Source organism: Sus scrofa, chromosome 14 (genome assembly GCF_054392235.1).
Source record: "Sus scrofa isolate SSC_HxYL_T2T_F1_AM1 chromosome 14, Sscrofa_HxYL_maternal_Yorkshire_Landrace_v2.0, whole genome shotgun sequence".
In the NCBI taxonomy this organism is placed as follows: domain Eukaryota; kingdom Metazoa; phylum Chordata; class Mammalia; order Artiodactyla; family Suidae; genus Sus; species Sus scrofa.
Window position 1 is genome coordinate 99,824,398 of NC_139396.1, and position 53,313 is coordinate 99,877,710.

Consider the following 53,313-nt stretch of genomic DNA (forward strand, 5'->3'; position numbering starts at 1 on the left):
ACAGAGTGTCTCCCTTGAAAATTATAAAGTCCAGGGAGTTCCCATTGTGGCTCAGTGGGTTAAGAACCTGCCTAGTATCATGAGGATGCTGGTTCAATCCCTGGCCTTGCTCAGTGGATTAAGGATCCAGAGTTGCTGTGAGCTGTGGTGTAGGTTGCAGATGTGGCTGGGATCATGCGTTGCCATGCCCGTGGTGTAGGCCGGCTGCTACAGCTCTGATTCAACTCCATGTGCCACAGGTGTGGCTCTACCAAAAAAAAAAAAAAAAAAAAAAAATTCAAGTCCAATCTTGTCCCAGTTTACCAGAATTTGTTGAATTTTTCTGGGTACTGGCAGCTCTAGCTCCCTGAGTAAGGTGGGGGAGCCCAAAGCCAGGCCTCTGTGCAAGGGCTCAGTCCCCCCACTCCCCACCCCTACCAAATGAATTGCTCTCTGCAGCTTCCAGAAGCAGCATGTGTGGATGGAGACCGAGCCTGGGGATTCCAGGGACAAGAGGAGCCAGGATGTGGTGAGGAAATGTGGGTCCCCCCCTCCCCCGCACCCCCCTCCCCAGAGAGCAGACTCACTAACAAGCGATGCAGACTCTCCTGTAACGCGGCTCTCCCAGGCACTCTTAAGTGGTTAGAAAATAAAGTTATATTTTCAAATTATTTTTTTAAGAATGTGACTTTCAGACAAAGCCAATGTTTAATCACAGCACAATGTCTACACAGTTTTAAATCCTTTTCTGCTTCCATCTTACCCAAAAAAAGAAAAAAAGGAAAAAAAGGAGCAAAACAAAACGGCGCCTTTGTGCAGATTGGTGAGCTCATCTGTAACCACTTCTGCTGGGAAGCCCGTCTTCCCCATTTGGCTGTGAAGCCCAGGGCTGGACTCGTCCCGGAGGCCACTGTGATCTCCCCTGCTCACCAGCACGCACCCTGGAAGTCCTACGATCGTTTGCGAGGCGTCGAGCTTCGGCTTCGCGACCCTTCTCCGTGACAAAGTCACAGGCCAGAGTTCTTGCCAGCCTTAGCCCTCCATTCCCCAGCGTCCCGCTCGCCCCGGAGGGGGCGCTATGGCTCCTTCTCACCAGCCTTCTCCCCGGCCTCGCCCCCGTGCTGGGCGCGTCGCCGCTGCTGCACCAGCTGCTTGTCCAGCTCCCGGAGCTGCTTCAGGAAGCCCCGGTTGGGAAGGACACAGCGGTTCTTGGCCACTTGCCGGATGGCATCCACCAGGGTCATGTTCCTGTGGATCATCAGGTAGGCCAGGACCAGAGTCGCCGACCGGCTGCGGCCCATAGCGCAGTGCACCAGGATCTTATCTGAAACGGTGCAGGGAGAACAAAGACTCAGACCGGAGAGGCAGGGTGGCCTGAGGGCTGGGGTGTAGGCTTGGGCCCGAGCGGAGCCCCCTCAAATCCTGACTCTCCCTCCCGCTCCTGGAGGATCCTGGGCCAGTTACTGAGGGGCTGGGAGCCTCTGCTTCCCCATCTGTACAATGGGAACACTATCAGTATCTCCCTCCTGGGGCGCTTAAGAAGGCAATTTGTGTAAAGCATTTGGTCCACTGCTTGGAGGTATCGAAGGTTCGATAAGCCGCAGATGTTACTGTTGTCTCACTAAGGAAGAGGGGGATGGAACTAACGCCTCCTTCCTGCCAAAGTACCTCCAAGTGAGAGCTCTGTCAGGGTACGGGAGAAAGAGCTGTGAGGTTTTTTGAATGCTACTTACTTACAACATATTCATATTATTTATTTACTTAATGTTTGCTTATTTTGAATAGGGCAGCCACGAGAAAAAGGTATAAAATGATGCCCATTGAAAAGCCTCTCTCCGGAGTCCCCATTGTGGTGCAGCAGAAATGAATCCAACTAGGATCCATGAGGCTGTGGGTTCAATCCCTGGCCTCGCTCAGTAGGTTAAGGATCTGGCATTGCCGTGAACTGTGGTATAGGTCGGAGATGCAGCTTGGATTCTACTGTGGCTGTGGCGTAGGTGAGCAGCTGTAGCTCCAATTTGACCCCTAGCTTGGAAACCTCCTTATGCCGCAAGTATGGGCCTAAAAAGCAAAAAAGAAAAGAAAAGCTTCTCTCCCACCCAGCTCCTCAATTCCCAAAGCAATAAGTATTACCAGTTTCTTCTTCCACAGAAGACTCTGTGCATGTACGTAGCAAAAACGTATTTTTTCTCTTCTTGCCCCAAATGTAGCAAGCTTTACACACTTTTCTATACCTTGCTTCTTCTATTTAGCAATATACCTTGGAGAACTCTGTATATCAGTCTACGAAGAATTCTCAGTTATTTTTTCTTGTGGCTGCAGAGTTCCTCTGTGTGGATGTGCCATAATCCACTTTAAACAGGTTGCATTATATTCCATCCATGGCTGAAGGTGGGTTGTACAGGAACGCATGCTTTCTGCACCACTGCAGTGCTGCTGCATTTGACTTTGGATAAGGAGAGAGCTCCCCACTGTCCCCAAAGACCCTTCAAGCTGCTGAGACAGAGGGCATGGTCTGCTTGCAGTGGAGTCTGTGAGCACCCAGGACCTGGGTTCCAGAGTCAGTTCCGTTACCAACCACCCAGGTTTAGGATAAGTCACTCGGCTTGTGGAGCCTCAACTTTCTCAACTGTCAAATGGGGCAGCAACATCACATCAGCCATGAGCAAAACCAGTTCGGTAAAAATCACAAGGTCAGTGTTTTGTTTTTTTAATTAAAATAGTTTTACTGTGCCATGTGGTAAAACCAGGGGTTGAATATTCTTACGACATAGATGACCAAATTGTCTTCTAGACCAGAGGTTCTCCAAGCATGATCCAAGACCCTGGGGGTTCCCAAGACAGTTTCAGGAGAGCTTTGGGCTTAACATTAATTTGTAAACAGCACTATGGTGACGTTTGCCTCTTTCACTATGATGACATTTTCACTGAGGTTCAAAATGCAGCGGTGGACAGAACGGCTGGTGCCTTAGCATGAATCATGGCAGGGGCACCACATTGTGCTAGTAATCATTGCACTCACCACCAAGCACTCTTAGTGGAAAAACAAGCCAATTTCTCTTAAGAATATCCTTGGTGAAGCAGTAAAAATTAATACTATCAAATTTCAGCCCCTGGTTACACCACTTCTTAATATTCTGTGTGATGAAATGGAATGTACACAGAAAGCACTTCGGCTTCAGGCCAAAGCAGGATCGTAATCTCAAGGAGAAGCTAATGGGAGATCAAGTTGCAAGCTGAATTAGCCACTGTTTCATGAAACACTATTTTGACTTGAGGAGCAAATGACAGAAAAACCACAGTAATTCAAACTTGGGTTTTTGACAAACTATTTCTCAAAAGTGAAAAAAATGAGCCTGTCACAGGAAAGAAAACAATTGGCAGTATCTGTCCCCAGTGATAAAATGCAAGCTTTCAAGCCAAAATTAGAATTTTGGGGAGTTCCCATTGTGGCTCAGTGGAAATGAATCTGACTAGCATCCATGAGGACACAGGTTTGATCCCTGGCTTTGCTCAGTGGATTAAGAATCCAGTGTTGCCACGAGCTGTGGTGTAGATCATAGATGCAGCTCAGATCTGTCCTTGCTGTAGCTGTGGTGTAGGCCAGCAGCTACAGCTCAAATTTGACCCCCAGCCTGGGAACCTCCATATGCCATGGGTATGGCCCTAAATAGCCAAAAACAAAAACAAACAAACAAAAAAAAGAATTTTGGAAAAGTTGTATCTACCACTGAAATTGATAATTTCGCAGTACTTTTCAGATTTTCCTGTTAAGAGCAGCGGTGGTATTAACAAATATATTTTTTGATAATGTACAATGCAGCACGTCAACTTTGGGAAGATCTGTATAACTTAGTGAACCAATGCTTTCCACATGACAGTGTGAGATATTACAAAATCATATATGGGTAAAAAAATCCATTCAAAGTGCAAGGCAGACCGATGGATTTTTATGTAACAGAGTATAAAGTTTACTGATATGTTTTCAGATTTCACATAACAAAAGTTGTTAAGCTTTGGTGTGGTATCAAAGAAGAAGAGCTACAATCATCTAAAAAGACTATTAAAATATCCCTCCCTTCTCCAGCTACATATCTGAGTAAGACTGGATTTTCTTCATATACGTCCACCAAAACAACAGATCACAACAGGTTGAATGCAGATGTAAGAATCCACCTGGATTCTCATAAGCCTAACATCAAAGAGATTTGCAAAGATGTAAAATAATGCCATGCCGCTCTGTAGCTTTATTTTGGAAAATATAATTTTTCATAAAAACCTGTATGTTAGTATGCAGTGGGTTTACTTTATTATTTTTAAATGAATCCATATTTTCAATTTTTTGAGTTATTTCTGATAGAGTAAATATTGACAGAGCAGACCTACATAAATAAAAGCTCTTTGAAGCTTTCAATAGGTTATAGGAGTGTAAAAGCGATCTGAGACCATAAAGTGTGAGAACTGGAGATCTAGAAGAATCTCCACAAGAAAAAGCTCCCTTTGGCCACTATCATGGCAACAGCTGGACCAAATGAGAAGCCACCATGAGAAGCAGCGTTCCATCCCTCGGGTGTCCATTAGATGGCGCTCTAGAACTCACATAGATAACGTCACCCTTAATATACTCTTCAAGGTTTCAGTATGCTCACTCCTGATTACAGATGAAGAAACAGGCTCAGAGAAGTGAAATGATTTGCCAGAGGTCACCCGGAAAGTTGGTACCATTGCTGGAAATAGTTCAAAGCAGCTGGTTACAGAGGCCCTATTGTGTGCTGGCAACATGCCATTGTGCTCTGGGAACAGGCTAAGTAAGGAGATCTGCTTCTCTGGCTGTCCCCAGCACTACCACTGCTGCTATCCCAGTGGTTTCCTCTCCTGTGGCAGTGGGGTCCCTTTGCTGGGGACAAGCTGGCTGGAGCAGCCTCAGCTGTGTGACCCCAGTACTGTCCCTGTTCCTGAATCTCAGGCCCAAGGCCTGGAAGGATTAGAAAGGAGACACTCATGAAGGTCGCTGGGTTGGTGGAGCAATTTGGTAAACACTTCTGAGTGCATGTGGTGACCTTGTCTCCCTCTCCCTCCCACCCCTTCCTCACAGGACCAAGCCCAGAACCGGGTGACGGTTAACAGCCACAGCAATAGGAGAAATCCAAGAGGGTCGAACACCAGGCACCGGGATTCTGGCCGCCCACCCTCCCCCAAGGTGAGGACCCCCCGGATGGCCTGTCCACACACATAGAGCTGACACAGAAGGTGCCGCATAGAGAGCTATTAAGTATCACGATTTGTCTTCATGAATCTCCACAAGCTAACCAGGCTGGCATCCAGTCCCCATTGCTGAGATACAAGAGTGTGGCCACCCCACCTTTTTTTTTTTTTTTTTGTCTTTTTAGTGCCGTACCCACAGCATATGGAAGTTCCCAGGCTAGGGTTCGAATCAGAGCTACAGCTACTGGCCACAGCCACAGCAATGCAGGATCTGAGCCACATCTGCAACCTACACCACAGCTCACAGCCACGCCGGATCCTTAACCCACTGAGCGAGGCCAGGGATTGAATCCACATCCTCATGGATCCTAGTTGAGTTTGTTAACCACTGAGCCATGAAGGGAACTCCCACCCCTACCTTCTCCTTGGGCAGCTTGGCCAGAAAGGCCAGAGGGTGAGGAGCAGGGCCGGCTTCCTGGGTGCTGGGTGGGGCTCGGGGGGTGCTGGCCCAGCTCTCCTGGGCATGGCTACCTCCTGGAGTGGAATGTTTACCTCTGGCATTCTGATCCCCACACACCGTTCCAGAGGCTGCCTGGCCCCTTGCCAGCTCTTCTGATAACTAAAGCATTTCTTCCTCCCCTGGCAAAAAGGGTAATTCTTTCTGTCATGACCAAAAACTTAAAACAGACGAAAGCTGTAGTTCATTAAGTCTTCGGGGAGCCTGTAGTCTGTTAAGTGGGGGGGTAGGTGGTGGGCAGGGAAAAGGGAAAGGAGGTGGGAGGCTTCGCTCCTTCTGGCTGAATTTTGCTTTTAAGACAGCAGCACTAGTGCCATGGGCTACATGGCTTGCTGGGCCTCCCTGGGGCAGAGGGTTTGTCCCGAGACTCTCAAGGCACTGCTCCCTCTTTGCTCTGTGGCTCTGCTAAGGACCACCCTTTGGGCGTTGAATGGTGAGAAACTGCATGGGCTGCCTTCAGCCTGTTCCCAGCATGGCCCACAGCAGAGGAAGCCAGAGGCTCTCTAGGAGTTAGAGGCCGGCCAGGGGTAGGGTCCCAAGCCAGGGGAGTATTGCCAGGTTGGCATTTTGTAGATCAGTGCCTTTCAAACTTTTTTTGTGTGACCCCCTCTACACAAATCATAAAATTCACGGCTCCCTCCATGGTACCTGGGCTCACCCTACCCCCATATTCAAGCCCAGGCCGCTGATGCCAGAGGCCTGGATACTAAGGCGTCACATGTGTGTGTATATCAGATAAGAATTTCACCACATAATTTGTGCTTTTCTTACATGCAATGCATGCTGACATTTTCTCTTTTCTAATCTATTCCATTAAAAAAAAAAAGAAAGAAATGCTGGCTGCAGCTACTAAATTGATTTCTTTTTGTTTTTGTTTTTTTTGTATTTTTTTGTCTTTTCTAGGACCGCACCCCTGGCATATGGAGATTCCCAGGCTAGGGGTGGAATTGGAGCTGTAGCCGCTGGCCTATGCCACAGCCACAGCAATGCTGGATCCTTAACCCACTGAGCAAGGCCAGGGATCGAACCCACAACCTCATGATTCCTAGTCAGATTCATTAACCACTGTGCATGATGGGAATTCCTAAATTGATTTTATAACCCACTGATAGGCCACAAACTAGGTTTCAAAGATGAACTATTTTTCCTTTGGTCTTTACCAAAAGGTGGACTCCCACAGTGTTATAAAGAAAAGATGAATCCAGAATCTTACTGTTTGCTACTGGCACGTCTTCCCTGGTGACCAGAAGGTAGGCCTCTATCACTCAAATCAGACTTGTAGGTCAAGCCTGTTATCCACCAACCCACCCAGACCCATTTCCTTGGTTTAGGGGGTGCCCTTTGCCTTCCACTCACTGCCAGGGAGCCTGCAAAGGCAAGGTTCATACATCTACCCAAATAGCTCTGCACATGCAGAAGTCCTTGGAAAAAGGATGCATGGTGTGTTTTTAAACTGCCAGTGGGCAGGCCTGTGGGTGCTATAGTGGGTCAAGAGACCCTTAAAACACCCTGAAAATCTGGTCTGGTTAAAGCTTAGAGGCACCAGAGACTCAACCTCCTGCTCAAACGTAGACTTCATTTATTTATTCATACCTACCTTATCCGTGATAGATTTTAAGATGGCTTCAAAATCAGCCTATGGACTGTTTGTTTAAGAAAAAGAAAGACTGAAAGGAGAGTGGTGATACTAAAAGCTGAATGTTTAGAGCCTCGTAGTAGCTGCCCTGGGATTTCTTAGAAGATTTCATTAAATTAAAACCACGGTAATTCAGCTCGGAGGATGCCAGGCCAGGAGCAGGGATGGCAGCCCAAATGGGGCTCCCGTGGCAGTATTTTCGTCAGTACTTCTTTTTCTGATGAAGAATGACTAGGTCGGTTGTTTAGATCCTCTAACCAGCTGCAGTGTCTCACCTTCCATAATATCTGGAGACCCCGTATATAGCAAAGTCACCAGATGCTCCAAGGAAGGACAATGGACTCTTCCATGAGGCCTGAGTGACAGAAGAGATTCCCACTGGCCTCTGATGAGCTCTGTGACCCATCATTTGGCTTCCCTGGGTCTCTGTTGCCCCAGCGCTCAGGGTAGAACACAGAATTAGATTCTAAGATTTTTCAGGAGTGACTGAGGTTGCCTGGTGGGCTCTTTGGGAAGGCTCAGGTCAGGGGAGGGTAGATATAGCCATGGGCCCCTGGGGCTGGTTACAGACCACGCATGCAGCTCTATAGCACTGCAAAGGTTGCCTTTCAAAAAGAGTGATCAAGACTGGCCCTGAGGGGCAGTGGTGGGAAACAGTGAACACTAGGCTGAAAGGAGCCAAGGAAGAACAGGAAAGACAGAGTGGAAAAAGATAGGTCTTGCCTTTTGGCCAGACTGTCCGCTGACACCTCTGACATCAAGAGTATAATAAGAAACATACGAGAGCATCTGGCTCGACCGTGCTACAGGAGTGTCCCTTGGCTTTCCAGAGTGTGACTGGACCCATGCGGGCTGAGCACCTGCCATCATCACGAATGGAGTCTGGGACGATGTCGTTGCTGAGCTAACGAGTGTTTTATTTTGTTACGCTGACTACTCAGGGCACAGGTTACAGACGGACAGCCATTGAGTTTCTTTGGTTTGGACTTGGCTGCATTTTCAGAAATGTTCGATTTGTGGCCAAGGCTTAAAATTTGAGCAATGTTATGTGAAAGTCCCGACTGGGGACTTTTCCCGAAATGTGAGATCTGCCGCCCTGGCACGATTCTCACAGGACAATCGTTGATTGGGACTGAGTAGCAGCTGCCCCCTTGGGAAGGGATTTGGGGCTCTCAGCTTAGCCACAGGCACCCCCTAGCCACAACCCTGGCCTAACACACAGCCAGCTTCACCCATCAATGGCCTCTGCCCAGTCCTGAAGGGCTGGCCCTTGAACCCTCATCTTGAGCACATCTTTATTTAATTAAATTTAATTAATTAATGAATGAATGTTTTCAGGCCTATACCCAAGGCATATAGAGGTTCTCAGGCTAGGGGTCCAATCAGAGCTGTAGCTGCTGGCCTACACCACAGCCACAGCAACATGGGATCCGAGCCACGTCTGTGACCTACACTGTAGTTCACGGCAATGCTGGATTCTTAACCCACTGATCGAGGCCAGAGATTGCACCCACATACTCAGGGATACCAGTCAGGTTCATTGCCGCTGAGTCACAACGGGAACTCAGAGGATGTCTTTAGATACACAAGTGCAAAGCGCACAGAGAAGAGAATCCAGCCTCCCACTTGGCACCAGGGTTCTATCTGCTCCCCACCCCCAGCCAAGTGGTCTAGCCTGCATGTCCTCTGCCCTGTATATATACTTTCCCCTCCTGACCTTTTCTTTGCTAGGTGTTTTCAGCCACCAGGTCTACCTGTACAATCCACACCCGCCTGACATTACCACATGGATGCTCTGTGACCTGCCCAGCCCATTCTTTCCTAATCCAGCAGTGGGCGCAGACTCTAAAATGATGTGCCAGGAACCAGACAAGCTGTCATGTGTGTATATTGTACCACTGTAGTTCAAAGTTGGAATGTCTTTTTTCCTTTTTTTTTTTTTTTTTTCTTTAGGGATTGGAAATTTTATTATTATGATGAGCACGTGCTGGTGAGGTTATATGCTTGGTGGTGCGCGACCTCTCTTTATCAAACACATGTGAGAGCCTGCTGTGCACCAGGGTCTGTGCTAAGTGCTTTATGTGGGTTACTGCTGATCTTCATTATAACCTTTCAAGGTAAGTGTTTTCATCACCGGATGGAGAAACCAAGGCTCAGAGAAATCACCTTGTTATTAAGTTGGGCAACGTGAATTTGAACCCAACCCTGTCTTCTCCAAAGCCTACCAGACCCCTTCCATTAAGAGGCTAAAGATATAGAGAGTAAGGGCAAGTGAACACATTAAACAGAATCAGAAGGATTGGGTGGTTGTAGCTTTTTGCTTTTTTGTGTTAGATCTGTTTTCAGTTAACTTCAAATACCATGAGGCGAATTTCACCTCATGGTGATGAGTCAGAGTCCAGTTGCTTTTTGATCCTGCTTGGAAACCCAGAATGTGCCTAACACAAAAGATGGTCCATAAATAGACTCATAAAAAGGATGACTTTGAAATGAGGCGTTGCCTAAGACAAGGACTTCAGCTCTATGGTTTTTTTTTTTTTTTTTTTTTTTTCTCCCATTATGACACTGCTTTCTGAACCAAAATAAAGATAAGATCTGGGAGTATCCTGCAGACATGGCCTAGGCCCACCTGCAGGTTGCATTTCCTAAAGCAGGCCAGTTGGACCATCAATGAGCCTTGTAATCCCAACCACTTGTGGCAAGAAGGCTTTCAGTAACTGGATACCCTGAATTATGTGATGGCCCCATAAAGGGGTGTGACACATGGGGCTGAAGTCACAACACAGATCAGGGAGTTGAAGTCCCCCTGGCCTCTATGGAATGCCACTGAAATACATCCTGCGGCAATCACAGCATATTGTCTTACCTGGATGCATAGCTGCACTGCCCTTCTCTCCATAATAGCCTTGAAGCCTTTACCTGCATTAGAGCAGCTAAAACTGCACTTTGAGCACAAGGACTAACACTGTGATTTAAAAGGTGGTTAATTAACCTTGGGAAACTTGGACATCATGAGTGCAAAACTCAGATTCTCCAATATAGTTTGCCACTTAAAAGAATAGGCTATCAGCTTTCTACAGGAGGGTTCACTAGACTGAATATGACTGGGATGGGAGGAGGTTTGGGTCATATGAGCTTAGTTGACTGACAGGAGAATCTAGTCTTCCCTAGATTGCCATGCAAGTTAGCTCCCTGAGGGTTTTCTAGTATGGAGGCCCTTGGCTGTTAGTATGGTTTGGGCCCAGGCACAATTAGCATTTAGGCAGCATCCCAGCTCTGAGGGCTCCCAAACTACCCCAGGCATTTGGAGGATGACTGCTGTGCCTTAGGAGAGAGAGATTCAGGCCAAAGGCCTCCCCTCTGAGCTCTCCTGATTCCAATTTCCCAGACGATTTCCCATAGCGACAACCCATGGAACCAAACTCGAGCAGCTGCAAGCTCAGTGGGGCTCACAGCTTCCAAGGGATCAGACATTTCCAGCAACCCCAGCAGTGCCAGATTTGAGAGTGAGGTGAGTGCGCAGATGACTTTTCCCACCAGGATGAGGGGCGGGGCCTCGGGGGGGGAGGGGCGCGGCGGGGCGGAAGGTCTCTTACTGTGTTCATAGCGGAGCGCAGCATCGATGAAAGCGGCCGCTGGGTAGAAGAAGATGCTAAGGTCAAAGGTAGGCAGGTCATCGGCCTCGACGCCGTGGTACTCGATGGCCATGTCTCGGTAGTAATCGGGTCCGGTGTCCACGTTCCAGCGGCCATGGGCAGCGTTCAGCACATGCGTGAAGCCTGCCTTCTGCAGCCCGTAGCGGTCCAGCGCAGTCGCCCTGGGTGAGAGCGAGAGAGGCTGATCCAGCTTGGGAAGCTTGGCCTGGATCTGGGGGAAACGCCGGCACCGCCCATGGGTTTCTGCCCTTGATTCTGGCTTCCAAGATAAGGCCTAGCCATTGAAATGAAGGACTTCCCTGGTCTAAGCCTTGCTGTTATTGGTCTCTTGGCCAATGTGCCATTTTTAATGTTCCCGGCTCAGCCATTTCGAGAAGGGAGAGGGAAGGCAAGCTATTCACTTGTCCTTTGATTCTTTCATCATTCACTAAATATGGCAGAGCTTGGTGCTGGACACTGCAGTGGTCGCTGGAGTGGACTGTCAGATGCCAGAGCCCCTTTAGGGCCATCAGAATAACCTGGTCATCAGGCAAAGCCAAATGAGAGGGAGAGGGCTACCTTCAGAGTCTCAGGATACCCTTTAAAGTGGTCTCTTCTCTGGAGTTCCCACTGTGGTGCAGTGGGATCTGCAGCGTCTAGGGAGCACTGGGATGGAGGTTCCATCCCTGGCCAGGCACAGTGGGTTAAGGATCCAGTGTCGCAGCAGCTGTGGCTTAAGTTGCAGTTGGGAATTGGATCTGATCACTGGCCAGGGAACTACATATGCCACGTGGTGGCAAAAAAAGAAAAAAAAAAAGTGTCTTCTTCTCTGAATCCTCTGGATATTTACAGGGTTTGGAGGTTGGGAGTGAAAGAGTAGCTTAAGATGGGTCATTCAGTACAATGTTTTGATTGTTGGGATTTGGCAAAATTCTTGATTGATCTTGTTGTTCAAGAGATCGGAGAACACAAAGCAAAACACTTGCTTTGATAAGTGAATCACTGTCTAGTTGAGCAAAGCATTGTTCTGAGAAAGAGCTGTTTGAGCACTCTGTTGCTGGAATTGATCTTAGGAAGTTCCTGAAACCAACAGTGAGATGATTTTCTGGTTTATAGCCTCATCTTTCTAGGCAAGAATTTCCAGGAGCAAAAAGTAAACTCATGTTAAAATAAAGTAGGTGGCCCAGGAGCATGGGGCAAAGAAGTTATTTCTGCCTAGAGGGAGGAGGGCATACTTTATTGGAGATGGGGCTTTGCACTTGCCTTACTGCAAGTGTCAGCACTTAGGGATGGAGGGGAAGAAGGAGGCGCTAAGCTGAAGAAATAGCACAACCTAAGGGATGGAGGCAGACATAATGTAGGCCTTTCAAGAAATGTTTCTTTCCTATAATCAATCATTTATCCCCAAATGAATGATTTAGAATCTGTTATGTACCAAACGCTGTCCTGGGTACTGATGATGCAGCGATGAACAGGTTGGTCAAGGTCCCTCAGGAAGCTTAGATTCTGATGGGGAGAACAAAGAAGTGAATAAATGTGATAATTTCAGATACCAGTAAGAGCTGTGCAGAATGACGGTAGTCAATAGTCAGGGAGGCGTTTGTTGGGAGGTGGCATATAAGCTAAGACTGAGAGGTGATTAGTCAGGGCCTAGACAGGGGAAGAGTTGGAAGCAAAGTATTTCTTCCAGGCAGAGGGAACAAGTGCTAAGAGCAGAAGGGAGACTAGTATGGCTATTAGTGGGACGAGAGGAAGCTGAAAATGGAACTGGGCCATGGTGAGTCTTGTAGGCCGTAGGGAAGAGTTTGGATTTTAGTCTAAATATGGCAGAACGCCACATGCCACAGAGGAGTTTAAGGAAGGGGTGAGCATTGTTTACTTTCATAAAGATCAGTCTGGTGGATGCATGGAGATGGAGAGGAACAAAGAATAGAAACAAGGAGCCCTGCGGAGGCTCACAGTCATGGGGACAAGAGAGGACTTGCTCATGGATTGGGAGTGGGGTTAGGGAGGAGGGGACTGGTCTGGCCAGAGCATAGGATGAGAGAGGAAAGTCGACAAAGGTTTGGAGAAGGAGTGTGGGATTTGTCCATGGAAGCGCTTGGATGTCAGGATTGGGGTTTGCGGGTCAAGGAGAGCTGTTGACACTGTTTGAGGAGGGTGATACCATTTGAGCTTTAAGATGACATCTCCCCAACAGCCCAAAGGCTAGTTCTATAGCTCAGGGGGAGGAGACAAGGGTCTGGAACCACAACCATAAGAGGCCAAAAGTGGCAGTGTGCTCCAGCTGTGGACGCAGAAGTGGACATACTAGATGCCAACATGGATCCACATCCTGGGATGGGAGGCCCCGTGCAGCAGAAACAAATACCATGGTCCCCTGGCCCAGGGCGCCTTGTCTATCACTGCTTTCCTGGGGTTTTTTTGTGGGTCGTGAGAGGAGCCACAGTGGAGCCCAGTGTTTAGGAAAGAGAGACCTGAGCACAGGCATTGAGCTTTTAGAAACATTTGCAAACAGTCCATGGGAACTGAGGCGTGGGGAGGTGGGGCGTTCCACCAAGCCCCCCAGCTGGCTTTTGGGGCTGCCATCCTGACGATGAAACACATTCTGCTTTCAATTTTTCCTCAGAAGGGTCTGTTTTTCATTTTCTTCCTCGTCCCAAAGTATGTACACAACAAACATTATGCTTTGGGGACATGGATCTGTGCTCAATTAAAGCTTCCACTAATGCAGTCCATCTTGCTGAGTAGCAATCAACCTCACTTTGAGGTTGAGCTCAGTGGAAAAATTAAAATTAACTGTCCTTGACAGGAAGTTCCTACCCACCATAAAGACTTTTCTCTCTGGGTTCAGCAGCTGCGTTTCAACATAATCAAATGGCAGTTTGAATAAATAACAATTTACACTTTGCTGCCTCGGGGGTCAAGGATCGGGGTGGAGATGCAACAAGACTCATTGCATGACCCCTCCACATTTACCCCCGCACCCCCCCGAGCTGGTTTTGACTCTGAGGGCGAGAAAATTCACTTCCCTCTGAGCTGGTTTTGACCGTGTCTGACGGCGAGAAAGGGGCTCCTGGGAGAATTAGACCTGGTGGGAGCCCTAAGTCCTATTGCATGTTTTTGGGTTCTGCAGCTACCTGGGTGGGGAAAGGGAGGTGATGTCCTCACACACTGCTCGAAGGCTGTCCCCCAGCTTGGTTGACCCAGAATCCAGTTGAGGGCTCCAGAGGGTACCCAGGGCAGGCTGGGGATTTGCAAATACACGCCTGTTAGGGAGGCAGATCTCCAGTTGGCCCAGACACCTAGCTCGCCAATTGCTGGCAGTGGAGTAGGGTCAGAGGGTGCTGCCTGGCACTGCATTGTTTTATTTTCTTAACATTCAGGGCCCCCTGCTCAGATATGTGGGAGAGACTAAGAAACATGCCTCTGCTGAAGGAGAAAAGCACAGAAAAAGAACAGGGTTGTCAAGTTCTTTCTAGAATCTAGGGGATGCAGGAGCCTTAGTTTTTGCTTGTAATCCTACATGTAAGCAATCTGTTCATTTAAAAAATAATGTGTAAGTAATCTGTTCATTTAAAAAATAATATGTCATCCAATTACAAAAATAATACGTGCTCTATGCAGAATGTTGGAAACAGACACCCCCAAGCCCCCAACAAAAATACCTGGATTTCTACTTCCTAGAGATGAAGACTTTTTGGACCTGGTTTTTTTGTTTTGTTTTGTTTTGTTTTTTTTGCCTTTTTTTTTTTTTGGCTGTACCCATAGCATGTGGAGGTTCCTGGGCCAGGGATTGAACCCACACCATAGCAACAACCCAAACCGCTGCATTGACAGTGCCGGATCCTTAACCAGCTGAGCCACATGAGAACTCCTATTGGCCCTTTGATAAAAGATTTTCTTCTGAATAGATCTGTTGTTTTTCCATAAATAGATTTTTATATTTTATAGAAAGAGTGGTATGGGGTTACGATACTATATAGACAGTTTTAAAAATGTTGCATGGTGATATATTGTAAACAGCTTCTGTGTCAACATATGGCCTTCAGGAGCTGCATACTATTCCATCGTATAGATTTTTATCTGTGTTTTACCTCACTGAGCCCCTAGCTTTGGCCATTTGTGTTCCTTCTCTCTCTTGCCTGTCTCTCTCTCTGTCTCTCTCTTGCAGAGTGAGTGGTGGGTATCACAAGAAGAAACACCGTAAATGAACAACTTGCTCTGTTTCTTTGGGAACATTTCTGTGTCCTTAGGAGAGATTTTTTAAAGTGGAATTGCTGGGTCAACAGGCATGAGCATTTTCAACAACCTGATACTCATTACTAAACTGTCTTCCAGAAAAAGCTTGCTCAAATGTACATGCTGATTTTTCTTCATTGCTAATTTCAAAGGCAAAAAAAAAAAAAAAAAAAAAAGCTGTCTTATTTTCAGGAATTTATTTTAGCCATGAGGTTGGACATTTTCTCAGACATTTGTTGGACTTGTACAGTTTTACTTTTGAAGACATTGTCATATCCCTGTTTTGAGCCAATTCTCTCTCTCCTCTCTCTCTCTCTTTTTTTTTTTTTTTTTTTTTTTTCCTTTTTATGGCTGCACCTGTAGTATATGGAAGTTTCCAGGCTAGGGGTTGAATCAGAGCCACAGCCCCCGGTCTACGCCATAGCCACAGCATCACTAGATCTGCGTCGCATCTGTGAACGTCAGTGCAGCTTGTGGCATTGCCAGATGCTTAACCCACTGAGTGAGGCCAGGGATCGAACTCACATTCTCATGGACACTATGTTAGGTTCTTAACCCACTGAGCCACAATGGGAGCTCCTTTTTTTTTTTTTTTTTTTTTTATGGCCATACCCACAGCATATAGAAGTTCCCAGGCCAGGGTTTGAATCTGAGCCACAACTGCTGCAATACCAGATCCTTTTTACCCACTGTGCCGGGCCAGGGATAGAACTCACACCTCTGCAGTGACCTGAGCCACTGCAGTCAGTTTCTTAACCTACTGAGAGAAGGCAGGAACTCCAAAATCCAATTCTCTTTAGCTCTTCTCCCTCTCCATGAACCTTTGGCCTTGCTGTGGGCTTGGACTCTGGATTCGAGGACCAAGGAAGGGACTTTCTTCTCCTGAGGCCCCATTTCCTCGGTCAGAGACCCTCCCTTCCCTCCTCCTTTTCTGGCCTGGTCCAGCCTCCTTCCAGCCTCCATGGAGTTCCTCCAGGAAGCGTGCTTTACCCGGCGTTCCCTCCACCCTGAGGGGTGGCAAATAAGATCAGTCTCCTAGGTCAGAGCTCCTGGCATTCCCCTTTTTCGGACCCCTTGGGGCCCTCTTGATTCCCATTCTACACACCTCAGCACCTGTTGGGAAGTCCGTCTCCCCCAGGTGAGTGCTCTCGCACAGCGGGGAGGGGGGACATGCACGTATGTGTCTGTATGAGCCATCCACCAGCTGCCTCGCAGTGGGAAGCCATCTGCTCCTCTGTTGCCAGGATTCTGCACTGGGCATCAACAAAGATCCACCAATGATTGGATGGTTCTCTACACCCTCCAGTCTGTGAGGAACTGCTGATTTCCCCCCGCCTAATCGTAGACTCGTCACCCATGACCTGCATCCTGTGATCTGGCACTTTGTTTATTCCGATGCGTGTGACACTGTCGTGGTGGCACATCATTTCTTGGGGGTGACCCTGATAGGGACCCTTCTCCTTCTCTGGAATCTTGACCACACCTACTCCTTGCAGGTGAATTTTAAAACAGCAGGCACATTTCTAGCTTTTGATCTTGGTCAGTTCACCTGAAACAAAAGTGAAATTCACTCGCTCTCTAATTTTGGAGGTGTTCCTGTTACTTGCTGATGACGAAGCTGTTTGTTTATGAGGTCTCTCAGAGAACATAGGGCTCATGGATGTAGCTTTGAAGCTTAAGCTGCTGCATGAACTGAAGCAATGGAACCTCTGGGTTTATTTGTTAAATAGAACTAATTACATTGGCAGTACTTTCCTTCCAAGATTCTTGTAAAGTTGAGTGCTGCAGTATTCAAGTTTCCTTGAAAGGTTAAAAGACAAATTTAGGGGGAAAAAGCAATAGGAAGATGTATGACAGTATGACAGAATGTTACCAGTGGTTATCTCTGAGTCATGGGATTATAGGGAATTTTAATTTTCTTCTTTTTGTCTGTGTTTTGTAATCAGTAATGAACATGATAGATTCACTTAATGTGTAAATATATACTATGATCAGGGGTTTTTTTTGCTGTTATTTTGTTTTGGCCATGGCATTCAGCAGCTTTATGTGGGCTCTCAGTTCCCAGACCAGGGATTGAACCTAGAAGTGCCTAATCCTAACCACGAGACCATCCAGGAACTCCCTACCATGATTTTTATTGAGGTTCTGTCCTTAGTTCTCAGGAGAGACTGACTATGGCAAGGACATAAAGTGGTCTCAGTGGTTTTTTTTTTTTGTCTGTTTGTTTGTTTTTTGTCTTTTAGGGCCGCACCAGCAGCATATGGAGATTCCCAGGTTAGGGGTGGAATCGGAGCTGTAGCCGCCGGCCTACGCCAGAGCCACAGAAACTCAGGATCCGAGCCACATCTGCCACCTACACCACAGCTCATGGCAACGCCAGATCCATAACCCACTGAGTGAGGCCAGGGATTGAACCCATGTCCTCACGGATGCTAGTCGGGTTCCTTAACCACTGAGCCACAACTGGAACTCCTGGTCTCAGTGTTTTTAACTCCTTGGAAACCTCTTCATTATCTGCCCCACTTCCCTAGGCTTCTAGTCCTCCAAGGATGGAGGCTAAGAGTAGAAAGACAATGCATGGGAGGCCAGATTTCAAGAAATGCTGTTGTATTAATGATTGGACTAGTCTTCTGGCCAACTGTGAAAGGAAACGGTTGACATTGCTGGAGGTCTTTGCTGAAAAGCTGTCACCCAACAAGAGAAGACCCAGCCAGCCCAGGACCAGCAGCCTCTCTCCCCAGCCTCCTTGCTCGTGACTATGCCCAGTTGTACCTTAGTCACCTTCAGAAACTGGAGGCTCAGAGCCCAGGTTTTCTAGTTCTTTCAGGTAGTAATCAATGTGTTTAATTGTCAACCTTGACTGGGTTTTTGCTGCATCCTAAACTAGCCTCAGCCCACTCTGGAGACGCAAGTCAAGTTTTAGCTCTGCTTGGTGCATTGAGGCTGAATTAGTTATTTCTGCTTTGTGGGGAGAGATCCTCTCTCAGCAATTGATCAGCCTTTACCTCATTTTCCCCCTTCCTGGACTATAGTCCAGACCTGGAGATGCCACTAGCCGTTGATGCTGTTGATCTGGTTGGGAGCAGAAAAACAGAAGGGTGAGACAGAGAGACACCTGGCAAGTGAGCTCAGACCCCTGGCTGCTGGCTGTCCAGTGACCCCCCCTCAAAGCCAGACCTTGGAGGCAGCTATAGTTTTCATAAAAATAGGGCGCTGGAGTTCCCGTCATGGTGCAGCGGAAACGAATCCGACTAGGAACCGTGAGGTTGCGGGTTCGATCCTTGGGTTCGCTCAGTGGGTTGAGGATCTGGCGTTGCCTTGAGCTGTGGTGTAGGTTGCAGATGAGGCTTGGATCTGGCATTGCTGTGGCTGAGGCGTAGGCTGGCAGCAAAATCTCCGATTAGACCCCTAGCCTGGGAACCTCCACATGCTACAGGTACAGCCCTAAAGAGACAAAAAAAAAAAAAAGAAATAGGGTGCTGCTTAGGCCCCCACTGTTCAAGTGACAGAATGGCTTAGCAGAGCCTGGTGCTGGCCTTCAGGGCTGCCTCTATCACGAGAGGGAAAAGAGATCTCACGGTTACCCTATTTCAGCCTTACTACGTGGAGGTTGGCCTGCCTGGGAATTTACAATTACTCTGACAGTAGGCAGGATATTTCCCCTCCTGCTGACTACAGGGGGGGAAGGAAAGAAGGAGAGAAGGAAGGAAGGAAGGAAGGAAGGAAGGAAGGAAGGAAGGAAGGAAGGAAAAGAAAGAAAGAAGAAAGAAAAAAAGAGAAAGAAAAGAAAAAAGAATGAAAGAAAAAGAAAGAAAGAAAAGATTTTGCTAAGCAAATGAAAGATGTGAATGAGATTAAAGTGAGGATATTTAAATTATAGAAATTTAGTGCTTTCAAGCATCCTCAAGTGCTTTTGAAGCACCCATTTAGGGGCTGCTGATTGATAAGAGGTGATGAATTATTCTTATCTCATCATTGATGCCAGTCCCTGGCTCTCTGGAGGGCAACACTTGGTTAACCTAATTTGAATCTAATTTGAATGACTTAAAAGTAATAAAACAAGTATGTGCTTGAACCCAATAGAGCCTAATTTTATTTAATAGGACATTTCTTAAAGAATTTTACTTTAGTGCTGGAAGGGACCTTTGAAATTATCCCTTTATTTTACAAATAAAGAAACTGAGTCCCAGAACAATAGGATATTCATCAGAGGCCACACAGAGTGGCCACCCACACTGGGGCTTGAACTCAGTGCTCCCAAAGTGGCCACGGGAGGACTTTTGTGCCACTCCTCGCTGTCCCTGCAGCTCCCACTTGCAGATTCAGACTCCCTACCAAGTTGTGGGAAGTGGGCGGGAGAGGGTGGCCGTGCCTTTGAGCGAGGAAGGCTTCCCCGTGAGGACACCCAGAAGATGACTGCCTGGCCTGCACTGAACCCCTCCACTGACCCAGGGTGCTTAACCCCAGGCACATCCCTCTTCTCACCAGGCTGTGAACTGGGGGAGGCAGCATCTCTATCCTCCCCAGGCTGGTAAGCAGTGGTAACTTAGAGTCACCACCACCCCATTTGAGGATCCCCCTGGGATAAGCTGGGATTGAGAAAATGTTTTAGAATTTCTGAAACCCACAGGTGCGTAGGGCTTTGATGTTGCACTACCGTCTCAGGTTCTAGACCACCCGCGTCCCCTGCAATGACCAGACAACTCTGCAGAAGGAGTTGGCTGGAGAAAGCCCGTTAGAAGGGACCTTCCTTTCTTCCTGGCCTTGGGTTCACAGTAGCATCATGTGGGAGGAATTAGACCAGGGCTATTTTCTGTCCCAGGGCTGCCCTTAGCACAGAGGGCCCCTAGTGACTGTTTTTTTAACCTTCTTCTCACACTATGAGTCACATTTCCAGAACCTGCCCCGTCTCTGACAGTTCCCACTCAGTAGTGTGCCAGGAACTGTGCTAAGCATCATATGTATTAACCCATGGATCCACATCTTATAGGGGAAGAAACTGAAGCTCAGAAAGCTTGAGCGACTTGCCCAAGGCCACATGGGAACCAGGATTTGACCCAGATGTTGTGGCTCCAGAGCAGATGCCCGCCTCTCTGTCTTTGAGGAAAGAGGAGGGAAAAAGAGTGAGCTTCTTCCAGGGGGGTGAGTCTGGTCTCCAGCAAGCCCCAGGTGTCACTGGTCTAGACTTTAGGAACAGCTAGTGACTCTGGCTGCCTCAGGACACCCATTCTTACTCCCAGGTCCTGATTGCCTTCATTTCCAGAGCCTTGGCTTTTAAAAATCTTAGACACTTTTAGGGAAAGAAAAAGCTCAACCTAAATGCAAATAGCAAATTAAACTGAGCCTCAGTGCATGGGGCTGAGCTTTTTCCTGCTCTGGGCAAAACCTACAAAGAGATTGAGAAACACAGGGAGTTGTGCCTGCTCTCAGTTGGGGCGTAAGCTCAGCGTGGTTGCATCGGCAGTGGAATTAACAGCTTTCTCAATAAGCCTCTGTGAGTCTCGTTAACCTTGCAAGTGGGTGTCTAGGAGGGATGCTGAGCAGAGATGGGGACAAGCACCACACCGTGCTGATCTTGGTCCTCTCCCTGCACTGAGTGCTCAGGTCGCACACACTGGCCATGGAGCCTGCCTAGACTGTGCCTGTGGGCAGTGGTGGGGTGGGTGTGGGCTCCATTAGACTGAGCTGGATTGAATGGGCTATGACATTTCCTTGGTTGGAGGAAGCAAATGAGTTGGTCAGATGTCAAGGAGGCAAGCATATCTTATTGCATCCAACTTTTTTTTTTTTCAGGGCCACACCCATGGCATACGGAAGTTCCCAGGCTAGGGGTCTAACTGAGCTACAGCTGCCAGCCTACACCACAGCCACAGCAATGCGGGATCTGAGCCGCGTCTTCAACCTACACCACAGCTCATGGCAATGATGGATCCTTAACCCATTGAGCGAGGCCAGGGATCAAACCTGCATCCTCATGGTTTCCACTTCGCCACAGCGGGAACTCCACATCCAACTCTATTGCCTTTCACCCTGTTAACTAGGCCATTTCTGCCTGGCTCGGACACTCAATGGCTGCCTGAATAAAGCCCCTTGCTCTGACCTACCTTCCCAGGGTTCTTTCTCAATGAGTAGCAATAATAACAATGATATTTGCACCTGTCTGTTACTTTGTAATTTACAAAATGCTTCACATTCCATTATTTCTTTGATTCTTCTCAGTAACCACTTTTAGAACTAAGGCCAGAACGGTGTCAAAGGACCTGCCCAAAGCCTCTGCACCTGGAGTTGATGGTAGCTCTGGTCGATTGTTCAGTGTCATCATTTAGAACATTTGCATGACCTGAGGGGTGGGCTACACTCTCCTGCCCCATTGCCATGAGGCTTTGTATCTTGTGAAACATGGGCCCAAGTGTCTTATATTGCTTCTGAATCAGCCTGTGGTTTGCCATGTCTCTTTTTTTCACTGCCAGGAGCCTGCCAATATCCCACATAAGGGCCGAGTCCTGAGGCCTGGGGTCTAGAGGATGCGGAGTACAGTTGGAACCAGCCCACTGTGACGTGTCACATGAGTGAGAAACAAACCACTGCTGTGGCAGGGCTCTGAGATGTTGGGGATACCTGTTAGCACAGCACAGCTAAGTCTAAGCTGATTCCACAGTGGCCTAATATCAGACCCTCTGAAAGTATACTTTCCAACACATTCATCCCCTGTGTTCCAGAGAAATCACCCTGTCTGTTCTCAACTCTATGCCTTTTCTAACCCTGCTCCCTCTGCCTGGAATTCTGGTGAAATCCCACCCATCTCCCAAAGCCAGGCTTGGAATTCGCCTCTTTGGTGACACTTTCTTAGAGCTGTCATGCAGAGCACTTACGGAGCGTTTACTGTGTGGCAGCTACTGCTCTAGCACTTGACTTGTTTTAATTCATTTAATCGCCCCCAATGAAATAAGCCTTGTTACTGTTGCCATAGAAGGTGACGAGAGGTCAAACAATTTGTCTTAGATCTTCCAGTGGGTAAATGGCAGAGCCTAGACTCAAACCCCACACAGCTTCCACCCCACTACCTTTTCCTCTTTCTGTTCCCTGTTACATTTCTGCACATCTCTTCTTCTCAACTGGAAAACAGCTTCTTTATCTGACTGGCCACATTTTCTTGATACTGATTTTTTGTTAAGTTTTTTTAAATTTTATTTTTAGGGCTGTACCTGTGGCATATGGAGGTTCCCAGGCTAGGGATCTAATTGGAGCTGCAGCTGCCAGCCTCCACCACAGCCACAGCAACGTGGGATCCAAGCCGTGTCTGAGACCTACACCACGGCTCATGACAATGCGGATCCTGAAGCCAGTGAGTGGGGCCAGGGATCAAAGCCACATCCTCATGGATACTAGTTGGGTTCGTTACCTCTGAGCCACAGTGGGAACTCCTTCTTGATCCTGATTTGAGTAGAATTACTGCCACTTGCTGGTGGTGTACCCTTGGGCTGGTCACTTAATTTCTCTGAGCCCCAGTTTCCTCTTTGTATCCCCCAAAGCACCTAGCAAGGTGCCCAGTAAATACTGACAGACTGATGGAATGAGCCTTGGTTTGCCCATTTTTAAAATGGGAAAAAATAATGGTGCCTCCTTCATAGTGTTGTTGGGGAATTTAAAAGATGTCTAGCACAGGGCACGGCGCATGGTAAGGATCCAACTTAATTTAGCTATTTATAGCCAGTCATAACAAACAAATTATGATTGTTATAAGCTGTAGGAAAGGTAAATAAAGTATATAATATGCAGAGAGAAAAAAACTTACTTCTCACCATGGGTGTTGGGGAAAGCTAACTTCATGGCAGAAGTGACTTAAGTGGACTTTGAAGAATCCATAGAATCTGGGCACAGAGATGAGGTGAAGGGAAGAGCATTTTAGGTAAAGGGAATGGCATAGATAAAGACACAGAGACAGTGCACATCTTTACATCTTAATCCTCTTTCCCCATTAATATGATTTTTAGGAGCAGATCTAAGGAAATAATCCTAAAGGTAATAATAATAATAAAAAAAAAACAGTTAAAGGCGTTCCTGTTGTGGCTCAGCGGTCACAAACCCGACTGGTATCCATGAGGATGTGGGTTCGATCCCTGGCCCCTCTCAGTGGGTTAAGGATCCAGTATTGCTGTGGCTGTGGTGTCTGCCAGCTACAGCTCCAACTTGACCCCTAGCCCAGGAACTTTCATATGCTGCAAATGTGGCCCTAAAAAGAAAAAAGAAAATAAAAGATAAAGATGTCCACTACAGCATTATTTATAAAAGTGAGACTGGAAATAACTGATAGGTCCAATAATAGGGACAGTTGTTAAGTAAATGGTCTTATATCCATCTGGTATAGTTATAATCATTAAATGAGAAGTATGTAAGTATGAGAAGTATGGAATAAGAGGCATGTTTATGAATGATTCTATGTAGAAAAAACACAAAAGGAACAATCAATACGATTGCAACTATATAAAAAGCATTTTAAACCAAAAATAGCATGTAGAAAGTCTAGGAGGAAATGTACTACGGATATTAGTAGGAGTAGCTTTGGAGTGATGGGCTTTGGTCATTGGGAAGATTTAAAAGTTTTTCTTCCTTCCATCGGTCACACTGTTTTATTATTATCGCTAACCTTTTTGAATACCTACTCTGTACTAGGCGCTGCACTAGTATTTTACATATATTATCTCAAGCCATACAATCCTGTGAGAAAGGTTCTCTTGTTAATCTGTTGCAAGTGGGAAAACTAAGTTGTCTATATTTATACAATGTTTGTGTTACTTTGAAAATAAAACAATATATTTACTACATTCAATATTTCATTATTAAAAGGTAAGAAATTCATATCCTCCCTCTACTTTTTTGCTACTTCAGTGTTAAACACTGTTGTACATGTTTCATTATGTATGGGTACTCTTATTTCAGTAAGTGACATTTCTTACAGTGATATTTGGGGTCAAAGTATATGCATACCTTTTTGATTTTCAACTAATTGTATTCTTTCTTTCTTTCTTTTTTGGCCATGCCTGTGGCAGGTGGAAGTTCCTGGACCAGGGGTTGAACCCACGCCACAGCAGTGACTTGAGCCACAGCAGTGACAACACTGGATCCTTACCTTGCTTTCTTTTCAGCTAATTTTAGACTTACAGAAGAGTTGCAGAAATAGTAGAGATTGTTTGGCAATAAAAAAAAGATTAAAGTACTGGTACATGCTACAACTTGGATGAACCTCAAAAACATTAGGCTATGTGCACAGAGCCAGGCACAAAAGGCCATTTATTATGATTCCATTGACATGATATATCCAGGATAGACAAATCCATAGAAAGAGAAAGCAGATTGGTGGTTGGCCAAGGCTGGTGGAACATGAGAAACAAGGAATGATTATTTAATAGGTTCAGGGTTTCCTTTTGAGGTGATGAAAATGCTTTGAAATTAGATAGTGGTTGTACAACTCTGAATATAATAAAACCACTGAATTGTACACTTTAAAACAGTGAATTTTATGGCCTGTATGGTATATCTTAATAGAGCTATTATTATTATTTTTTGGTCTTTTTAGGGCCACACCCACGGCATATGGAGGTTCTCAGGCTAGAGGTCGAATAGGAGCTGTAGCTACTGGCCTATGCCAGAGCCGCAGCAACGCCAGATCCTTAATCTGCTGAGCGAAGCCAGGGATCGAACCTGCATCCTCACAGGTACTAGTCAGATTCATTTTTGCTGAGCCATGACAGGAATTCAAGCTATTATTTTTAAAAGGTAAATAATGCAGAGTCCCTATTTAGGGGAACCTGGGTTCCCCTAATGCTCACAACTGAGAAATGATTGGATAAATTGTGGTACAGCTATGCTATGGAATATTGAAAGTACAGAATAGTATAATTCACCCTTTTTGCTAAAAATTATTTAAAAGAAAAAAACTTCTTTAAATGTATGTATGCTTCCTTATGTTTGCAGTAACATGCATAAAGTAAACATAACCCTGGTTACTCAATGGCTGAATTAAGACAGGACAAAGGGAGATTATACAGGTGGTTTTTTTTTTCCCCCCTGCACTTTCAGCATGTGGAAGTTCCTAGGCTAGAGATCAAACCCACACACAACAGCTACCCAAGCTGCTGCAACGACAATGCTGAGTGATTAACCCACTGTGCCACAAGGGAACTACCATACAGGTGGTTTTTATAACCCTCTGTTTAGTTTAATTTAGTACAAAAGGGCATATCATTTTTGTAACTTCCACTTCAAAGTATTAAGATAAATAAAAAAGAAAAGGGATGCTGCCCCTGGGTTTCCCATCACTAGACAGTTATCTCTAGGTTTTTAAGTAGCAAGGTGTTTACTAAAAATCACACGTGCAGGAGTCCTGCACCATCTGCTCCTTGGAGAGATGACCCGTGAGCTGGAATCCTGGGAGATGGAGGAAGGAGCAAAAGTGCTAGTCAGGATGAAAGTTTCTGGGTTGGGCAAGACTGCATTTGAATCCCAGCTCTCAGACACTTACTGAGCTGTGGACCTTAGGCTAGTTACTTAATTGCTCTGTGCCTTGGTTTCCTTACCTTTATTTTTAAAAATTTATTTATTTTTTTTTGCCTGCACCCATGGCAGGCAGAAATTCCCAGGGCAGGGATCGAACTCGAGCCACTGCAGTGACAACACTGGATACTTAACCAATTGAGCCACATGGAACTCCTTGGTTTCCTTATTTATTTTTGTTTTTAAATTTTGTCTTTTTGCCATTTCTTGGGCCGCTCCCGTGGCATATGGAGGTTCCCAGGTTAGGGGTCGAATCGGAGCTATAGCCACTGGCCTACACCACAGCCACAGCAATGCGGGATCCGAGCCGCATCTGCAACCTACACCACAGCTCACGGCAACGCCGGATCCTTAACCCACTGAGCAAGGGCAGGGATCGAACCCGCTACCTCATGGTTCCTAGTCGGATTTGCTAACCACTGAGCCACAATGGGAACTCCTCCTTATTTTTAAAATGGGAGTCGTTAGATGACCTCTCTCATTAGATTGTAGTGAAAATAAAGTGAGAACATGTCTAGTACATAGTGTTCAGTACATGATATTATTATTTACAGTAGGCACTTCCCAGTTGTTTGAAGAGTGGGGAATGGTGGCTATAAAATTCTAAAAATGGGGACAGTGACCTCAGCTTTTCTAGGTCTGCCATGCTTCCTGACACATAGGTTGGTGTGCTCCTGAGCCATCCACCTGAGAACTGACTTTTTTCTTGTTGGTTTTATCCCTAGCAAGATGATATTTCCCAGCTTCCCTTGCAGCTAGAGGCAGGGAGAGTCTTGGGTGGGACCACCCTTTGGGGAGATATCCTTTTGCTCTTCCTTTCCCTCTAGCTTCCCGTAGTCTGGATCCTACAATTGACAGCAGGAGCCCTGCTAGCAATGTCAGACCATGAAACAACCCTGAAGAAGGAAGCCATGCCCTAGGGATGGTGGATCCCAAGCATAGGAGCCAGAACTCCTGATGCCATGGTGTCATCTATCAAGACCCAGCTTGCCTGCCTCTGCCCTTCTTGTATGTAGGTGAGAAACCAACCTCTCTCTGGCTTCAGCACCTTTCCTGATCTTGCTGTAATATGAAAATAAGCCCAGCCTTAACTAGTAGAGTTCTCATAGAACCAACCTAAAAAGCAAGAGCTCATGGCAAGAAGGTGGGGAGGGCTGTGCCCAGGGGAGGGCTGGCTGTCTTCTCCTGGATGAGGCCAAAGGTGAAGATGGGCACTTACTCATCACCAATGTAGAGCTTGGGCCAGACCTCGTTGACATGGGTGTACTGGGGACTGCCCTTCCAGAAGAGACGCTCCAGCTCAAAGGCTCCTGGGGTACAGTACTCCTCAGCCTCCCCCTCCTCCTCCACCTTCGGCAGCAGCTTCTTGGCAGCCGGGTAGGCATTCTTGAGGCTTGTCTTTGATTCTCCGGATGTCATTTTGGAGCCAAAGGATTTTCTTTCCTTTCTGCAGCTGGTCATGAGAGAGCATCAGGGTTGGGGTTAGCAGGATTGGAGGAAAGGCATGGGCTTTACCAAAAGAGGTGGGTATAGGCTGATCTGAAGATTTGGCAGTCATTTCCCTGGTCTGCTCTGCTTCTGCTTCCTCTTCCCAGGAAAAAGAGGTCGACAAAGAAGGCAGTGGTGGCAGTTAAACAACACTTCACCAACATTCCAGTTTTCTGCAGGGCAAGCGTGCTGGGCACTCTCTGACTTGGGCCACTGTGTGTTTGCTGCAGACCCAAGACAGGCTTTGGGTCTAAGAAATCCCTGCTGGCAGCCTGTCTCTTGCCTCCTTTCTTTCAGATTTTACCCCTTTTTTGGTGCCTACTCTTTCCTTTATGTGGCTGGAATCTGCTGGCTTGGGTCATTTTGAACCCAAATAAGAAAGCCCAGAAGGTCCCTGCCACTCCAGGCCTGTGGTAGGCAGCGTCTGCAGAAAGCTGCCATCCAGTGGAAAGGGCACACCTGGAAATCCACAGCCTGTGTGGTCTGGGCAGCCAGGCGTATTCTTGGGGCTTCGGAAGTCTTGGGATAGAAGGAAACTTGGCTGCATGAGGGTTTGTCAGCTTGTTAGGAAGTTGGAGTCAACATTGGCTGCTCTCACTAGGAGGTCGGCAGTTGTGCTAACTTACCAGGGGTCCCGGAGAGGCATTCCAAGCTAGAAAGCTATGTCTGCAGATCGGAATGTATATTTGGAGAGCTTGTCAGGCTCTGCGAGTGGAATGTGGGTGAAGTGTTTGTTTCCATTGTCCCCAAGGAAATGAATTCACTGTGGAATTGGGCACCATGTGTTCTGTGAGCTGAGTGACCAAAACACTCGGGCAGCCTGGGAAAGGGAGGTTAACCCATCGTGCTCAGAGATTGGAGGAAAGGGTGGAGTGACTGAGAAAAGTGAAGGTGAGCAGTGGGGAGGTAACTCATTTATTTAACACAGACTTAGGTAGTACTTATCATGTGCCAGGCACCATTGCAAGGGCTTCACGATGATAAACTCATGTAATCTTCTTAACCAAAGAGATTGGCGCCATGATTGATCGCCATTTTGGAGGGGGGGAAACTGGAAATTGAGGATGTTTGTAACACATGGTCTTGGTCTTCTGAGAAAAAAAATAATTGCCCAGAGGGCGAGGGTGGGAGTGGGGTATGCAGAACAAGGAGGGGCAGGCCAGGGACGTGAATGTAAATAAGCACGGGTAGCTTCAAAGCCCACCAGGATCCTATTGAAAGAACTCAGCACTCCCAGTTATCAGAAATGGGACCGTCTGAACATGGATAATAAAAATAACTGTGGTTGATAGAAACACATCACATTTAAATCATAAAGATACAGAAAACAATTATTCAGTGTTGAAAGATGCTAGGGGACCAGCTCCCTATGAGGACACGTCAGTAAAGGGAAAGAATCTAGTATTTGTTGTTCTTCCCTGATGCAAACTCTGCTGCAGGGTAGATGAGGGGAATTGTCTTTTATAGAAGAATTCCAGGGAGTTCCCTGGTGGCACAATGGTTAATGACCCGGCATTGTCGCTGTGGTGGCTCAGGTTGCTGCTGTGGTGCTGTTCGGTCCCTGGCCTGGGAACTTCTGTATGCCACAGGTGCCGCTGCAAAGTAAATTAATTAATTTTTTTAAAAAAGAATTCCAGATAATAAAGAAGGAAGCAAGCACCATATTACGGTACCCAATGAGCTCATGGAGGGGGCACTGAACACTGACTGCTAGCAACATAAGAAGAGACCGTCAGCCATCACGGGTGCTCTGATGCCAGAACACACGATCACAAAAGCAGTCTCGTCAAAGGAAAACCTGATTCTTTGATCAGAGTCCTCAGAGTCTAGATCTAGCCAGCAATTTTCAGGAGATTCAGAGGACAGTTAAATGATACCTCAGGGCCTTATCTTTTAGAAATACATACTGAAATGTTCACAGATGAAATGATATCATGTCTGGGATTTGCTTCAAAAATAAGACCATTGGAAAACATAATAATATATTGTGTGTGAGGTGGGGGGTAGGGGTGGAGGTGTGATGAGACGGGATTGGCCAGGGATGATGGCTGCCAGGTAATTACTGTTCCTCTTTGTGTGTGTTTGAAACTTTCCATTATCTTTTGTTAAAAAGAAAAGGAAAGGGCTGAAACCACTGCTCTGGGGCTCTGGGAAATTTGATTCTCCCAAGTTCACGGTAGATAAATTAAAAAGTCACTGGCTCACAGTGTCTTTGGGGATCCTGGGAAGCCAGGATCTGTGACTTTATCCTGCAGAATCCTAAGTTGAGAGAGGCTGGGGGGCAATGGCTGCAGAGGAGACCTTTCTTTGGAGTCTGTCAAAATGTGATCTAAAGACCACCTCCTTCAGAAGCATTGGGCACTTGCTGAAAAAACAGATTCCTGGGTTGCACCCTGGACCAGGAATGGCACCTAGGAGTCTGTATTTTAATAAGCCCCCCAGTGGGTCTGAGGCGGACTCAAGTTTGATAATAATTACCCAAAGAAACAGATCACAGACATGGATGTGGAGAGCAGACTTGTGATTGCCAGGAGGGAGCAGGCACAGAGTGGGATGGACAGGGAGTTTGGGGTTGGTAGATGCAAACTATTCCATCTAGAATGAATGGGCAATGGGGGCCTACTGTGCAGCACAGGGAACTATGTCCAATTTCTTGGGGTAGACCACAGTAGAAGATAGTGTGAAAAAAAGAATGTCTGTGTGTATGACTGGGCCACTTTGCTGTACAACAGAAATTGAAGGAACATCATAAATCAACCATAATTTTTAAAATAAATAATTTTTTAAAATTGCCCAAGATACAACTACAGATGTGATAAATTCATTTGAGTAATAAATAAATTAATTAATTTAAAAAATTGCCCAAGAGTGTGACGCAAGAATCAGGGAGCTGTTGGAGTTCCCATCATGGCTCAGCAGTTAAGGAACCCGACTAGTATTCATGAGGATGCGAGTTCAATCCCTGGCCTCGCTCAGTGGGTTAAGGATCCAGCATTGCTGTGGCTGTGGTGTAGGCTGGCAGCTACAGCTCTGAGTCAGCCCCTAGCCTGGGAACCTCCGTGTGCCACGGGTGCAGCCCTAAAAATAGAAAAAAAAAAAGAGGGAGCTCTTGAGTCAAGAGAAGCGTAGAGAGGTGCTTGAAATGCTTTCCAGCTTCTCATTGAAGCAGAGACCCAGATCTTTAGCCTAGAATAAGGGTGTGGGACTGGGACGGAGGGGCTGGACAGCCTTTCTTCAAGTCTCCCTGAAGGCCGCTCCTTCACATCGTTTTTAGCCTCAGTGTCTGACGTGTAAGAGGTGCTTGGTTGAATGAGGGAACGGCCTAGCGAATGGGTGGAATGAGTGACTAGATGCCTGAGGGGATAAAGGAATAAGACTGGGATGCCAGTTCTAAGGCCTTAGCCAGAGCTGATGAAGCAGGATGGAGCCTCTGGGCTTCTTTGGAGAAGGAATGAGGTTGCACAAACAATAGAATACAGGGTGGACAGTCCCCTCTAGCAGGTAGTTGCTCAGGCCCGACCTCTACTCTGGAGTCTGGGTGCTGGCATTTGTAGTCATCAAGCAAGGTGTCATTTCAAGGGATGGCCAGAAACGTCTGTGAGGGAACCGGCACAGACACCTCAGGCTCCTAAGAGCATGGTCACACCCTCCCCACTGCAGGCCCAAGGCGCCTTCATTTTGAGAGATCTGGCGCTCAGCCGTTCATGGCACCAGCTCTTCTTATTTCTAAGGAAGTCAAAGCTGAGCACCCTTTACCTCAATATGGAGGTTTGGGCCATTTTGCACCCTGCCTGCCACCAAAGGAGGTTTCAGAAGAAGGGATTTTGTGGGAGAGGCTGGAGCAACTACATTCTGAACCCCCTGTCTGCCTCCTTTGATCACTGACACTGACCTCACCCTTGCTGAGGCTGGTCCTCCTTCATTATTCTGTGGGAGGAACCAGCCCCAGCCCCACCCCCATCTCCACACTGAAAGCCTCGGCTGGATTTCCAGACAGAAGAGGAAGTGGTGTGGTCTACCCCGAGCAGCTTGGCATGCAGAGGGAGCTCTGGGATCTATTATCCTCCAGCGTGCAGATTTGATGGGGAGAGAGAACAAAGTGCAGAGCCGTCCAGAAACCACAGACCTGTAATCTTTCCAAATCCTGAAGGCGGCCTGTGTGCATCCCTCTCTGCACGGCTCCCCAGTCTCTGAATCTCAGAGCAGCTGGGAGCGTCTGTTTCCCAGATCACAGCCAAAATGGAAGGGGAAGACAAGTCTGTTCTGTTTGGTTTCCATAGATTCGACCTAGAGATTAACTGCCAAGGTCTCGATGACACATACAATATCAATCACAGGCTAAATGTCATAATGAGAGCTGGGCAGGTTGTCAAGAGAGGCCTCCAGGTTCCTTTTACAGCTTCATATTGAAAGGTTTGTTCCCAGGAAACCAAATGCCAACTTGACGGCTACTTGGCCTATATGTGCAGCATCGGCCTTCCTCTTCCTCAAAGGATAGCAGATTCGGGTTTCTTCCCAGAGGGACCAGGCAGGTCACAGAGAAGAAAAGTGGGTTGGGTGTTAAAGAATAAAACTAACAAGTAAAAAACCTAACTATTGGCCTCAGGCAGGAGACATCAGGGTGTAGTGGGGACTGTGGCACAGTAGAGAACAAATGCCCCTACTGAAGGAGACAGCAGCTTGCCATTCCACGAGGAAATGCAAGCCCAGATGGTCAGGTATCTTTATGAAAAAACGGAAAGCCAGAGTTTCATGAGAAATGTACTGGTTTTAAAATTTTAAATCAGTAGGCACCTGTGGCAGGGGCTGTCCTTATCCTGTACCATTCCTCAGCTCAGATCCCTGCAGTGTAAGTGGACAGCTCCCTTCTGCACAAATGGCTTCCTCCTTCAAACCTCTGTATTTCCTTGGAACACGTAATGTGAGAAAAAAGAATGTACACATGAATGTGAAACTGGGTCACCATGCTGTACAGTAGAAAAAAAATATATATATATAAATAAATGATTAAAAAAAACCCCTCTGTATTTCCTGGCTTGAGGGTTTTTTCTGTTCTTTGCTCTGGTCAGGGAGTTACCAGCTTCCTGGACCAGCTTGCAAACAACTTTTTTCCACACCCTGATTTCAGGGTCTGCCCTTGAGAGAACCCACACTAGGATACTGCTAATTTTATTTATTTTTATTTTTATTTTTATTTTATTTTGCTCTTTAGGGCCATACCTGCAGCATGGAGGTTCCCAGGCTAGGGGTCGAATCGGACCTTCAGCTGCCAGCCTACACCACAGCCACAGCAATGCCAGATCCAACCCGCATCTGCGAACTATACCACAGCTTAAGGCAATGCCAGATCCTTAACCCACAGAGCAAGGCCAGAGGTCGAATCTGCATCTTCATGGATGTCAGTCAGATTCATTTCTGCTGAGCCACAATGGGAACTCCCAAGATACTGCTAATTTTAAAACATCTAAATATACCGTAATAACAGAGAAAGCAGAGGCCAAGTGGTACTTGACCTATAAGGCCTGGAGTGCCATTTCCCTCTGTGAAACAGTGGCCTTGTCTTGAGGAGCTATTTCCAGGAATAATCAAAACAGGGATCCCTCATTAACTCCTACTCCATTTCAGACTTTTCAGCTTGCCTTTGGTTAAAGGTTCCCCCCCCTTTTATTGTCTTTTTAGGGCTGCACCCACTGCATGTGAAAGGTTCCAGGCTAGGGATCGAATGGGAGCTATAGCTCCTGGCCTACACCACAGCCACAGCAGTGCCAGATCAAGCCACATCGGCAACCTACACCACAGCTCACAGCAACGCTGGATCCTTAAACCACTGAGCAAGGCAAGGGATGGAACCCATGTCCTCATGGATATTAGTCAGGTTTGTTACCGCTGAGCCATGACGGGAACTCTGAGGAAAGGCTTTAATCTGAATTCAAAAATATAATTTTGGCACCGTGATTTAACTTTATGTAAAAAAATATAGACTTTTTTTTTTAACAAGAAAAAAATCAAAATGTCGATACTGTGGGTAAATGAAAGGACTCAGGGAGACTTTTTTCTTTCTGTCTTCTGTCTTGAGATTCTTTTAATAAATAATCATATTTTATTTTTATTTTATGGCTGCACTAGTGGCATGTGGAAATTCCCAAGCCAGGGACTGAATCCGAGCCACAGCTGCAGCACAGGATCCTTAACCCACACTCTGCTGGGCCAGGGATCGAATCTGTGCCTCTGTAGCAACCTGAGCCACGACAGTCTGATTCTTAACACACAGCCACACAGCGGGAACTCCAGTCATATTTTATAATGAATAAGCATATCTATGTTTTTAACTATACTAGCCAAATAGAACAGTCTGGGCTGGAAGCTGCTTGTGATTTTTCATTTGTGATTTCTACTCCACCTAACTTTCTCCCTGAACCTGTCACTTTCCTGGGGCTCCTCTACTTTTCTGTCCCTCTCTCCCCATGTTCACTGGGTCATGGCCCTTCTCTCACAGCCCAGCAATCCCTGAGGATGCTCAGATATCCATGGCTCATCCTCCCTAAGCTTCACTTTCTTCTTTGATAAAATGGAATTGTGACAAGAGAGGCAAAGTTACTTCTTAAAACAAACAAATGTCCCAACCTGCATTCTTTTGCTTTCTAAGGTGGAGGGTGGGAGAAGCCAGGCGAAGAGATGTATCATTCATTTCAATGGGAAAAATTAATCTCTACCTGGACCCCTCGAGAGACCCCTGCAGAGACTGGCCAGGAAGCCATGCCCGGGAGTGTGAACCACAGAACAGGCTTCCCGCTTCAGCAACACCATTTGAGGACCTTTGGATGGGGAACGGTAAGTCCTAAAGCATGATTCAGAAAGTGGTGGAGTAAACAAAGAAAGCTAAATTTTTCTGTACGAGAAAGCACGGGGGGAGGTTCCCACTGTGGCTCAGTGGGTTAAGGACTAGTATCCATGGGATTGCAGGTTCAATCTCTGGCCTCTCTCACTGGGTTAAGGATCTGGCGTTGCAATGAACTACGGGGTAGGTCACAGATGCGGCTCAGATACAGTGTGGCTGTGGCTCTGGGTGTAGGGATGGCAGCTGCAACTCCGATTCAATCCCTAGCCTGGGAACTTCCATATGCCGCAGATCCGGCCCTAAAAAGGAAAAAAAGGAAAAGAAAAAAGAAAGAAAGCAAAGGGGACCCTCTAGAACGTCCCCAGAAGGGGTCTGAGGGGCTCTGCTGCAGGGTCGGGGAAGGAGGGCTTGAGGCCAGAGACAGGCAGGGAGAGCCAGAGGCCAGAGCCACAGGACTGCTGAGAACATGGATCCCAGTGCTTGACTTTGTGGTGCCCCTGGGCTGTGTCAGGCCTCTCTTTGTCTCCCTAGACCTTCCGTGAAATTGTTAGGACAGTCAGCTGTGTTTTTTGAAAGTTTTGAGAGGAAAGAGGCTTGCGCTGGTGGGGAGAAGAGACCAGAACTTTACGAAGCAACATGTCCATTGTGAGTCTGTTTTTTTTTCTTTCTTTTTTTGTCTTTTTGCTATTTCTTTGGGCCGCTCCTGCGGCATATGGAGGTTCCCAGGCTAGGGGTCGAGTCAGAGCTGAGTCTGTTTTTATACAGAGATACATTTCACAAAAATATTAACACTGGCTATATGCTTATTTTAGGATAATGAAATTATATGTGATTATTCTTTTTAAGGAAACATCTTGTCTAAAATCTCTGTGAGGAACATACATTACTTGAGTATGTGGAGAGGGGAAAAACCCTGGGAAAGTTCTATTGTAGAATTGTTCTGGATGTGGTAGATACTCACCCTAAACCTGTGGGCTGAGGCATAGGAAGGTGGCCTTCAGGACAAGCCCTCCCCAGGTGTTCTTTACATCCCCGAGTGCCCTCCCTGGGCCTGCGAGCTCCCTGAAGGCAGCAGCTCTGGTGGCAGAGCCAGGCCCACGTCGTGTCAGAATGTCATTCCCAGAGTTGCCGTGGTGGCGCAGCGGAAACGAATCTGACTAGGAACCATGAGGTTGCAGGTTCGATCCCTGGCCTCGCTCAGTGGGATGACGATCTGGCATTGCCGTGAGCTGTGGTGTAGGTCACAGATGTGGCTCAGATCTGATGTGGCTGTGGCTGTGATGTAGGCCGGGAGCTGCAGCTCCAATTCGACCCCTAGTCTGGGAACCTCCGTATGCTGCGAGTGTGGCCCTAAAAAAATAATAAATAAATAGATAAATAAATAAATAGAAAGTCATTCTGGTCTCTCCGAGCTTCCCTGGGAAATCAGAAGGGAATCAAGTTTTATGGGTCCTGAAGTTTATGTAATTTCTTTAAAAGAAAATCAAATCGGTGCAGGGCCTTTAGAAGAGACCGGGGCACAGGTGGGGTTCTGAAACTTTGGGGTAAAATCCACCTCTGAAGGAAATGTGCTTCCCCTCTGACTGGAGACAGACCTCAGATGGAGGGGGCAACCTCCCCCCCGCCCCCATCCCTTGGGGCTCTTTGACTTGCCTTAGCCTGCTCTTGGTTCAGGCTAAGTCAGTCAACATCAGGGCTGCCCTGGCGGGTCCCGAGTGGGCCTGGGAAGGGGCCTTGTTTTGGTTTTGACTTTTCCTTAGAAGTTCAGCCTGCCTTCTCCTCCCCCTCCCACCTGCCCCCAAGCTTTACTGACACGTCCCTCTGTTAGGCACCAGGGACGGGATGGGCCAGCGAGGTCTCTGCCTGCTAGAAGTTTTTGGTTTAGCAGCACAGTTTATAATCTAATATTTTTACAAATTCTCCTCTTTCTTTGAAGGGATTCTGTATCTGTGGACACCACATATTTATGCTCCTAATGCATTAGGATCATGGGGGAAAGCTAGTCTCTGCTGAAATGCATGCAGACCGCAGTTCTTCCGTCACACCACCCATGTTGGGCTTGGAATGTGCCTTGAAAGAAGGGGCAGAGGAAAAATGTTATTGTGGTTGGGAAAATGACTCTATTAGGAGAGTAATACCTACTGCTGGGGTACACAGAGGGGCAGAATTTGGCACCCGTATACGTGTATAAATATACACACTTTTAATTTACCGCCAGTCAGGCTTGTCTTTACACATCTTAAATCTACGAAAATGATCCCAACTAGGAAATAAAAGTTGTGGGATTCTTTTTAAAAAATTTAAACCTAGATGTGAAAACCCCAGGAATTTTTTGTTGCCTATAATTTAATTCCTAATGTATCAGACACAGTCCAAGTTTAACAGATTTTTTTTTTCTTTTGGATTCTGGCAAGTATGTTAATAGGAGGCAATTACATGAATTAATATAAAACCCTTTTATTTAAAAAAACAGAATAGCCTTCATTTAAAGAGGTAATTTAATATTCCTTCTATGATGGCGTTGATGTCATTAACTTCTTTGATTAACTCTTCAAATGGTTTCAGAGCGCTTCGGGGTGGTAATTTATGAACTCCTAATTGATTTTTCCAATCTTGGTTTGGCAGAGTTGGGCCTCCCGGAAACTATGAGGAGGCTGGAGGCCCACATGCGGCTTCCTTCTCAGACAAGGGAGCCGGCTGTGATGGACGTGACCTCTGCAGCCGGCCTGGTAGGGAAGAGGAGGCTTTAGCACAAGAGACAAGGGGCCATGACCTCTAACCAGGCCAGTTGCGGTGGAAGCACTGCAGGCAATTACACAGCTCATGAATTCAGAAGAGAGGGCCTTTTTGCCCACCTCTTTCAAGCATCATTTCTTTCTTTTTTTCTTTTCTTCTTTTTTTTTTTTTGGTCTTTTTGCCATTTTCTTGGGCCGCTCCCGCGGCATATGGAGGTTCCCAGGCTAGGGGTGGAATCGGAGCTGTAGCCACTGGCCTACGACAGAGCCACAGTAACATGGGATCCCAGCCGTGTCTGTGACCTACACCACAGCTTGGGGCAACGCTGGGTCCTTAACTTACTGAGTGAGGCCAGGGATCGAACCCGCAACCTCATGGTTCCTAGTCAGATTCGTTAACCACTGAGCCACTATGGGAACTCTTTTTTTTTTTTTTTTGGTCTTTTTAGGGCCATATCCGTGGCATACTGAAGTTCCCGGACTAGGGGTCGCATTGGAGCTGCAGCTACCAGCCTACACCACAGCCACAGAAATGCCAGATCCGAGCCGTGTATGAGATCTACACCACAGCTCATGGCAACTCCTGATCCTTAACCCACTGAGCAAGGCCAGGGATCGAACCCGAAACCTCATGGTTCCTAGTCGGATTTGTTAACCACTGTACCACGACGGGAACTCCCCTCAAGAATCATTTCTAACTATGTATTGCCTCAGAACATAAAGCTTCCTTGTGCAGAGGGGCGGGACGGGGCGGGATGGGAGGGGGCAAGACTGTGAGGGTGCGGTGGCTCCCCATCCACCCCCATTTCCTCATCCCAGCCACTGCTGCTCATTAGGCCTCTCTCTTGGTGCTGTACAGAGGCGGCTCCAGGCCTTGGGAAAGCTGCAGGCCAAGCTCCGATGTCTTAAAGCTGGCACAAAAGCTCACTGAGAAATCAAGGCCCTGGCAGGACCCAGAGAAATGATTATATAGTTGGTGGTGACTTTTATCATGTGCCTGGTGATTATCAACTCTCAAAACCTCCTGGACAAGGAATATCTGTTCCCACTTTACAGATGAGAAAGACGAGGCTCAGAGAGTTTAGGAATACGACACCAAGCTTGTAAGTGGTGCAACTGGGGCTCAACCTAGGCGGCGGAGCATCCCCGACCCAGGTCAACAGTTAGGTCGCTATATCCATGGTCCCAGGGTATATGCTCCTGAGGGCGGGCCTGGGCCTAGGCCCCCCTCCCTGTGCAAAGCCCAAAGAGATGGGAAGTCGGGGAAAGAGCTGTCACTGGCCTTGGAGACTCATGTACCCAGGCTGAGCTTTCTCATCTGTAGGATGGGGATCATACCCGCCTCCCTGGTTATTGCGTAGAAGCGATCATGTAAGTCCTTAGCATGTGGACGTGGACTCGGGAAAGTTCATGTATGAAGACAAGGGGGAGGGGAAGGGGGGTGCAGGTGGAGAATTCCCAGCTGTGTTGGGAGCTAAATTCTGAGCCAAGAGTAAGGACTTGAGACTGGAGCAGTTTGGCTGGGGGGTGGGGGTGCGCCAAGGGTCTCGCCAGGGTAGCTGTGGCAAATACGATGGGGCATAAACAAGGCTGAACATTCTCCTGTGGGTGATGCGGCTCGTGTGCTCACGTGTGAAGTACCAGCGAGGCTTTTGGGAGGGGGAGAAGGGACTCTCTCAGCCTGTTAATGCCTGGTGGCCATGCCAGGCTGCATGAGATTTGAGCTCCTATTTACTGTGACAGTGGTGGGCCCCAAACCATCAAGGGTCACCTGAAGTGACAATCCAAGCACCACCAGCCCTGAGTCAGGCTGAAGAGGACAGACGGAGCTGGGTGACCCCTGGCACCAGGACCTGGAGTGGCTGTGCCCAGGCCCAGGCCTCCTTGGGGGCGGAGGTGGGGGAAGCAGGGCACAGGCTGGAGTTCAGGCAGGGAGGGAAGTGGGAGCACGAGCTGCCTCCCGCCCCTACCTCTGAGACGCACACCGGAGCCCTGAGGCCCCGCCAGCGGACTCAGAGGCACACTGGCCTCACTGCTGCCTGGGCTGGGTGATGTTGGAGAACCCCTCCACTGCTTCGTGTCTCCGTTTCCTCATCTGAAATGAAGTTGTGTTGCACCCCTCCCAGGGCTGTCCAAGTTCTGAGGAGTAAGTGCCTGAGTTACTGCTTACAAGAAAAGCTCTTGGATCCATGTCTGGCACATTGTCAGCCAGGACACATTATCGACACACAGGGTTGTGCGGGGTCTGGGGAAGGCCGTCCCCAGCTCCATAGAGGGCAGGCTGTCCCCTCCCCAACAGGACTCAACTGGGCATCCACAGGGCTACAAGAAAGGCTAACAACCAAGCCTCTGGCCTCAGGGCCCCTCTCTGCTCCTCACCCTCGTGAGGTTGTCAACAGCCACAGGAACTCGGCCCTTAGGACTCAGAGTCCCCTCCAGCCCAGTACCACCCCTGGACTGAAATGTCCCCAGGGAGGGCCTCCAGCTGATCAGATGGTGGGGGACCATTACCTCCCCTTTCACCCTCAGTACAGATCTGCTTTTGCCCCTGAGGAGCCTTCAGGGCTGACGGAGCTCCCCCTTACTCAGACCCTCTCCCATAGCCCATCCCCACCCCCATGTCCATGGCTCTTTCATTGTATACTCAGCTCAGAAGCCCTTCCAGCATTGTTTGCAAGTGTCATTTGGTGGGACCAAAATGATTTTGTCATGAAGAGAACAAGGAGGGGCACAATGGAACATTCTAGGCAATAGAACATTGATTACCAGAGCCCCTCAGATGCTGGGCCGGCATAGGGAGCCCCTCCACACATACACCTCATGTCCTCTCCCTTCTTACTTGGGAGTTTTTGCTCTTGGAACCTTTTCCGATTTCCTGAACCATCAGAGTCCCCCGCTCCCAACTCTTGGGTTCCAGGCCCATGAGAGGCCATGGAGGCCACAGGACAGGAGCCCAGGGTCCAGTGGGAGATCCCTGGTCTGAGACAGGATATCTTCCCACTGTCCTGCCCACACACACCACATCTCGGTCCAGAGTCTCTGTCCTTTAGCGACCCAGTCTCCCCATCTCTACCAGAGCCATCGCCCCCAGCCCCATCCTCCCACCAGGACTGGGAAAAGCTTCAAAAGGAGCCACCTTGTCCACACGATGCTTAGTGTTACCAAGAGACAGGAAGAGCTCTCATCCCTGAGTTCTGAGAACTCACTTGTAACATGTGCTGCCCTGTGCATGAGATGAGTCACTGTGTCTCCAGTCTGCCCCCCTACCCCCCTCCCACCTCCCACTGAGATTAGTTTTCCCTTTACTGGCTAAATGGATAAATGTGGAACCTTGCTGGAATATGATATGTGATACAAAGCATCCAGGGCCTCAGAAGGGCCCGATGAGCTTTAATCCGCCCTATTATCCTTTAGAAATGGTCATTGAACTGGAAGCTTAGATTTAGAGGCAGGGAAGTGGAGAAAATTCCTTGGCGCCTCTAGGGAAAGACAGGGCAAGAAGAGCCTGTTATGCTAAAAGGATGTCAGCTGTTCTTTGCTGCTCCAAAGCAGAGTAGAAAGAGGTCTTCTAATCCCCACCCCAAGGCCCCCAAAGAACACTTGACCGGACCCAAGAGGTGCCAGTCTACCCCCAAAAGGGAACTTACCTGTGCACACCGGGTCCTGGCCAGGTCGGGAGGTGCTGGGCCGTGGGGCGTGTGGCGGCTGCACACCCAGCCACCCCGACTGGCATCTAAGAGCCTATTTTTAGGGTCAGATCTGCTGACGCTGACCTTGTGTGCTGCCCGGTCTGAGCAGAGACCTGTGGCATCTGCTTGCAAAACGATTCGCTGGTGTGACCTGAAACCCTTGACTCTGGGAGTTCTGTACCCGGAGCCCACACGCCTGTTCCTGGCTCAGCCACGGAGGCAGGACATGCAGCCACCCGGGTGGGGACAGGCAGGGGTATTTCCCAGCTTTGTTTCCTCAGGATCGACAAGACCAGGTGCCTGCGGGGCCCTGCCTGGAGCCCTGTCCTGGAACAGCTGGAACCGGGAAGGTTTGCCTGCTGGCACAGAGCCCATGGGAAGGTCGACGGCACACAGCCTGGGGAATTCTCCACTCCAGTCTTTTCTGGGAGTTTGGGGAGCCATCTCCAGAGAGTGGATAGACTAAATACCGCATTGCACGGTGATTAATGAAGCACCTCCGCCTTCCAGAGAAACTCTGGAAACTTGGGTTCGTTGACGTTGTGCCACTTCCTGAGACCTCTGGCAAGTGTCCATCCCATCTGGGCTTCAGCAGGGAAAATAATCACAATGCTGCCCTCATGTTGTTGTGAGCATTAAATGAGACAAAGTTACCTGTGTAGCATAGTTACCTGCACATGCTAAATACTTAAAAAATTCTGGATTGAGTTAGGATGCCAAAAATATCCCCAATTCAGCAGTCATCCCCTGATTTCTCTTCTTGATGGTTCCTTTTCTCAACCTCCCTCCTCTTTGGCTCCAGCCTTCTTTGCTCCAGGACCCCCACCACCCCCACACCTAGTGTGATCCTTTTTCATAGGGCTGAAGGGTGTAATCCTGTCCAGGCTCTTCTAGTTTTCTAGTAAGATCTTTCCAGGTCTTCCTACACTTCCTTATAGTGAATGACGTGGTTTTCCATCCTTCTGCATCCTGTCACCCTCTTTGGGCATCCTTCCATGTGGGATCACCAGTCTCCCCACATCCTTCACTTTATAGCATCTTCTTATATTGGGATCATTATATTGTCCCCTGCAATTTTGTATTCAACAAACCAAAGATCTTCCTCACAATTTGCATGTTTATCTACTGCCGGTTTTATTTAGAGCAATTATTTCTGCTAATAGTTTTCATGGTGAAACTGCTAAAAAGACTTTGCTTTTATTGATTTCTTGGTGCAGACCGTATTCACAAGGCAGAGGCTCAGGATCTAAGTGTACAAGGAGGTCCAAATGTCAGGGTCCAAATGTCCCTGCTGTCAAGTGCTGTAGTCAGAACAGCAGGATCAAAGGCTTTTCTGCAATTATCCCAAGAACCAAAAGAGATGCTGGAGCTGACAAAGACTAAAGAAAGATTTCCGGCTGGGAGCCTTGGGTGGGGCTGGGGGGCTGGTCCCAACCCCAGCCCAAGTCAGAGTTGCTGCCAAAGATGTAAGTTTAGTGGGGGTGGGGATCAGATATCTAGACATCTGATACTCATCATTGGTAATTACTAGAGAAATGCAGATAAAAACTACAGTGAGGTACCACCTCGCACTGGTGAGAAAGACCACCATTAAATCTACAAATAACAAATGCTGGAGAGGGCGTGGAGAAAAGGAAACCTCCTACACTGTTGGTGGGAATGTAAACTGGTGCAGCCACTATGGAAAACAGTGTAAAGATGCCTCAAAAAATTTGACTTGCTATATGATGCAATGCCACTCCTGGGCATATATCCAAACAAAGCTGTAATTCAAAAAGATACACACACACCCATGTTCATAGCAGCATTATTTACAATAGCCAATACATGGAAACAACCTAAATATCCATCGACGGATAAATGGATAAAGACGATGTGGCATACACACACACAATGGAATATTACTCAGCCATAAAAAAGAATGAAATAATGCCATTTGCAGCAACATGGATGGAACTAAAGATTATCATACCAAATGAAGTAAGTCAGAAAGAGGGGAGGACAAATACCATATGATAATCAATTATACGTGGAATCTAAATAATGGAAAAGAATATAAAAATATGTATATGTATAACTCACTTCCCTGTACAGCAGAAATTAACACATTGTAAATCAACTATACGTTAAAAAATAATTAAAAATTAAAATTTAAAAATAAAAACCTTAAAATTTAAAAATAGTATAATAATTAACAATAAGAAGTAATTAAAAATAATAAAAAGTGAAGTTCCCTTGTGGCACAGCAGGTTAAGGATCCAGTGTTGTCCCTGTAGCAGCCCAGGTCGCTGCTGCGATGTGGGTTCAATCCCAGGCCCAGGAACTTCCATGTGCTATAGATGCAGCCAAAAAAAGGAAAAAAAAAAAAAGACCTCTGAGAGAGATAATGGGTAAGAGAGGGAGACAGAATCTTACACTCTAAAGGATGGTCTAATAAATAAAGCCAAGAAAAGAATGAGGTAAGTTACTGGATTATCACCTCCATTAGAGAAGCCCCTGGATACGGTGACCAGAAGACTGGTGACCATCCCCACACTCTATGTGCCCCTAATCCTTCACAAATTAAAGAATGCCCAAAAGAAGTTGACAAAGGGTAGGGAAGGGTAGAAAAACCATGTTGTTAATTATCAGGAACTATAGGAAGCCCTGGGAAGGGTTTACTAGAAAAGAGTGGTGGTGGTGGCAGGAGACACCTGTGCTGTCTTCTAGTAATTGAGGGCAGATCTTTGAGAAACAATAGCCTTCTCTGCACAACTTTCAGGGCAGAACCCAGGCCATGGCTAGATGCCCCAAGAGCTGCCTGTCTGGACGCAGCAAAGATACCACTCTGCCAGAACTGGAACAAGCCTGGCAACTATCATCTGGACTCAGAGATGTCTCCTGCCGTTCCACACCGCAGGGATAGTTCACCAGGATTCTGTGCAACAGCAAAGCTACAGTAGTGCAGGTAAAGTATCATTTGTAAAAATAGCTGTTATTTTCATTGTAGCTTCTTAGGAACTTACTTTACTGCAGCATTTGATAGAGGTTCCTCCCCAACACCGCCCTCTGACCCATGTGATTTTTATTAGCAAGACTCTACTTTCTCCATTTTCACACCTAGGTAGACATTGCTCTTTGTTTCAGCTTCTCTGGATCAGAATCCCACTTAGGCCCAGTAGCAAGGTTCGGTAGGCAGACTACCCACCCCCTGCCCCCAAAGATGTCTGCATCCTAATCGCTGGAACCTGTGAATATATTATGTTACAAGGCACAGGGGGGTTGAGGTTGCTAATCAATTAAGATTGCTAATCATCTGACCTTAAAATAGAGAGTATCCTGGACCATTCAGGTGGGCCCAATGTAATCACAGAAGTTTTTAAAATTGGAAGGTGAGGTTAGAATGATGCAACTTGAGAAGAGCTCAACTCCCTGTTGCTGGCTTTGAAGATGGAGGAAGGAGCTACAAAGCCAAAAAACAGCCTCTAGAAGCTGAAACAGGTAAGGACACGAATTCTTCCCTAGAACCTACAGAGGGAACATAGTCCTGCTAATACTTTGATTCTAGCCCAGTGAGACCCACCTCAGGCTTCTGATCTAGAGAACTGTAAGGTGATACATGTTGCTCTAAGCTACTAAATTTGAGGTAATTTGTTACAACAGCAGTAGGAAACTAGTATGTGAGATGTGACTAATACGAGACTTTTCTGGGTTGAAAAGATCCAGGGCTTCTAGTGCTCTGTGGACACCTGAGTTTCCGTGGACACAGAGTCCAGCTAGAGCCCAGGGGAGAGGATGCCCTCCTGGACAGAGCCTGGTGAACCAGGGTCAGGTCTCTGCAGCAGATGAGTGTGATCTAATGACTGTAAGTCCTTTGCTCTCCTAGAGGGCTCTCTGTTCTCTCACATCTAAAAAACGGGGGTGGGGGGGCGGGTAGTTCCCATTGTGGCTCAGTGGAAACGAATCCGACTAGTAACTATGAGGACGTGGATTCAATCCCTGGCCTTGCTCAGCGGGTTAAGGATCCGGCATTGCCTGAGCTGTGGTGTAGGTCGCAGACGCGGCTCAGATCTGCTGTGGCTGTGGCAAAGGCTCCTATTTTCGACCTCTAGCCTGGGAACTTCCATATACCACCGGTGCAGCCTTAAAAAGAAAAAAAAGAAGGCAAGCAGACTAAGGCCCATGTTCTGGAGGCCACTCAGAGCCCTCCACAGCATCTCGGAGGACTGCTTTCCTCCAGGGGAGTACAGGTAGGATGGCTTTCATTTCTGCTGAGTCGACCCTGTAGCCTTCTCACCACTGCACCCTCACTGGCACCCTCTGCCCCACCCCCCCACCCCCAGCTTCAAAACCTCACCCCAAGCTCAATACCATCCCCATCTGCACTTTCAAAGCACCACCTGCTCAGCACCATTGCATGTGGCAGAGGGGACCACAGCGCAGGGCAGCAGACAACTCCGAATTCAGTGTCTGAGCTCCTTATCCTTAGAAAATTGTTGACGAGGCCCCCTCCCCAGGGAATTTCTCTCTCCAGAGAGGTCTGTCCCTGCGCCTGCCATGTTCACGGGTCTCCCCTCTGTGTATACAAAGCTTGCAGTTTTCCTTTTCCTCCATTCTAGATCTCTCCCCGCTTCTCTAGAGCTCCCTCGGGAGGCTCCAGATTCCTCTTCACTGATGATTAGGCCGAGCAAGCAGGTGGGCTCCCTCTTCGTCTCAGTCTCCCTATCAGGCTAAGCTCGGGCCTCCCTTTCTCATCAAAAAGCTACCAAGATTAGTCACCAATCCAAGAGGGGAATTTTTTGACCCCCCTAGACAGTATCATCCACAGACCCTGGAAACAGAAGCCCCTGACCTGAGCTTGTCTTTTTAAGAGGTTCCCACACATCACACACACAGACACACTGAGATTCTGCTAACCACTCATCAGAATGGAAAAAAACAAGAACCCACCAATCCAAACCCGGTAAGAACTTGGGGGAGGGCACAACGGTTCCATACCTTGGTCGTTGTCATCACACAGCTATACGCGTTTGTCAGTAACACTAAGCGTGAACCTTGCTCTGTGTAAATTCAAAAAGGATACGGGTGCCCCATTCATCCGGGCTCTGGCTTTCAGCACTGGCAGAGGGGGACCCATGACTCCATGTGCTTTTGTGACTAACACTGTTCAGGCCACAGAGTATGTGTTTCCAAACCTTCTCTTATTCTGTGTCCTCAAGACAAAAGGTGACAGAATCTGAATTCTGGGAAGGTGGATGGGTGGTATTGCTGTTTACCTGGTTGTCCAGGTGCCAGGAGGATCTGAGCAGTGGGAGCGCAGGGGCCAGAGAACAGACAGCTTATCCCACTTAGCGGGTCCACAGTCCCCTCTGAGCACACAGACCTGGAGCGCTGAACACCCGCCCTGTGTCTGCGTGCTGCTCCGGGGTCCTGAAGATGACCTGGAATTACTGCGATAGTCACAATAGTTTACAGCTGAGGGATATTTTGTTGTATTAAACAATTCTCAGGATTCTTTATAACTGCGTATGTGTAGGCCTGGAGGAAAAAAACGTGTAACAAAATGCCAGTTCTTTACATTGACTACTAGAATTGTCAATCATTTTGTTTTTAAAAAATCAGGATTGTTTATTATAGTGAATTTTAAGGAAATACTCAATTTACTGATGGGATATTAGCTAAATAAATTGTTGCACATCAACATGATGGCATCATACAACTTTAGAAAAATATTTTTAGGGAGTTCCTGTCGTGGCTCAGCGGTAACGAACCTGACCAGTACCCATGAAGATTTGGGTTCGATCCCTGGCCTTGCTCAATGGGTTAAGAATCCAGCGTTGCTGTGAGCTGTAGTGTAGGTTGCAGACACGGCTTGGATCTGGCTCTGGCTGTGACTGTGACTGTGGTGTAGGCCGGCAGCTGTAGCTCTGATTCAACCCCTAGCCTGGGAACCTCCATATGCTGCAGGTGCGGCCCTAAAAAAGCAAAACTAAATAAATAAAATTTAAAAAAAAATTTTATTTTACATTGGAGTATAGTTGATTTTTACAATGTTGTATTTAAGTGATTCAGTTATACATATACAGATATCCATCCTTTTTCAAATTTGTTTCCCACATAGGTTATTACAGATAATGAGTTCCCTGTGCTGTACCATAGGTTGATTATCTATTTGATATATAATAATATGTATATGTTAACCCAAAACTCCTAATTTATCTATCCCCCCCCCCCGTTTCCCCTTTGGTAACCATAAGTTTGTTTTCCAAGTCTGAGTCTGTTTCTGTTTTGTAAATAAGTTCATTTGCATCATTTTTTAGATTCCACTTACGAGTGAAGTCATTACGATATTTATCTTTGTCTTACTTAGTGTGACACCATCATTTTATTTTTATAGCAGTAGTTTATAAGATCTAACAAAACTTTCAAAGAAGTGAGTTTAGATTTTGAGGTATATTTAGATCATACTGATTTAAAACTTTGATACTCAATAATTATCTATTCCTTTTTACTTCTAAAGGAAACTTAGAATATTTTAGAAAAAGAGTGCTTTTGAAAATGTATGTAGAAATACTTGTCATGTTTTTGTGTTGTCATTTAATTTGCATTTTGATAAAAATGATATTTACTTTTGTTTACTTTGAATTTGATTACATTTTATTTTTGATCCTTCAGATGTATAATGTCCAATAGATATAGAATGCAAACCATGTATGCAATTTAAATTTTTTCTAGTAGCTGCCACAGTAAGGCATGAAAAGTAACAGCTGAAATTAATTTTAACAATGTATTTTTTTAACTATGTCCCAAATATTATCCCATGAACATGTAATCAATATGGAAGTTATTGAGCTATTTGAGTTTTTTTTCCCTTTGAAATCTGCATATTTTACACTCACAGCACATCTCAGCTTGGACTGGCCACATTTCAGGTGCTCAGTAGCCCCACAGGACAGCCCAGCTCTACATCACTGAAGATGAGACAAGTCATTAAGCTGGTAGGAACTGGGATAGGGGGTTTCCATTTGTCCTCCTGCCCATGGGGGACGTACCTCCTTCCAGCCTGACTTGTCCCCTGTTCCTGAAGCCCCAAGTCATCTCGTCGTGTGGGTGCCTCAGAGGTTTCTACGGCTCTCCAGGGAGTTGGCTGGTAGCCGGCAGGGCCACGTCTGTTGTGGAACTGTCACTCTTGACTGATGGCCTAGCGATGTGAGGACTTTGTGTTGGGAGAGAAGGCCTAAGGGCCAAGGATGTTTGTCTGAAATCGATAGCTCCGTTTATCTCCCTGGCTGTCAAAACACCGGGAGTGCCTGCTGCCAGTCCCCTGCTGGGGGCCTCTGGAGCCCTTTAGGACCCAGGGCCTGGGCTGTGAGTAGGGATCCCCCCACACTCCCCCCTTTCCCAGGAGACTGCTGTTTGAGCCCTGCTCAAGTCTGTCAGTGATCTCAGCAAATGGGTAAATTGTGTCTCTATTAGCACCTCTGTCTGCATGCCAAGACTTGTTTATTTTGCAGATAGATGGCTGTTTCCTCTTCACGGCCTGTTAGCACATCAAAGTGACATTGATGAGGCTTGACAGTGTGATTATTCGTGTGTGGGAGGCAGGAGGGCAGAGGACTGACGGGCATGTGCTTTTAAAACACAAGGACTTGGGTTCAAATCCTGCCCCTGCCACTTAGTTCTGAGCTGGTTCAGGTCTCTTAATTTCTCTGAGCCTGTACATTGAGAATAATAACAGGAGCTACCTATGGGGTTACCAGGCAGATGAATAAGATAATGCATGCGATGCTCTTGGCTTGGAAGAAGCAACAATACCAGTCATTATTGTTCTTCTCCTTCACGTCCACCTCTGGCTCATTGTTTTAACTTCCATTGGACAGATGAAAGAGGGCCCTAAAGAGGATTAAATTAACAAACCATTAAACTGAGAGATGCATTCTCCCTATGGTTTCAGGAGCCACTTACTGAAGCGATACTCTACTCTGGGTCCAGGCCCTGTTCTAGAAGCAGGCAGAGGGCCGAGAGGCAGGAGATGAGAGCCTGCCCTGGGGGAACTCACCATCCAGTGGGGAAGCAGACCTCTGAGCACATGCTGGTGGCTCAAGGAGCCAGGGCCGTGATGGGGGTGCACAAGGGGCCAGGTTGCCCAGAAGAGCCGGGGAAATTGGTAAAGATGCTCCAAGAAGGCTGACTTTGGCACTGGGGGAAAAGCCTGTCCTGTGGTAATGTGCTGGTCGTCCAGGAGCCCAGGAGGCACTCAGCCAACACTTGCTGCAGAGAGTACTATTACTCCAAACTGGATATTTTTGCTCAAGGATGAGCATTAGCCAATTCATGGTAGTTTAGTAATGACAAATACCATGACCCAATTCTAATTAGATTTTGGGGGTATCATGTGAGGAACACACATACATACATCCATACACACACACCCATCCATAGACACACATACACCCAGCCATAGACACACACACACACACCCAGCCATAGACACACACACACAGACACACACACCCACAGAGACAGACACACACACACAGGCTGGACTGAGCTTAATTTTCAGAAGGGGTTGACTTTGACACATTGTACAGTGGACACTGATCAGTCAGGGGCCAAAAAGAGGCAGAATTCACCAGGTTGGTTTCAGTGAAAAGATGTTAATGAAGGGACTACATGGAGTGTGAACAGGGTTAAACAAGGGCTGCTGAAGCACCCAGCATGCAGTGACAGCGAAAAGCCATGGCATACAGAGGTGGCTGTGACCCAGTTTCAAGCAGGCAGACAAGAACAACATTCTTAGGGGTGGCATAGCAATGGGGCAGAAGGACCCTGGGTTCCTGCATGACCTCATGGAGCCAAATCACCTTATCTGTCTGGACTGCCCTCAGTATAGATTCAGAGGTAGGAGACATGAGCGAGAAATGCACAGCTATCTGTTTAAGCCACTGTGTTTGGAGTCTCAATTGCAGTAACCTAAGCCTGTATCCCAGTACATTCAAAGGATGGGTGGTCGCAACAGAGGGAGGGAGAGAACGTTAGCAGATGAGGGCCTTTACCATGGGGCCTTGTGACTGTGGTAGGGAGTTTGGATTTTATTCTGGGGAGTGTTGGAAATTAAGATAACTCTGGCTCAGGTCGCCAGTGTCGGAAAGTGAGACACATGGACAAGGAGAAATCTCGACAAGGCTCTTTACTTCTGCAGGAGGGCTTGGGTACTCCAACAAGTGTGCGCTGAAAAAAGGACCCTCCCCTATTTATCCCTAACGCAGGTGATTTACCTGTCCCCTTCCCATTGGTCAGGTCAGGGCGCACATTCTTCCCGGTTGGCTAATTGAAACAAATTGTTGCTGGGAAAAGAGGTAAACAGGAAGGGGGTTGCAGGGGCATTTCCACTGAAACCAGAGCAAAATGGAGTAACCAAGATTTCCTTTGATAGAAAAGACATTATGCTGGAGTTCCCATCATAGCACAGTGGTTAATGAATCTGACTAGGAACCATGAGGTTGCGGGTTCGATCCCTGGCCTTCCTCAATGGGTTAAGGATCCGGCGTTGCCGTGAGCTGTGGTGTAGGTCACAGACGTGGCTCGGATCCCGCGTGTTGCTGTGACTCTGGCGTAGGCCAGCAGCTGCGGCTCTGATTTGACATCTAGCCTGGGAACCTCCATATGCTGCGGGATTGGCCCCGGAAAAGCCAAAAAAAAAAAAAAAAGACGTTACTTTCCACAGTAGGATGCTTACATGATTTGATTTGCATTCTAAGGAGCACATTTTGACTGGTATCTGGGGAATGAAAGATGATGAACAATAAGTGCACCAGGGAGAGGGCTGCTTTTACTGTCCAGGAAAGAGATGTTGGTGCCTTGGCCAAAGACGATAGAGACAGAATTTGTGAGAAGCGAGTCAGATTCCAGATATGTTTTGATGGCAAAGTATAAAGAATTGCCTGGTGAATTTGCCTTGGAGGTATTTGTGTGTTCAGGAATAAATGAAGTTATGTAAAGTGCTTAATCCTGGCCTTAGCACATAGCATTGTTTTGTCATTTTAATATAGGTTTTCTGACTCTGATGATGTGACTACACCCTGCCCAAGATGCAAATGGATCTTCAAAAAGAAGCTCATGTTTTATTAAGCATCTTACTGCTTTGGTGTCTGTGCACAGGGTCTCAGACTGTGCCTGAGTGGTCAGTTCTCAGGGAGAGAGGACAGTGAGAGAGGCCCAGGACCCAGAGAGAAACCCTCACTGCTGCAGTCAGGCTGGCTTGGGATGGGTGGAAAATTCACTCATTCTGCTATCCCAGTAGGGCACCTATTACGTGCTGGGCAGTGTTCTAAAAACTAAGGGAAAGGTAACAACAAGTGATATTAAGTCACCGCCTGGATATTGCTGTTGTTCTTTTCACTGGGATGTTCCAAGAGAGTGAAGCATCTTTACTTTTTTTTTTTTTTAAGCTCTCCTCACCTTCCTCACAAGCCCCTCTCCACCTGCTGGGAGTTACGGACACTTAAATTTGCTAAGTAATGATACTCAGCCTCTTCCCACTGAACAGCTCAAATCTTCAGAATCCTTCTCTGTTGTGCAGGCCCATCGGGGTCTATTGCAAGAGCCAAGCTGGGGGGGTCGAGGGGAAGCTTTGGTGCCATGGGCTTCCTTGAGTCTGGCTGCTGCTCTGGTGGGACAAAATGATCTCCTTCCAGAAGGCTAAATAGGTAAAGAGGAAAGCACCCCCACCCCTTCACTTTGTCCCTGTGATGTTGTCTTAGTGAATGGAGGTCACCACCTGGAGGCCTCACTGCCACCTGCCCCTCTCTTATCCCTTGTTCTCTTCAGTCATTCACTTTCTTTTACTTTCTTACCTGAACATCCTCTGGTCCCCCTCCTACTGGATTTGGCCTCTTTTCCCCATTTGTCTGGGGCTATAATGGTGAAGTGACTTCCAGGTAGGGTTGACTGACGTACAAATACCTTTTCAGTAGGGGTTCCCACTGTGGCACAGCAGGGTAAGGATCTGGTGTTGCTGCAGCTGTGGCATAGGTTGCAGCTGCAGCTTGGATTTGATCCCTGGCCTGGGAACTTTCATATGCTGTGAGTGTGGCTAGAAAAAAAATTAGTATAAGTTATGTTCTCTGCAGTATTTGGGATCTGATTATACTAATAAATTATTTGTTACTTATCTGAAATTCAAATTTAACTACTGTCCTATATTATACCTGGCAATCCAACGTCTAGGAAACTTGACTGTGGAGGAGAGGAATGAAAAACACAGCTATTTAATATTTTCAAAATACTATGCCTGACAGAAGGCTTTGTCCTTGCTGGCCTCTTGGCTGGACAGACTTAGAGGGGCCTCAGAAAGAAGGAGGCTGCCCCGTACCTCCTTCCTAGCAAGGGTTGCTCCCAGCTCCTCAGAGGAGCCCATTGTGTGTGTTATATGAAGAAAGTGGAGGAGAAGGTGAAGCAACCAACCTTGGCTTCCTGCCCTTCCCCACCCCCCAGTCACAGCCGGCAGGCTTCCCTGGGGTGTGGGGAGCCCCATCCTGCTGGCAAAGCTATTGCTTACCTAGAACTTTTATGAGGACATTTTTATTGAGCTGTAATTGAAAAGAAAAGAAAACTCTAAGACATTCCAGATTTTTCTCAGAAGCATATTTTAGGCGTGTGCGTGTGTGTGTGTGTGTGTGTGTGTGTGTGTGTGTGTGTGTGAGTGAGAGTGTGACATTTAATTTTTCTCTCCTCTTCCCTAAATTAAGGACCAGAATAAAGATGAACTGAGAGTCTGGAGAGCCTGTAAAACTCTTTTCATTAAGCAAATATTCTCGTGTTTGGAGAACCGGGGTTTTATGTAAGAGGGCTGCGTTTGCCGTTACAGTCTAATATCCTAATGTAAGGTTACAACCATTTCTAAGAAACCGGTAATAGAATGCAGAGCCTCTTAAATATGTAAAACTACTTGGCAAAGTTTATAAATCATATACATCTATTTTAAAGAATGTGAAAGTAAATCCAGATGACGGCCTTTTAGAAACAGGCCTGTTGTGACCACCTCCCTGTGCCCACTGCTTTTCTGAGAGGCTGCAAGAAAAAAATTACGTCTCTCTCTTGGGGTCTGTGTGACCAGTCCTCCTATCTCCCACCTGGGAAAGATGGAGAGCTTTCTTCCCAAGCCCCTGGCTTTCTCAGCAGGAAGGAAACACATGCAAGCATTTCTTGAGGACCTACTATGTGTCAGGCACGGGCTGCTTCTGTCTCCATCCTCACAGCAGTCCTGCGCAAGGCTGGGATCCATCCCACTTTTGACACTTGAGGAATGTGAGGTTCAGAGGAGCTGACTATCTGTCTGGGCTTGCAAAGCCGGTTAAAGGATGGAGTCCAAGATTTAAAGAGGCAGCATTGTCAGCGCTATGGCTCAGGTCGCCACTGTGGTGCAGGTTCCATCCCTGACCTGGGAACTGCTGTACACCGCAGGTGCAGGGGGAAAAAAAAAAAAAAGATGGAATCTGAATGAAAACCCAAGCCCACATGTGTCCAAGACTCCTGCTATTCCAGCCACCCAGCTCAACAGTGGTATATGTTGTGATCTCCCCGCCTGGAGATGTACTGCTGCTTCTCAGGAGGCACCAGAAGGCACCAGGATGCACAAAGCTGGACTGAGAGTGAGTGGGATCAGGCCAGCCCCTGTGTGTGGTGGCTGTTTTGGGACAGGACTGCATCCACTGACCTGTTGTCCTGCAAAGAAACTCATTCTTGTCAGGGCATGCCTGTGGTCTGAGTGAAATTCAGGAAATGAATAGAAGAGGTTCCTTGAGGTGCTCAAAG

The 53,313-nt window shown here is 47.2% G+C and overlaps 1 protein-coding gene and 2 long non-coding RNA genes across 4 annotated transcripts; 2 read left to right on the forward strand and 1 right to left on the reverse strand.

The window, feature by feature from the left end:
* Positions 1–664: 664 nt before the first annotated feature.
* On the reverse strand, positions 665–40,865 carry DUSP29 (dual specificity phosphatase 29). Of its 2 annotated transcripts, NM_001444841.1 has the most exon segments (4): positions 665–1,303; positions 10,934–11,154; positions 26,988–27,221; positions 40,477–40,865. In NM_001444841.1, coding segments are annotated over 4 exon segments (789 nt in total). In that variant the 5' UTR covers positions 40,563–40,865; the 3' UTR covers positions 665–1,055.
* On the forward strand, positions 2,474–24,039 carry LOC110256662 (uncharacterized). Its single transcript, XR_014828169.1, has 5 exons — positions 2,474–2,672; positions 5,075–5,179; positions 9,291–9,454; positions 10,726–10,848; positions 21,685–24,039. It is a non-coding gene; the product is annotated as an uncharacterized LOC110256662 (long non-coding RNA).
* Positions 40,866–43,905: 3,040 nt separating the features above from the next.
* Positions 43,906–50,503, forward strand: LOC110256721 (uncharacterized). The gene is made up of 4 exons (XR_014828168.1): positions 43,906–43,998; positions 44,610–44,747; positions 45,117–45,460; positions 47,399–50,503. It is a non-coding gene; the product is annotated as an uncharacterized LOC110256721 (long non-coding RNA).
* Positions 50,504–53,313: the final 2,810 nt, after the last annotated feature.

Excerpts from the sequence above, each read along its gene's own strand:
- DUSP29 (XM_084992884.1), bottom strand. The coding sequence starts at position 40,562 with ATGCCAGTCGGGGTGGCTGGGTGTGCAGCCGCCACACGCCCCACGGCC. Across the intron at positions 27,222-40,476 it reads CCAGGACCCGGTGTGCACAG|CTGCAGAAAGGAAAGAAAAT; the intron begins GTAAGTTCCCTT and ends TCTCATGACCAG. Across the intron at positions 11,155-26,987 it reads AAGCTCTACATTGGTGATGA|GGCGACTGCGCTGGACCGCT; the intron begins GTAAGTGCCCAT and ends GCTCTCACCCAG.